This window comes from Lontra canadensis, unplaced genomic scaffold, assembly GCF_010015895.1.
Source record: "Lontra canadensis isolate GAN:19392208 unplaced genomic scaffold, GSC_riverotter_1.0 scaffold2, whole genome shotgun sequence".
Lineage (NCBI taxonomy): Eukaryota > Metazoa > Chordata > Mammalia > Carnivora > Mustelidae > Lontra > Lontra canadensis.
In genome coordinates, this window is record NW_022630996.1 from 4,070,323 (window position 1) to 4,142,411 (window position 72,089).

The window sequence follows — 72,089 nt, forward strand, 5'->3', positions numbered from 1 at the left end:
ATTATGAGTAAACATACATTTAGATCTATTGATTTTCTATTTGCTTTCTATTTTTGTCTCATTTTTTTGGTTTCTCTTTTCTGCCTCTCTGCCTTCTCATATTAATTATCTTAGTTATTTTACATTTATTGGCTTATTGGCTAAACCTCTTTCAAGTGAGCATTAAGTTTTGGAAGAAGTTTCCACAGACTAATTCCTGTTTCCACAAATGACTCTGGGTGAGTCAGCATAGTGGAGAGTAGGGGTATTCTTGAAAGCCACTCCTGAAAGCTAACCAGTGTGACTAACATTAACTAAACTATACATTGGAGTGACTATGAATGACATTAAAATGTGTTCCACTGAATGCACACTAAATATACCTATACTGGTTTGATTAGTATACACCCTCCCCCCAAAATACATGTCCACCCAGAGCCTCGAAATGTTGTCTTATTTGGAAATAGCATCTTTGCAGATGTAATTAATCAGTTAAAGATCTTGAGATGGCATCACCCTGAATTTAGAGTGAGTTTCAAATCCAATCCTCTTTCTATAAGAAGAGAAGACACAAAGAGACACATGGAGAAGCTGCCCTTGCGACGACAGATGTAAGTAGAAAGGAGCTATGCTGACACAGCCAGGCAACACTTGGGGCCACCACAACCTGGAAGAGATAAGGAAGTTTTATTTCCTAGAATCTGCAGAGGGAGCATGGTCCTACTGAGATTGTGCTTTTAAACTTCTGTACTCGGGAACTGTAAGAGAATAAGTTTCTGTAGTTTTAAGCCACCTAGTTTGGGTCCTTGTTATAGAAGCCTTAGGAAGTGACTACAGTACCCCCACCTCAATTTTCCCTTATCTGGATCCCCAAAATGCTCACAGCTGCTTGAGCTCCTGCCGCCTAGGTTAAGTGTGAGAGATGGAAAATAAGAATGGAAAGTGACATCAGCTCAACCAATTTGTTAAAATTCTTAATTTTGAAAAACTTCGTTAAGCATATTTTACAAAAAAAACTCTACACGGCCATGCGTATTGGAGAACCTCATGCAAATAAGGAACTCTGAAGCTTAAACTTCTTTAGCTTCATGGCAAATCCACTTCTGGATGTAGGAGAGGAGAGTTAACTGCAAGGACAGTGTCCTTGAGACGACCGTGAGGTATAATGTGAGGGATGATCGTACAAGAGGGCTTGGAACCTATGCCGAGAAAGAGAGGTAATAAGACAAAGTGGGCGGAGGTAATTGGTAATGGATGAGGAAAATGTGTTAGAGTTATGTAATAGAGGTCATAGTGGGGATCAAAATTTATCGGAATTACTTTAGGTGGTGTGAACTGGAAAAAAGAAATAGGAGTGAGTGGTTAGAGAGTGGAGTGCTCAGATGGAGGTGTTAGTGGGAGTGCGATTACTGACAATGGAAAGTATTGAATACAATCACAAAAGAGGGTGGCTGGACATGAGTAAGGAAACCAAACATTAGCAGAAGACAGGAAGTCAACTGAGAGATCAAGACACTGAAAGATCCTAATAGATATTGAAATGTTCACATGCACGATTGAATTAGTGGTAAACCAGTGTAAAATGAGGAGACTGGGTAGTAATGAAGAAAAAAACAGATGAGGTGATAGTGCTATGGTCTGATAGCCCATGCTTCAAAGGAGCTCGAGTTATTTGGGCAAGAGTAAAGAACAATGTTCTGGAAGTGGCAGAGGATCGAGAGAAACCAGTATTAGAAAAAAAATGGGAGAAAACAACTCTGTATTTGAAAGAGCAGAGGGGAATCAGAGTTCATAAGAAAAGTCAGGTTGGAATCAAACAAGAGATGAATGCAGTCAAAAAAGACACTCAGGATATAGAGTATTTTGCTGATAACGGAGCACAAGTTTCAGAGGACACCTGGGAATGGATGTGGTATTGGAAATATTCTGGTCAGATGTGTAGATCAAATTGGGACAAAAGTTCATGTGATGGACAGCCTGTGAAGAATGGGCTTCCTGCAGAGCTTCCGATGAACAGGGTGGTGACGCATGAAGGAATCGCTTGGGATCCTCTCTCTCCTAAGGGAAAGTGGTTAATTAGAGTTAACTAAGACTCCTTTCTAGACACTGGGCTCTATCCAAGTCCTCACTCTCCATTGGGGCAGCAGCTTCACTCTGTGCTTACCACTCTGGTCTTTATTTCTTCACTCTCAACACAAGGAAATTACAGCTTTTGAAACTTAATTTTATACTTAGAAGGTTCTGGCTTGTTGCCCGTTTCATCACAATTTCACTTTCACGCCCCCGGTTTTCTTTTAAATCATCTTTTGTTGCCTGAAGTTGCTTTCACATTTTTCTGGGTAATTGTTATAGTTTTAATTCAGGAGGAATGGGTAATAATTTTGAGTTCTTGCATACATAAACATGTATTTCTCTCATTATTTAAAAGTGAATGATGTCAAGAGAATTAGAGAATAAGTCACAAACTGAGAGAAAATTTTTGCGAATGACACATCTGATGAAGAACTATTATCCAAAACGTACAAGGAACACTTAAAGTTCAACCATCAGAAAACAAAGAAGTCAATTAAAAAATGGATAAAAGACCCTAACGGATACCTCACCAAAGAAGATACCCAGATGGAAAATAAACATATGAAAAGATACTTTGCAACACATATCATCAGGGAAATGTAAATTGAGACAGCAATGAGATACCACTATACACCTATTAAGATGGCTAAAATCCAGAAGCCTGACAACACTAAATATGGAGCAAGAGAAATCCTCAATCACTGCTGGTGGGAATGCAAAATGGTGTAGTCACTTTGGAAGACAGTTGGGAGGTTTCTTACAAAAGTAAATATTCTTACCATACAATCCAGCAGTCATCCTTCTTGGTATTTACCCGAAGGAGTCAAAAACTTATGTCCTGCACACAAATGTTTATAGTAACTTTATTCATAATTGCCCAAATCTGAAAGCAACCAAGATGTTCTTCAGTAGATGCATGGATAAACAAACTGTGGAACATGCAGACAATTATACAGTTCCAAATTATTATTCAAAATATTCAGAATATTATTCAGTTCTAGAAAGAAATGAAACATCAAGCCATGAAAAAACATGGAAAAAACATAAATGCATATTACTACGTGAAAGAAGCCTATCTGAAAAGGCTACAAACTGTATGATTCCAACTCAACAATATTCTGGAAAAGGCAAAACTATGGAGATGATAAAAAATTAATGGTTTTCAGGGACACCAGGGTGGCTCAGTTGGTTAAGCGTCTACCTTCAGCTCAGGTCATGATCCCAGGGTCCTGGGATCAAGTCCTGCATCAGGCTCCTTGCTCAATGGAGAGTATGTTTCTCCCTCTGCCTACTGCTCCCCCTGCTTATGTGCACTCACTCTCTCTCTCTCAATCTCTCTTTCTCTGATAAATAAATAAAATCTTTTTAAAAAAATCAATGGTTGTCAGGGACTTGGGGGGAGAGAGGGATGAAAAGATGGAGTACAGAGGATTTGGAAATCAGTGAAACTGATCAGTGAAACTACTCTGTATGATCCTATAATACTGGATTTGTGTCATCATAAATTTGTCCAAACCCACATAATGTACAACAGCAAGAGTGGACCCTAAGGTAAATGATGGATTTGGGATAATAATGTGTCAATATAAGTTCATCATTTGTAACAAACGCACAGTTCTGGTGGAGAATGTTGGTAATGAGGCAGGCTATGAATGGGAGGGGACAGGGAAAATATGGGAAATCTCCATATCTTTTGCTCATAGTTATTGTGAACCTAAAACTGCTCTAAATAATAAAGCCTATTTATAGTGAATAATGACTTGATCTAGTATAGAATTTTTCTTTACTAACATTTACTCTCAGGATTCTGTAAATAGGTATTATTCCATTGTCTTCTGTCATCTAAAATTGCAAAGGCTGATTCCAGCTGTCATAGGCAGACTACTAATTTTGCCCTTGGGGATTGCCACCTCTTACTGTCTATGCATTATAGAGTTCTCTCATCTTGAGTATGAAGATGACTTGTGAATATGATGAGATTTCACTCTGTGAAAGTATTACACTACATGGAAAAGGGGATTTTGAAGATTAATTAAGATCCCTAATCAGTTGAATTTTATTTATTCAAAAGGGAAATTATCTTCACTGAGCCTGCCATAATCAGGTGCACCCTTTAAAGGTATACAGGCTTTCCGAGAAGTCAGAGATTCAAAATGGTAGAGATTCTCCTGCAGCTCTAGAAGAAGCAAACTGCCATGTTGTGAGGAAAGACATAAGTGGCAAAGCCACGAAGGTGACCTTTAGGAGCTTATAAATGCTCACCAACTAATGACTAACAAAATAATGCACATCTCAGTCGGTCAGCTGCAAGAAAATGAATTCTTCCAACAGTGCGTGAACTTGGAAATGGACCCTGAATCTCAGATGAGGTCGTAGCTCTGGCTGACATCTTGACCTGAGCTGAGTGAGATCCTCAGCCAACAGAATGTTTAGGCTGTGCCTGAACTTCCAACCAACAGAAACAGAGATTTGTGTGGCTTTCAGCTGCTAAATTTGTGGTAATTTGTTACACAGCAATAGAAAAAATATTTTCTAAGTGACCCTTTTGTTTTGTTTATGTTCTAGATCTTTGTAAACTTTCATTACCCTTGACATTCAGTTATTTCACCAATGCATTTATAGACTTTTTTTTAATATGGTGAGACTCTTTATATCAGTTCCTCCTTTATTTAAATTAAGTTTTCAGTAATTACAGTTAATAACAGGAAAACTAAGCAAGATGTGACTTAAAATGCTAGAAACAAAGTAAAGAACTTAAGGAGTTTGTGATATTTTAAGTAAAAGACCTAGAAAAAAAAACAGGCCTCCCTTTAGAGAAGATCTGATGTTAATGTACAGATAAAAGGGGTAAGACAGAAGGCTAAGCTAATATTTTCATCAAATGAAATGATCTTTATATAATAAAGGAAAGAAAAAGCAGCACAAGAAAATTATTTCCTCCCAAGATGCACAAAAGAACAAACTAGCTATTTTAAACTAATTGCTTTCATCCAGATTCTGAGTTTTATCCCTGGATTCTAGAAGATGAGTGTACACTCTTTCACTGCCCCCTATTGTAATCTGTGAGGAACCACAGAGAAGAGGATCTGTACCAGGAAGTTAAGGACAAACAAATGTAAAGTATTTTTACTTAAGATTTTCAAAATTATCAGGAGGTTGGATTTGAAAACACAGGCATATTGGCATGGCAACATTCTAGGATTAACTATTAAGCAGTGTTTGTAAGCATTCAGCAGCCTATTGTTAGTACTCACCAGATACAAGTTGAAGTTCCGTTATAACCAATAATGCATACTAACTATGATTTTTATATCATTAGGTTGGTAGGTTGATAAAAATTTTTTTTTTTTTTTTAACCACAATGTATAGGTTAGTTTTGGTTACCAGAGCGGATTGACTGATAGTTCAGAATGTGGAGTTACTATTTGTTACTGCCTTAACTGTGTCCCACCAAAATTCATATGTTAGAGTCCTAACCCGCAATACCTCAGAATATGACTGTATTTGGAGATAAGGCCTTTAAAAATGTAATTAAGGGGGCGCCTGGGTGGCTCAGTGGGTTAAATCCTCTGCCTTCGGCTCAGGTCATGATCCCAGGGTCCTGGAATCGAGCCCCACATCCGGCTCTCCACTTGGTGGGGAGTCTGCTTCCCCCTCTCACTCTCTGCCTGCCTCTCTGCCTACTTGTGATCTCTCTCTCTGTCAAATAAATAAAATCTTTAAAAAAAATGTAATTAAGGTAAAATGAGGTCACATGTGCAGGCCCTAATGCAATATGACTGGTGTCCTTATATGAAGAGGAGATTAGGACATAGATATGTACACACAAAGGAAAGACCATCTGAGGACACAGCAAGAAGGCAGTCATCTGAAGCCAAGGAGAGAGGCCTCCAAGGATACAATGCTGTCAATGCCTTGATCTTGGACTTCCAGCCTCTAAAACTGTGGGAAAATAAATTTTTGTTGTTTAAGCCACTCAGTCTGTGTTATTTTAATAAGACAGCCTTGGCAAACTAATATAGCATCTATTGCCCACTAGATGTCTTCAAGGAAGGCTGGACAGACCAGTCTCTGAGCGTCAAAGAATGTCAGAGGGACTTTTTTACTGCTATGGAATGTCCAGCACATAGATGCAAATACCCAGACTTAGTCTTTGATTTTCCCTTGGTAAACAATTTCACTATAGCTGACTTAGTCTGTACTAACATCACATTCAACCATTTCAGGTAATGGCTGACCACTTGCCAGCCTTTCCCTCCCTCCTTCCCTCTCTCCCTTTATTCCACCCTCAATAAATGTATGGAGCTCTAGCATAAAAGAGAGAACTAGATTCATTAGTCCTATAGCTATGCTTTAAAGAACATACTCTTGAGAAGCTGAAGAAAATCTGTTACTAAAAGATGAGTCTAGAGGAATTTCACAGAGGTACAGGCATTTGTTTTGATGTGCGAAATCTGTTTTTACTTCACCTGATACCTATCCTTGAAGGGGTTCTAGAGAGCCAAAGATTAGTGCCATATAAAGACCTTCATGTTACACATTAACATCTCTGGGGATGCTCAAGATCTGGGCATAGGAAGACAAGAATAGATTCCACTTCCAGATAATAATCAGATGGAGCTCAGAGAATCAGGAATTGTTATTATGTGAATTTTGCCACTTATATGCAAACAGACAAGGATTAGAAAATAAAAGTTATAAAGGTATTTGGCAAAGTCTTATTATATCCTTCTAGATAAAATGATTAAAATGTTTGAATAATCTATTTTAAAGTAGATTTAAAAACATTCATAAAATTTGCTCTATTGGTTTTCAATGTGAAAGTAGGTTCACAGTGATATAAAATTGGCATGTCCTACATGGTAATTTTTTTATAACTTTTTCTGTTTATTATGCCTATGAGAAAGAAAGAGAAAGCAAACTAAAGGAATTAATTTGAGAATCAAGATTCAAAATATTCTTGGTGGGTTGGTGTGATACATGAAAATCAACAATAAAAATAAGCAGAGCTAAATATACATGTTTTCATTTAAGTTTTAATAAAATAAGAATGCAGAGAATATGGAGATTTTGTAAACAGTTTATAGGAAAATCGTCTTGGAAAATTAGTTAAATAAAAAACCATAGTTATGAATAATTTTGGAAATAATGGTGATGCTTGCACAACATTGAGAAAATAATGTCACTGAATTGTATCCTGGCTAAATTAGCAAATTTTATGTTTTATGTATATTTTGTTATAATAAAAAAAGACTATAGTGAAGCCACAGATATTTTGCATATTACAAACAAATTTAATTCTTTTTTTTTAAGATTTTATTTATTTATGTGACAGACAGAGATCACAAGTAGGCAGAGAGGCAGGCAGAGAGAGAGGGGGAAGCAGGCTCCCTGCTGAGCAGAGAGCCCAATATGGGTCTTGATCCCAGGACCCTGAGATCATGACCTGAGCCAAAGGCAGAGGCTTTAACCCCCTGAGCCACCCAGGCACCCCGCAAATTCAATTCTTGAAAAGCGAATGAGAACCAACATACTGGGGTGAACAAATATAGCAACATATATTATTTATTTCAGAATATCATATCACACTCTAGACTAAGGCACAAATGGTGTTGAAAGTTCTAAAACTGTCATTATTTGAGAAAGAGTTAAAGAAACTATTGTGATTATCCTGGAGGAAATAAGGTTGTTCTACAAATAAATGGAGCATTGTCATGTGGAAGGAGGAACAGACATTCTCCATTCTGCTCTACCAGGTAAAAGCAGACCTAATTGGTGGAATTCATCTCTCTATTCATTCCACACCAGATCTGCTGGACAAAGCTGCAGATCATTTCTTTATGCATTGATATGCTAATAAAATTTTAAAAATGGGCCAATGAAGTCTAAATACCACTGGATATCTGACAGAAGATGATCTAAAAAGGGCCCTCTCATGGATCACTGACATGTGATTTATCTTGCATTGGCTTGTATGAGGAAATTCATTAATCAGGTAGAGGGATGCTTTACCCAAATGCAAGGCCATATGTGGGAGTCCTGTATACCTCCAGCCCATCTTCTTTTTGGTTTTGATTATGGGTAATAGGAAGTTCTTATAGTCTTTACTCTTTATCTCTGAAATTCTCTAGAAACTTTTGAAAAGCAGCCATAACTTCCTTATTCCTCAAGCTGTAGATCAAGGGGTTCAACATAGGTGCCACCAGAGCATAGAATAGAGTGACAATTTTCTCCACTTCCATGGAGGAGGCTGACCGTGGAACCAGGTAGGTGAAGATGGTAGCCCCAAAGCACATGCAAACCACAATGAGGTGGGAGGCACAAGTCCCAAAGGCTTTGCTACGTCCCTGAGCAGAATGAATTTGCAGAATGGCAGTAACTATACAACCACAGGAGAACAGAACAAGGGAACAGGGAAGCATGATCACCAGAAATCCTGAGATGGCCATCATGACCATGTTGAAGGAGATGTCCACACAGGCTAACCTTACCACTGCGAGGGTCTCACAGGCAAAGTGATTAATAACATTGTGACACAGGGGAAGCTGGAAGGTAATGATTGTTTCCATTAGCGAATTTGTGAAACCAGCCACCAAGCAGCCAGCAGCCAGCCCCATGCACAGCCCTTCATGCATGATGACCGTGTAGTGCAGCGGATGGCACACTGCCACATAGCGGTCATAGGCCATGGCTCCCAGCAGGAAGAACTCAGAACCACCCAATCCTAGGGAGAGGTAGAGCTGAAACACACAGCTATAGAACGGGATGGACTTCTGGGCTGAGAGCATGTGGGCTAGCATTTGTGGGGCAAAACTGTTTGCGTAACAAAGGTCCACAAAAGATAAAACACCAAGGAAGAAGTACATGGGGTTATGAAGCCTGTTGTCCAGACTGATCAGAAGAAGAATGAGGGCATTTCCCACAAGAGTCACCAAGTACATGGTCAGGACTGGGACAAAGAGGAAGACTTGAGTCTTTGTGTCATTGGACAAACCCAGCAGAATGAACTCACTCACCCATGTCTGGGTTTTATTTTCCTGGTCCATGAGCTTCTGAGGACCAAACTCTAAAGATGTTGGAAAAACAAATCATGGAAACTTGGGATTAGAAGGCTGGTTTTTAGACCATATAGAGAGGGTCTACCCATCTGAACCAAAGTTCTTCTAGAACATCTCAGCCAAATCATCATCCAAACTCTGAACGCATCCATACATGAGGAAGACAATAGAACCCAACTGTGTAGCTGGAAATCAAGGAGTAAAGAAGTTACATTCTTATAATTCCATTTACTGGATCATAATTTCTTCTCTGAAACATCAGCTCTTAAATGGAGGAAGGAAATTAATGAAGTATTTAGACTTAAAATCCTACTCACTTTAGTAGTTATTATAGAGAATTCATGTCTTTTTGGTGAGAAACATTTTGGTTCACATGAAAGATATATTTTTCTGAATCCTGAATGATGTCCAGTCCCACTTAATTTCATTTTGTTTATTGAATTTACCCTCTAAATATCTCAGACACAACCCTACTTACCCTTCAGTGGAATGCATCCATGAAACCCTAGATGTTTTAAATAATATTCTTATATTTTTATTAATAAATGATTTTGAATACATTTGCTGTAACTTGTCATTTTGAGAGTGTCAAATGGAAGGCCTCCTCTCTACCTATGTCACACCAGTGGCCACACTGGGCGAGATCAACAGAAGATAGCTAACTTCAAGAATTGGGTGTTGCATGAAGATAAAGTATATATAGCTGCTAATTAATCTCCTGTGCCCTTCAAAGGGAGTTTAATAAAGTGTTTAATGATGTGAGGTTATTACTTTACAATGATGCTTTCTCAAGGAAGGAACAGCTCATTCATTTCTCAATACAACATTGATCAGTCCTCACCAGTGAAGACAGGATAGAAGATCAGGTCCTAATTATAGAACATGATGACATAGGCAGTAATTCTTTGACCCCAAACCAATGTTTTTCTTCCATTCACTTACAAAAGAAAAAAGTGATCCATAACTCAAGTATACAGATAGGAGTCTGAAGTCTTAGAGACTATTTTAGTGATGAAAGATCTACGTGAAAGATGATTACGCTGTATATTATCTAACCGGAATTTAAATAAAAACTTAAAAAAAAAGATTATTACTCCACTGGCTCCTATGTTATTCATGCTATAATTATTGATGGACAGCAAGACTATAACTGCATTTATCAAAGACTTTCACTTTCAGCCTAAAAACTTAGAATAATTGTTAGAGATCATGCTTCTTCTAACATAGGTGTTTGGGGGACTTAAAATTGAAATTCATTGTCATGAAAAGAGCAATTTTCAGACCATTTGTCATTAAATATTCAGGATTTAGTATTGTTTTGAGTAATATCCAAAATGCCAAAGAATTTACTAAAAACTGAGCTTTCAGAAACTGGGTGTTACACATGAAATAGTGGAAATAATCAAACAACATCAGAAACTCATTCAAGGCCTTGCAGTGGAACCTTCCAGTCTTTCACACCAGAATTAACTGGAATGAGATTGGCAAAGAGATTCACAATGCTTAAAGTGTAAGTAAAGTTCTTCACTATGTAATAAGATACAGGATTCAAAATCTTCATGACAAATAGGAGTTTGTAATCAAGAGTTATATTTTTCTAGAATATTCAAAACTTAACAGGTTGTTTAACCTCATGGCTAGAAACCAATAGCATAGTCTTAATTCTTTTGTGTTCCCTTGCTTGTAATTTCTGTTGCACTATATTTATTTGTACATCAGCTTCTTTTCATTTTGCCATTATTTTACATTGAAATAAAAAAAATACTGTCATTATAATGGTTAGAAAATTTCCTAGTCATAAAATTTTAATATGGACCGATACATTTACAGTGCTTCCCTATCCCTACATAAATGTATTGTTAACACTCTAATGCTTTTTATAGATTCACCAATAACTAAAGAGACCACACTAGAAAACACAGGTTTCTCTCTGACATCCACAAATCTGCAGTTTTGGAAGAGAATTATATCTCTCTCTTTCTACATGTGTGTGCATATACATACACATATATATTTCAAGAATTGCTGAAAAGGTAGATGTTGAAAAAGTTATTTTGTGCTTACAGCTTTGTGTTAGGATTTCATGAAATAAACCAAACAACTGGATAAATCACACTTAATAAAACCTGAAATATACCAAAGTGGCATGAATTGTTTCTAAGGCCTATTTCTATTGTAACCTGTTCTTTAAAGCAATGCCAGTGGCTTGTGTCACATTGTACATAAGACTTACTCCACATAACCTCTCTTCAGTCCTGTCTGCCGAGGGCTCAGATAGAACTGAGAGCAGCCACTTTTCCACGTGATGTCAGAAGGGGTGTGTACGCCCACAGGTGGCGGGAATGCAAAGGTGATGGGTCATGGTAGATTCATTTACACTCTTCACACTTCTATAACCAGGACTCAAATGTCAGCTTTAACAAATCAAACAGTAACGAAACAAGTAAGTGTTTCCCTGTCTCCAAAAACATATCTTACAGGGTGGGTATTAGTTATTATAGTCATGTCATGCTTGCTCAGTGACACAGTCAGACTAGTGCATCTCTAAGTGATACATAATTTGTGTGAGTGATTTTGCTGTTTTTAGTAACATATATTTAATATTTTAAAAAGTGATGTGTTAAAGTCAAAGTAAATCCTGTTTCTTTGTAAAATTGTTTCAAATGACTTACCCAAATCAATTGCCTTGTGAATCACCGAATAGTCGTTCAGTTTTAGAAAATCTTAAGTTACCTGCTCTTTTGGGGGCAGATGGTGGGAAGAAAACAAGCTCCTGAAACACTCTTGCTCACCCAGAGTACAAAAATTCACTGGGTAGGAAAAATGTTATGAGAAGAAGTAAAAACTGTAACTGCATTTGTGTCTGTATCAAGTTGATATAAACAAACATTTTGTTTATTTCTTATTCTGTACCAAATTATACTAAATATCTTATATACCTAATAATACATAATATAATAAATATAATATAAATCTTCACAACAACACTCTGAAGTTTGGCCTATTATTTGCAGGAGGTAAAGGAGATGCAGAGTCTGGACAGAGGAGTCAGCAGGTAAACAGGGTTACCTGAAACCTAGGGACATCCCTAGTGCTTCTACACACAGCGTGACCCATGTGCCATACAGCAATAGTCACTGTTTAAGGGCTGTGGATTCACCTGATGTAAAATCAGGAGACATAGTGGGGCATGTGGGTGTCTCAGTTGGTTAAGCATCTGCCTTCAGCTCAGGTCATGATCCCAGAGTTCTAGGATGGAGCCCCACAATGGACTCCTTGCTCAGCAGGGAGCCTGCTTCTCCCTCTGCCTGCCACTCCCCCTGCTTGTGCTTTCTCTCTCTCTCTCTTTCTGATAAATAAATAAAACCTTAAAAAAAAAACAGGAGACATACCAAGAGGACTGAGTTCCTACTTTTGATCCCATTCACCTCCAAGTTGTGGTGGAGCAGAGCAAGTGTCTGCTGCTTACTTGGGAATTTGAAGTCTGGCTTTCAGGCCTTGCCAACAGCAGGACAAGGAGAAACAAACCATATCTCTTTCATTTAGAAACTCTATTCTTCTTGTAGATAGTGATTCACTGGCTTCTTTTACAAACTCAGAAAGGTGATCATGCTTCTACTTTGTGTCTCATATGGTGATGACTACAAGATGGGTCCATGGCAGGGGGTCCTTTCTTTCTCCCTTAAGAAAAAATGAAGGGCTATGGTTATGGACAATAATGGAAACAAAAATGACCTAATATCAGAAATGGATAAAGGTATGTGCTAATTTTTAAAAATCAGCTTGCAAAAGAAGAATAAACCTAAGTATAATTCTGTCTAGCCAGAAGACTATCCCTAACAAGGAAAAGATGAGTCACGACAAGGTTCCTGTACTGTGGGGATGAGTCTTGTCTGCTTGGGAGACTTGTCCCTTCTGATCTGCCTCTCAGAAGGAACTTGGACTCCATTTTCCTTAGTGGTGAGGGTTTACAAATAGTGCCAACATATCCCCCCTCTGTTTGTGTAAGTAGTTACTGTCACACTAACATAAAAAGAGGGCTACATTTGCAGGTCACTTGGTAATCACACCCAAGGCAGAGAGGTAAAATGCTGAGTGGCCATGTAGGTAAGCCCAAATCATTACACATGTGAAGAGATGCAGTTCTTGCCAGAGGAATGCTTTCAGGGCACCCCCTTGTGGTTCCACACACAAACACACTCACTCATGCCAAAGCTGTTCACAGTTCTTTCCTAACTACTTAGCTGTACATTCACAACATAAAATCACAACTCTGGGATGTACTGACACTGATCTATGCACTATAAAATGCTTAATTTTATGTGATATGAACTATACCGCAATTTAAAAAACCTTCATTAAATTTCTTTCATTAAATACCTTCTTTTAAAAAAAATTAAAACTACCCAAACTCAAATAAAGAAGTAGTAAATAAATAGTTGAAAGAGAAAGATATGAAGAAGGTAAGCAGAAGAAGAGAGGATATTGAGATGCAAATAAGAACAAATAAATGAGCATAATCATTGACAAGCTCTCTAGGGACAAAGGGAAAAAAGTCAAAGAGAGAATTAATGGTTAGAAAGGAAAAAAGGAATCAGAAAGGAAGACAAAATTTTAAAAAGAGTACAGTGAAGAAGCTAAGGAAGTTGAAATTAAACCAAATGAGGAAGAAATAGAACAATGAAAATAGGAGAAGAGAAAATTAAAATATTTATCAATGCCCTTTTCTTGACATTAATCAATTAACACATTGCTAGAATTATCCAATATTTCACATACCAGAGCTTCCCATATTTTATTTATCTTAGTGTTCAATCCCAGAGTGTTATTTTTAGTACTTTGCAGTGAAATTTTCTAGAATTTTGTTCTATCGAGGTAGAAATCCTGCTCAAAATAGATTTACCAGGGAAACTGATGAGTTCTCAGAAAATAGGAAGAGTGAAATATTTCAGGACAGCCTTCCCCCGCCAACACACACATCATCATCAGGACAAATTTTTCATCAGTTACATTACTGAAAAACCCCAAATTCCTCACCAAAAGATGGAAGACTCAAAAACACTTAGCTAAGGTACATATAGTTGGCATTATTGAATTATTTCTGTTATTCAGTCACTTTATCATAATCCGCTTTGCAAAGAGGAACAAATACTTCACCAGAGTCATCTCTGCATTGCCAAAGTACACTGGAGATGATCAGAAACCCATATCCTTTTCTTCTGAGCTTTTTTTTTTTTTTTAAAGATTTCATTTATTTATTTGACGGAGAGAGAGAGAGAGAGATCACAAGTAGGCAGAGAGGCAGGCAGAGAGAGAGGGGGAAGCAGGCTCTCCGCTGAGCAGAGAGTCTGATGCGGGGCTCGATCTCAGGATCCTGAGATCATGACCCGAGCCGGAGGCAGAGGTTTAACCCACTGAGCCACCCAGGCGCCCCTCTTCTGAGCTTTTAAAATAGTTTTGAAAAGAGAGGGACATGGGGCAAAGAAAAGAAGTAAAATTCACAGAGAATTGAAAGGAAGGGGGGGATAGCACAGATTTGAATAGGGGAAGGTGGGACTCCTGGGTCAGGCTGCCTCCTACAGGTAAGGACTCCTCTCCCCTCCCCAGCATTCCCCTCCCCTCCCCTCCCTCTGGTCAGTTCCCATTTCACCCTGCTCCAGTGCTACACTGTTTTCTCTGCCTTGCCCTAGAGTACTTAGAGAAGGAGGTTTAAGCTAGAACTAGGCATGGTGAGTAGCCCACATAAATTTTTTTATTTCAACTAGAGAGGCTACGTTTATCATTACCAACAGCTCTGCATCTTCGGATCATTTTCATGCACTTGAACATTTGATTTTTATTTTGAAAGACCCCTTCCACTGGAATGAAGTGTTGTGGAAAAGCATATATTCCTCTAAAATCCTAGCACATCAGTTTTTATATCTGAAAAATAAAGATAGTGGCATAAATAGTGCTTTTCCTGGAGGAGTATATGCATAATTATCCAGCAATAAAAAAATAACAAAAATGCTTCATTAAATTAATAAGCAAATGGAAATAAACTTGAAAGTTACTATTTTAACAACATATATCAGCTAAGCAGCCTATTTGGTGTGCGAGTGTGGACAGTGGGACCTAGGAAAGCTACATTAGACTCCTGACCAGCCCCAGATGGGCAGTTGTCAGAAGCATTTCAGACAAGGATGTTACTCTAAAGACTTGTTCCCCAAACAGAAATTCTGTGTGGAGGGGAAAGAGTTCATTTCTGAGGGAGTCCTCTTTCCACCGGCATCAGCAAAGAAAAGGCCAATCTGGTGCCTGGTGCACAGACCAGGAGTAGGTAGGTGAAAAGCAGATATGAGGACTGCTGCCAGCCTATTAGCAGCCTCAGGCCACCGCAGCTGGGGGAACCCTTCAGTGACTTCAAAATTCTGGTTTCCTAATTTGAATAGCCAGAAGATACATTCTTAAGACAAATCTCCAGGAGAGGACAAATACAAGCCACCATGCTCTTAGGCTTGAAGAATACAGGAGGGACTACAGATAACAGGAAGCTGGTTGCATAATTTATGTTGCTAAATAAGTGTTAAAAAGATCCTGACAATGGGTGACTCACCTCTGTAGAGTGGAGGAGGCCATCCTGTGTGATGGCAGAGGTGGGCAAGTTGTGAAATTTGAAGCAAGTACAAATGGAAAAGGTAACTTTCTCCAACTTTTGTCATGAAATCTCAAGGGGCCAATTATGCTTTGTTCGTTAGATTTCTTTTATTTTCCCTCCCTCTCTGTCTGGTCACTTCTGAACCAAACAGCCTAACCTACATTTCAACTTTGCAAATCCAGGTTTTGTTTCCTTGTCCCCAGAGCATGGGAAGGAGCCTCCAAACTTTAATTTCTCAAGGGGATGGGGTGCATCTGAGTCTTTGGTGATACCACCTTTGCATGGTGGAAATTTTTATCCCGCTTTATGAGTATGAAGATGTGATCACATCTCAAATTCCTCATTGCAGTTCACCCATCTACACATTCCTTTGAGTAATAGCCCCTAGCCAGGAAGTTCAAGGGGCTGGTGGGACGCTTCGTGCTTCATTCTCTGCTCTGAGCATGCGCAGGGAGAATTTTTATGCCAATTCCTAAACAGATGCAGCCTATGGTGTGGCTGTTCTCTAGGTTTGGAATTCTATATATTTTTTAAAGATTTATTTACTTATTAGAGATGGAAAGCAAGCAGGAGGAGGGGCCGAGGGAGAGGGAGAGAGAATCTTCAAGCAGACTCCCCACCGAGTGCAGAATCCAACATGGGGCTCCATCCCAGGACCCTGAGATCATGACCTGAGCCAAAATCAAGAGCCAGATGCTCAACCAACTGAGCCACCACTTTCTAAACAAAAAAATCTGCCTGTGGAGTGCTTCCTATGTGAGAGCTGGAGTTGGAAGGGCAAGTGTAGTTAGAGCCTGTTAGCTCTGGACCTTAAAAAGACAAGAGAAGGGGGAAAAAGTTGCTCTGTAGCTTCCAAAACATTGCTGCCATTTCTCATAAATTTTTTTTTTAGTTATCGTCTTCTGTGCTTTGTGGATTTATTATCTTGTTTCTTGTCCTTTTACCATTATTTAATACATTTTTAGGAGGGAGCAAATATAAACTCATTTGTAAAATCACTTACTTCCTCACCTTAGATATGTATAATTTTTCATGGCATATTAATAGGAAAAATGACATTTCTTTGTCCTGTTAATATAGCCATGTGTCCCAACATAATTTTTTAGATGTACATATTTTCCTATATACTTTGAAATTATTCTCTCTCTCTGACAAAATAAAATAAAATAAAAAATCTTTAAAAAAAAGTTTTAAAAGAAATTATACATTTATGATATACTAAATTCATATATGCAAAAGTTTCTTTTGGGACTGTATTTTGATTCATGCTTTTTTCTACCCCAATGTTAGAGTTTTAATTTTACTTACATAAAACCTGCTTTTATGTATATTATGGCAGGGACTCCCTCACTTTATTACACTTATTTCTTAAAAACTAAGTTAAATAAAAGTTAAATGCCCTAAGTCCACAGCAAACATTATACCTAATGGAGGATCTGCAGATGCTTTCCTTGGATCAGGAACCAGAAAGATACTTGTTATCATAGCTACTGTTTGACCTGACATTAGAGGTCCTGAGCTATGATATGAGAAAAGAAATAGATTGAGATGTATAAAGATTATAAGGAAAACTACCATTATTTACAGATGATATTACATATCTAGAAAAAAATTTTCAACAATCAATTAGATTTAATAAGAAAGAACTACATATGAGACCACCTCACAGAAATCAATATTTTCTTTACACCAGCAATAACCAAAGAGAAAAATAAAATAAAATGCCATTTATAACAGTAATGTAAATTATAAAGTATTCAGGAATTCCTCAGCAGAGAGAATACACGATTTCTACAAAGCTTTTTTCCAAAACTTTAAGTCCTTCTAATATTCTTCCTCTACTTTCCCCCATTTTCCTCTGCAATTAATAGCTATAATAAACTACATATATTACTTGTTTCTTATATTTATTATTTATTTCCCTTAAGTAGAATGTACTCTCCATGAAGGCAGAGACTTTTGCTTGCTTTTCACTGTTAGATCCATAATACCTTGAATACCTTGAAGAGTGTCTGCCATATAATACGTTTAACGAATATTTGTTAAATGAATATGGAGAAAATATTAAAACTTTAAATAGCACATTAAAGATTATCTGAATAATTCCAAAGACATTCTTTGGATGAGACAATTTATTATAAAGATGCCAATGTTCCAAAATGAATCTACATAATCAATGCAAACCTAATCAAAATTAAAGAATGAACTTTTTGGGGAACTTAATAAAATTACTCAAAAATTTATAGGGGATACATCACTCTATAAATAGCTGACTGTGTATTGATTGACTATAAATAAAATAGGTCAATAAATATAAATAGACTAGCTGACTGCTTTGACTATATATTTAATAACTTTGAAAAAGAAGATGAGTTTGTCCATCTTCTTTGGTAGACTACACATGACAAATGAAGACTTATTACAAACCAAAATGACTTTTAAAAATAGAATACTAGACTTCTATGATGTGAGAACAAACAAATGAACAAAGAGAAAAGAACAGAGCTCAAAAACAGATCCATATGTAGGTAAGCTCAATGTACATTAAGATCACTGCAGATGAATGACTTAAGAATAGACTGTTTAATAAATGGACCACAGCATGGAAGAAAACCCACCAGATGCATATCTGACATATGCAGAAGAGGATATCAGATAAACTAAAGAAATAACTATGAAAGGTAAAACTAGAAAAGTTAATAGGAAAATATTTTATGGCCCTGATGCAGGAATTTTTTTTAAAGCTTATAAACATGAATCACAGAACAAAAATATGATGAGTCAAATTATTTCAAAATGAAGGTTTTTTTTTTTTCAACAAAGGACTCCATGAATAAAGTTAACAGAGAGGAGACAGTGTGTAGATATGTATTTGCAATGTCTGTAACAGGAAGGACTAATATTTATAATATATACACCAAGAAGGACATGGCAAAAGACCCAAAGGAAATGAACACTCCATACACAGCAATAGTAACCCAGAAGGTGGACAATATTATTCACTCAGAAAATATTTATAGTGTGCCCACTAAAAACAAAGAGTCCTGCTCTCAAGGGTCCTTATGTTCTGGGGGTAATGGAGGGATGGGAGGTAGGCAGTAAAAATGAGTTAATTGCAAACATGTTAGAAAAGATAAGTTCTTTGGAAAACACAAATAACTAGGTAAGAGGGAAAGCAGTAGGGGACAAGGAGAAAGTTTGCATATTGAATGGCAGTGATGACAGTTGATTGAAGAATTGGAAGGGATGAGGAAGTGGCCATGAGTAAAGAGTCTTCCAGGGGTAGTATAGTTACTAAACTAGTTAGAAAACAGAACTTCATCCACTGTAAAGACTTTAGGGCTTATTCTGAGTAATTGCAGGGTTGAAAAGAGGAATGGCATGATTTGAGTTTTGTTTCAAAGGGATCACTCTGAGTGCTGGCAGATAAGGAGTAGAAGCAGAGAAATCTGCTGCAGGCTCTTGTAGTAACCCAAGTGGGAGGTGATGGTGCTCACACCAGGGTACAGGAGTGAAGATGATAAATGACTATATTCTGTATATATTTTGAACGTAGAAACCACAGGATATTCTTGCATATTTAAATCAGATTTGAGAAAAAGAGAATGGTAGATGGACTAACCACTGCAATGATGGATTTATTGTGAACTTCATGAGGTGGGGAAGGCATAGATAGAATAGGATGGGGTGAAGATAGATGGGAAACAAAGGTCCACATATGAAGACATAATCGTATGGATTACCTATCAGAGTAATGAAAAATAAAATAATTTTGTAACTTCCAGGCTACAAAAATTCAAAACATGCAGGTTGTTGATAGATAAGGAGCCTCATGCACTGAAGTAAGAATACAGACTTATGATGCCATTCTTGAGAGCATTAGCTATAACCTAGCATCTTGGTTCCCATGTATGTTCCCCAAATCAATCCTCACACAGCTCTTGAATTGTGCATTATCATGATGTTCATCATAGGATTGTATGTGATGGTGGGGAGTTGGGTCCATAACAGAGTGATAGCTAGAATATGGTTTCCTATGGATTACTATGAACAGTCAGAAGTAATAAACTAGCAATATGTATGGATCTTAAAGATACAGTGTTGAGTGAAAAAAAACTAAGATGCATTATGAGTAGTTAAAAATAAAATGCATCTTTTAAAACTACATAAATACACTCTCAAACATAGTTACATACATTAAACATTAGAATAGTTCTCCACACAGCAAGAAAGAAATAAAGAATGAGACAAATTAATTAAAAAATTTTAATTGTAATACAGTTAACAAACATGGTTTTATTAGTTCCAAGTGTTCAATATAGTGATTCAACAACTCTATACATGACTCAGTGTTCATCATGATGAGTGTCTTAATCCCCTTCACCTATTTCACTCATCCCCCCCACCTTCCCTCTGGTAATTTTCCATTTCTTCTCTAGAGTTAAGAGTCTGTTTTTTAGTTTGTCTCTTTTTTCTTTGTTCATTTTGTTTCCTTAATTCCACATATGAGAGAGATCATACTGTATTTGTCTTTCTCTGACTAACTTATTTCACTTAATATTATGCTGTCTAGATCCATCCATGTTGTAGCGAATGGAAAGATCTCATTCTTTTTTATGGCCATGTGTGTGTGTGTGTTTGTGTGTGTGTGTATCTTCTTTACCCATTCATCTACTGACAGATACTAGCTGCTTCCATAGTTTGGCTATTGTAAACAATGCTGCAATAAATATACGGGTGCATATATCTTTTCAAATTAGTATTTTCATATTCTTTGGGTAAATGCCCAGTAGTAGAATTCCTGGATCATATGATAGTTCCATTTTTAATTTTTTGAGGGACTTCCTGTTTTCCACAGTGGCTGCAGAGAATTAATTGTTTAGCAATTAATAAGAGGGTCCTTCTGCTGGTGATAATGTTCCATCTACTAAGGAATATTATTTACCAATTATGTCTGCAGAAGAGCTGGACCATGCTGGGTCCCACACGTGTGCAGTTGGACTTTATTCCAAGCATGATGAAGATGTGATCAGATATATTTTCTATGCAAGGGAGCTTCTGCAGGTCAAAAGGCCAGGACCACTCAAATAAATTGCAGGATAAAGAAAAAATTGGACAGAATTACAGATTCAAGAGACTTCAAAGACATACTAAGTTGAAGAAAAATGGGCAAAACCAAACTACAGCAACTAGGGATGCTTCCTTGGGTCGCAAAGTCATCAGAAATTCAGGAAAGTGATTGCTTCAGTGGTTAGGACAGTAGTTACTTTGGGGGAAAATGTGTGATGCTTGCGATGGGATGCATGGAGGGGCTTCCACAGTACCTCGCAGCTCTGTTTTTTGACGTGAATGGTTTATATAAGAAGGGTTGTCTTATCATAGTTCATTCAGCTACACATTTGCGTAGTGTATTTTTCTGCCTCTGTGTTTTATTTTACAGTATAAAGTTAAAAAAGTTTTATGTTCACTGTTGTGTGAAGAATAAAATGTAGAAAGCAGAGGCGCAGAGAGACCAGACTGATCATATGTCTTGTCGATAAGTTTAATGGATTCTATTGGTGGAGGGGGTATAAAAGAAAGGAATTGAGAATTATTCTGAGTGTGTATGGCTCCTTTTGCTACAACAGTGAAGGTGTATTAGAGCAAGAGGAAAGGATTAGCTTGGGATAGAGGAAGCAAGCACAATTATTCTATCGTGAAGAATGCAACTCACATGATATAAGTGAAGGTATTAAGCAAGAAATTGGGTATATGTGTTTAGAACTCATAAGAAAGATCTTGTCTGTCTTGGAGCTAAAAAATATATAACAGATGGATATTGAGATATGAAGAGATCAGAGATGGCAGAGAGAGAGAGAGAGAGATCTATAGATAGATGTGGCTCTGGAGCAGACATAATACAGGGATCTACAAAAGCCACACAAGAGAGGGAAAAATTCACTTTCTAGGACCCTACGTGACTCAGTCAGTTAAGCATCCAACTCTAGATTTCCACTCAGGCCATGATCTCAGTGTCCTGAGATCCAGCCCTGAGTTGTGGAGCCCAACATGCTCCAGCTCAGTGTGGAGACTGCTGAAGATTCTCTCAGCAAATCCCTCTGCCCCTCCCCATGTGCACACTCTCTCTAAATAAAAAAGAAAAAATTTCATTTTTTGTAATTGTATATGGAGAGAAGTTTGCATAATGCTTGGCTCTATAATGGTGTCCTGAAACCTATTTTTAAATATAGTTGAATATCTCTACCACCACTCTACCAAGTATTTTAAATAGATTATCTAAAATATTCAAAATAGTCACACACACACACTGAATATTATAACTTCTTATATTTGAGGAAACTGGAAGTCAGAGATATTAAACACATATGGCAAAGCCACATTGGTGAGGAGTGGGTCAACATGTAAAGGATGGCTGTCTTCACTATGAGACTTTTCACTGTCCACACTGCATTTCCTAGGAGCAAATGCAGGAGGACTAAGAAAGTGTAAGAGGGAATGTGAGGTCTAGAAGGACTGTTAACCCAGCAGACCCCAGCTTAATAACTGAAGGCTTTACTGTATGTATAATAGAGCAGTAATACATCGTCAAAGTGTGGACTAATACGAAAAGTTGGTCTTCAGAAACATGCTCACTGTGATCTACCTTATCAGCAAATCTGGTGTAAAGGGCATGCCAATCATTTCCTCTTTGTTTGAAATATTGCTCTTTGGGCTATTGGAAGGAAGGAAAATTTTTTTAATCTTTACCTTGTTTCACTAAATTTTCCCAACAGTCTCCTCAGGGCACTCATTACTTCCTTGTTCCTCAAGCTATAGATTAAGGGATTCAGCATTGGGGTCACCACCGCATAGAACAGGGCAACCATCTTCTCTTGCTCTGCTGAGGAGCCAGCAGTGGGTCTCAAGTATGTGAAGATGGCTGTTCCAAAGCACATGGAAACCACAGTGAGGTGGGAAGCACAGGTCTCAAACGCTTTGCAGCGTCCTTGGGCTGAACGAATTTGCAGAATGGCTGTAACGATACGACCATAAGAGAAAAGAACTAGGAGGCAGGGAAGCATGATCACCAGAAATCCCGAGATAGCCACCATGACCTTGTTGAAAGAGATGTCCACACAGGTCAGCCTCAGCACAGCCAACATCTCACAGGCAAAGTGATTAATAACATTACGGCACAAAGGTAGCCGAAAGATGATGATTGTCTGCATCATTGAATTCATGAAACCAGCCCCTACGCAGCCGGCAGCCAGCCCCAGGCACAGGCCTCCGTGCATGATGACCGTGTAGTGCAGCGGATGGCACACCGCCACGTAGCGGTCATAGGCCATAGCTCCCAGCAGGAAGAATTCTGAGCTGCCCATCGCCAGGGAGATAAGCAGCTGGAGCACACAGCTGTGGAATGGGATGGACTTCCAGGCTGACAGGAAGTGAACAAGCATCTGTGGGACAGTGCTGTTGGTATAGCAGATGTCCACAAATGACAAGACACTGAGGAAAAAGTACATGGGTGTGTGCAGCTTGCTGTCCAGTCTGATGAGGAGGATGATGAGGAAGTTCCCCAGCACAGTCACCAGATACATGACCAGGAAAAGGACAAATAGGGAGAGCTGAGTGTCCCAGCAGCTGGACAGCCCCAGCAGAATGAACTCACTCATCCATGTCTGGTTTTGTCTGCCCATGAGCCTCTGAGGACCAAATTCAAGTTATAAATCAATGAACACCAGATACTTAATGTGGCAGGGGGCCTGACGAGATCATTCAGACCAAACAGCCATGTGACATTGCACTGTGTGCTTTCCCAGATTATATGTCTCCTTCAGGGTTTGGGATCTCAATAGAACCCATTAATATGGGCCAGATTCAAGAAAGGAGAAAAACTCTTCTCCTTCCTTATATAGGAAATTTTTATGAAAATGCTTAGACATTCAAGATAAAATGATTAACTGTAAAACATGCCTCTTTATTTAGGATCAGTTCCAAAGCATGGAGTTTGTTTACTTCTTTGTTGGATGCAAGTATTTTCCTCCTCACTGCCTCAAAATCTATATTGTATGGAGTCTAACAGGCATTAACTGTTTTTTTTTTAATTTATTATTTTACTTCTGGAGCCTCTATGAAAATGAAATACTAAATTTCCACACTTTTAAAATCAGAAATTTTAGGTTGCAAGTTAGGAGGTAGCAAATCTAAAATAGATTTTTCAGTAGGAACAAATTTTCAAAATTACATTTCAGGGTAGGGAAGTAAAGAATGAAGACTTGGGGCAATCAGCCTCTGTTTTGGTGAAAAATCTTCACCTGTTTGTCTGTTATCTGTGTGAGAGGGTAAGAGGAAAGAATCTGTAACATTATTTTCATCCTCCTATGGAAGAGCAGCATAGCATTGATAGGCAGGGTATGTCTGTGGAGAAACAAATCAAAGTCAAAGATGCATTAACTAGCTTCCCCAATAAATGAGAGGAGCTCAGATACTTGCCACACATATTCACCTATTAACCAAGACAAGATGGGAAACCAGCTACATATTCTGCTGACTCTGTATATCTTCTCAGTAGTGAGAGTTATGGTTTGGAGATGATAGCGTGATGGAACATCATTAACTGGCATTAGCTCAGTGAAAAGACTGTTGACTATCTTTTCCTTTAATCTCCTCTTACTTTTATCTCCATCTGAAATATTTGACTATTTTCCCTCTTAGAAAACTGTTATATTTCATCCTCGTGCTAATGCTCCCTTTACCATAACTTACATGACCAGAAGGTAATACCTTAGTCTGCTTGATAATATCTCCAAACTTTCTGATCCTGCTGATGTATTAGTATTTCAGAAAGCTCAAAGTCTCTAGTATTCAGAATTTCTCTTTAGAACTATTAGTAATCTTATTTACACCTTATTCAATTCCCAAGTGGTTTCTAAAAAACTCATGGACTACATAAAGTCCACTCTCAATTTCCCACATCTTCTAATTACTCTGTCCTTTGGATAACGAAAGTGAAACTCATTCACAGCTGTCCCAAGGAGATATTATTTGCTGCCTGTCTGTGATCAGAAAGTGCCACTGAATATGTTATGAAAATCACAATGTGTGTTGAGGGCATTCATGACAGTAAGGTCAGCAGGGTGCCTGAGATGCTTGGATTAGCAAGCAGAGAAGTGTCTATGGGCATTTGCAGATGATAATCCTTCCTTTTTCAATGATTAAATCAGACTTGATAAACCATACTCACTCTAAGAGATAATTTATGTAAGTGACAACACAGGGGAGAAATAGAAGTATGAAGTGTTCTTTAATTCTTTAGAATTTACTCTAGGGCTTCAAAAGTTTAGTAAGTCACTTTGTATCATTTTCTGTCAAAGAAAGAGTAAACCGACCTCTTTATCCCTAATGAAAAAGGAAAAGTTGGGATACAGAAATATCAGGGCCAAAGTACTCAGATAAAAAGGAGAGGAACAAGTGACCTTACAGGGAAAAAGTCTGATTCTGTACCATCAATGGATCTTGACCATCTACAGACAACATTTCATGAGCTAGTCCTGGGAAGGTGAACAGGGAGCCTCCAATGATGCGACATTATATGAAATAAGTCAGATAAAGGAGCTTGACCAGCAGAAACTACAAGGAAAAACAAAACAAAACAAAAACCAACAAATGCTGGAGGTCGCTGATGATTAATGTATTCTCAGGCACCAAATAAGGAGAATTTGTTTCAAAATCTGATAATAATCTCATAGAGTTTGGAGTTTTTCACTTCTCAGAAACTAATAATTACTTAAGGGCTTGATTTTAAAGTGTAGTAATGCCTGATTTTAGGTCATTAATTCCCCCCCCTTAAAAGTCTAGAAAGGTATGGATTACAAATAGAAACACTCAGGGGCACCTGGGTGGCTCAGTTAGTTAAGCGTCTGCCTTCAGGCTCAGGTCATGATCTCAGGGTCCTGAGATCGAGCCCTGAATCCGGCTCCCTGCTCAGTGGGGAATCTGCTTTCTATCACCTGCTCATCCTCTCTCAAATAAGAAAATAAATTTTTTTTTAAAACAGAAACACTCATGGTTAGCATATCATGTTTCTGTATCATCTTCATGGTTTTTAAAGTGCCTCTCTATGGGAATGAATGAACTTCTTTGCTAATAAACATGCATTTCCCAGTTCAATTCTCATTACCTAGTTTCTCCATCTGTCTAAAGGGATCATACATTCAAGTTTATCCTAATTCACTGGAGGGAGGGAAATAGAAATGAGAATGGACTAAGTACATAAATCAATAGGAACAGGAATGATTTAGTTAAAAAAAAGGAGGTTAAAAATAAAAGTTTAAAACATTTTTGAAAATTTGATATGTATATAAAAGTTTAAAGCAGATTCAAAAGTAAGGTGGAGGTGTTGCAACCGATTTAACAGCAAGAATCCACCCCATCCCCACTTTCTTATGCATACCTACACTGTTTGGGACAACAGAAAGTTTGCAGCCAGCTATCCAGATGAAATCACCTTCTGACCATAATCATTTAAAACCTGTCCGCTGGTGCAGATTTCCAGGAGTGGGCTGGTGCTGAAGAATACAGAGTGGTGGATGGGGCACCATCTGTAGTAGCTAAGCCCGGTGCTTCCCACAGATGCAGCCAAAGCCCTGTGCTAGGTGCTGCATTTCTCAGAAATATCCGAAAGAACTTTCTCCATAGTTTGGCTACCCAAAATATGTTTTCTTTATGTTATCTATATTCTTATGTTATCTCTATCTATATAGATATATCATAATACTGTATGTTAACTACACCAGAATTTAAATTGAAAGCAATGCTTTTTCAAAAAAAAGTAATAAAATTTTTATATATATATATATATATTTTTTTTTTTTTCTTTAAACCAGTTGCCAAAATGGGACATTTATCTCTCTAGTAACCAGACTCAATCCAATTGCCGCTTGCGCCAAGGAAGAAGTTGTGTGTGAAGGAAACAGAGGCATCCTGACTGCTGGTCCTAAGAACCCAGGGGAGCACCTCTGAGCATGCCTACCTTACCTCCAGGACGGGAGGTCATCATTGCCCCAGGAAGAGCAGATATGAGCAAGAGGTGGCATTTGGAAGAAGTAATTCTCCTTTCCCTCAGAGAGACAATCTCTACAGGCCAATTAGGCTGTCCTTGTTAGGCTTCTGTTACTTCTTCTCTGAATGGTGATTTCCTCACCTGAAACTCTCACTTATTTTTTAAAAAGAATTTATGAATCAGAATTTAGTTTTTCCTAACCCAGAAACAGGAGAAGAGAATCCAAAGCTCCAGTTTCTCCTGGAGACATTCTCCCACTTCTGCTGAAGTTTTCTTTGAGAAATTACAACTTGCCCATGACTTTCTATCGATGTACTCAAGACTAAGGTCTTTGACCCAAAGTGCCCAATTATTCAGGGATTACCTGGGGGGCCCTTCTAGCAAAAACTCCTGTAACATGATTCTCTTGTTGGTCAGATATTCTCTTCACAACTAATACCAAATATGGTGAGACTTTTCTCATTATTGGAAGGCTTTTAATTGGGCACTATCAAATTATTTAACTATTTTTGTATCTAGATGTCTGCCCTCATATTCTGTAAATACAACACAAATTTATGAGCCAGTTTGATCATCTCAAATTACATAAATTACGTACTAATTCTATTTATAGACATTAAGCTGTTTCTAGTTTGTGGCACGCACACACACACACACACACACACAGTCACACTCAGCCCTTTGTCATGTATATCCATTTCTGTTACCTAGAAGTGGAATAGCTGCATCACAGATCAGGTGCAAGTCTGGCTTCAGCTAATGTTGTCAGTTTGTCAGAACAGTTGTACCGATTATATACCCATGAACTATAACCCATTTGTATGAGCACTTCCTTTGCTCTAACCTTTAGCCTCAAATTGTCTGTCTTCGTCATTGTAGCCATTCTGATGGGCCTATAGTAGTATCTCATTGTGATTCTATGCTACATTTCTCTGATGACTCATGAGGTTGTGCATATTTTTAAATATTTATTAGCCATTGAAAATTCCATTTTTCTGAGGTGGGTGTTCAGTTTCTTGTCTGTTTTTCTATTGGGTTATCTTTTTCTTATTGATTTTAGTTCTTAGTATATATTTAATAGGAGTCCGTTGTTTATATGGATTACAAATAAATTTTCTCCCACACTGTGGCTTTTCATTCTCATAATGGTACCTCTGATGAAGAGATGCCCTTAATTTTAATGTAGTTCTACTTATTGTTTTTCATATAGTTATTGCTTTTTTGTGTCTTGAGTGAGAAATCTTTGTCTATCCCAGATCATAAAGTTATTCTTCAATGTAATCTTTGGGAGCTTTAATACTTTACTTTTCACATTGAAAACAATAATATATCTGAAATTTAGGTCTGTGTATCTTATCAGATTGGAGGCTAAACTTATTGTTTTTCTATGTGGATATCCAATTTTATTGAGAGAACTTCTTTCCACACTGTTCTCCTGTGTTGCCATAAATCAATTTTTGATTTCTGTGTGTAGGCTGATTTCTAGACTATTTTTTCTGACCCATTGGTCTGTTTGTCTGTCTATATTGCCTTAATTACTGTAACTTTATAATAAAGTTTCATTTTATCATAGTGTAAATCCTCGAACTTCTACATTTTTTTGACTATTCTTGGCCGTTTGAATTTTCAATCTCATTCTAAAACTATCTTGAAAATTTTCAGGAAAAAAATTTGCTGAAATTTTAATTGGGATTTAACCTAAAAATAAATTGGGAGAGGAGTACCTGGCTGGCTCAGTCAGTAGAGCATGCAGCTCTTGACCTCAGGTTGTGAGTTCAAGCCCCATGGTGGGTGTCAAGATTACTTAAAAATAAGATCTTTTTTAAAAAAATTAATAAATAAGAAGTGACTTCTCTATGCTCTTGAGTATCCCAATCTATAAAAAAGATATGTTCTTCCATTTATTTAATATCTGCTCATTTTTTTTCTATGTAGCCGTGTTATATATCTCTGATTAGAATTTTGCCCAGGTGTGAAGCTTTGAAAGTCTACTTTAATTAGTAACTTTTAAATTATATAAAAATATAATTGGATTTTATATATTAAATATGTATATATGAAATGACTTTTATGAATGACTGGTGCCATTTCTTCATATATTTGGTAGAATTCACTGGTGAGGCCATGTGGCCCAAGTGCTCCATGGTAGAAAATTCTTAAATACAGATTTAAAGTTTTAAGTATATAGGACTATTCTTTTTATTCATGTGTCTATTTGGATAAGTTTATTTTTGCTAGGAATTTGTCTATTTAATCCAAATATTTGCTTCTAAAATTTACTAGCCTACTCATATATGTCAACTAACTAGAATTTAAATAAAAACTTAAACTAAATAAAATGTTCATCATCACTAGCCATCAGGGAGATTCAAATTAAAACCACCTTGAGATACCACCTTACACCAGTTAGAATGGCCAAAATTAACAAGACAGGAAACAACATGTGTTGGAGAGGATGTGGAGAAAGGGGAACCCTCTTACACTGTTGGTGGGAATGCAAGTTGGTGCAGCCACTTTGGAGAACAGTGTGGAGATTCCTCAAGAAATTAAAAATAGAGCTTCCCTATGACCCTGCCATTGCACTACTGGGTATTTACCCCAAAAATACAGGCGTAGTGAAAAGAAGGGCCATCTATACCCCAATGTTTATAGCACCAATGCCCACGGTCACCAAACTGTGGAAAGAACCAAGATGCCCTTCAATGGACGAATGGATAAGGAAGATGTGGTCTATATACACTATGGAGTATTATGCCTCCATCAGAAAGGATGAATACCCAACTTTTGTAGCAACATGGACAGGACTGGAAGAGATTATGCTGAGTGAAATAAGTCAAGCAGAGAGAGTCAATTATCATATGGTTTCACTTATTTGTGGAGCATAACAAATAGCATGGAGGACATGGGGAGTTAGGAGAAGGCAGTTGGGGGAAATTGGAAGGGGAGGTGAACCATGAGAGACTATGGACTCTGAAAAACAATCTGAAGGGTTTGAAGAGGTGGGGGGGTGGTAGGTTGGGGGAACCAGGTGGTGGGTATTAGAGAGGGCACGGACTGCATGGAGCACTGGGTGTGGTACAAAAACAATGAATATTGTTACGCTAAAAAGAAATTTAAAAAAAAAATTGCAGCCCAGAGCCCAAATGTGGCCTGCTGCCTGTTTCTGTACGGCCCACAAGAAAACGATTTGTTTTACACTTTTATATAGTTGAAAAGAATCAAAAGAAGAAGAATGTTTTAATAACTTATACAACTCAAATTTCAGTGTTCATAAATTGAGATTTATTTGTACTAGTGCCACTCATTCTTTTATGTGTTGTCAATAGCTGTCTTAGTGCTGCAATAGTGGAGTAGCTGTGAAGGAAGGTGTGGCCCAAAAAGCCTAAAACATTTGTAATCTGGCCAGTTACAGAAAGTTTCCCAACCTCTGCCCTAGAACACTATAAATTTCTAGAGGCAATGGGCACATCTAAACACAACTTTCGTGCCCCACAATGCCTATAGCAGTGTCTTTAACAAAGTTGATGCCAACAAGATGATCATCTGTGACTTTGTTTAGAAAGCTAAGAATAAAGTTGCTCATATCAGAGGGAAAATTTGACCACAATGGCTTTGTAATTGATACTGCATGAAATGCCAGATAGGGGCATCCACAGCAAATGGGACACATTATCCTAGACCCCAAATGGGTTTTTAACCTTCATCATTCCTACACCTCTTACTCCTGCCTTTCCTCCTCCACACTCTCAGCAATGGGCACTTCCTCTTGTTTCACAGAGAAAACAGGTATCATTGTAAGCCCTCTGACTCCTGATCGCTAACTCCCAAATACAAATCAACCAAATGAGAATTAACATTCAATGGAGAGACAAAGGGACAGAAAGAGGGTGCCATTTTGAGGTTCTTGAATAAAGTGAGAAGACCCACAATTATCATATTACTTCTCCTCCATCTCCTACATGTGCTTTGTTTAATCATTTCCTCCCTCTTTTACCTTTTTTAAGTTTCTTGTCAGAGGTGAGGTACACTCACAGATGATACTGGCTTACTAGGTTTACAAAGGTTGAGTAGGGCCTTGTGTGTGTGTGTGTGTGTGTGTGTGTGTTGGGGTGGGGGCATATAAGAAGGCTCTTAATATGGAGACTTGCAAGTAACATCTGCACAGCAGACCGACATATCCCAATGACCCAAAATCCACATCAAAGCTACATTATCTTTCATTGATTGTTTTAGGGAACTGCTTTTCTTATATTAACTACATTTTTTATATTTTACACATTTATCACATTACTTGTTTACTTTATTTCTAAAGTTTCAGAGAAAAAGTGCTGAATTTTTAGAATTAGAGAATTTTTGCCTTTGAATGAATGCCCATGTATACAAAATAAATTATCAGTAACTGGATCTCAGCTCCTTAGCCAATAATGTCATTTGTATAAACAACGCTTGGTTATATCCTCACCAGGGTAAAACAAGAATTTTAGTTGACATTTCTTCACCCAATTATTTCCATTACTCAAGACAGTCTTTATATCCACAGATAGTGATTGTAGCACAAATAAATATCTTCATCAGCCTTAAGAGCAACATTCTTCTCAGAATAGTGACGCATACAATTACTGAATATGGCTACATATACCACACATTTTAAGTGAGTCTTCAAATTGAAAATGATTTTGTTCGAGGTGGAAACTTAGTGATCTTTTACAAAATGTGGCTGATTAAAAATTGTGTTACAAGGTTAAGATTCATGAATAGGTCCATAATTACAAACGATGTGACAAATGAAGAATAAATGGTATTGTCTTCGACTACTTTCAGGCCATATGAAAGAAGATTGAGAAAAGGTGAGTTCTTGCTTTTTGTTGTTTTTTTTTCCTCTCTTTTTAAGAATTTTTTATTTTTTATTTAAATTCAATTAATTAACTTACAATATACTATTAGTTTCAGAGGTAGAGTTCAGTGATTCACCAGTCTTATATAAAACCCAGTGCTCATTACATCACATTTTCTCCTTAATGTCCATCACCCAGTTGTCGCATCCACCCATCCCTCTCCCCCTCTAGCAACCCTCAATTTGTTTCCTGTGACTAAGAGTCTCTTATTGTTTGCTAAAGGTGGGAAGTTCTATTACAGCAGTTCTCAACTCCAGTGAATATTCTGCTGTGACATAAAAATAAACCCACACCCAACACCCCAACCCAACCTCCAGCCTCCTACCCAGCATCACCAGTACATGTGTCGTCATCTTCTTCCTGGTTGCCATGGCAATGCAGGTAATGCTTGCCATATCTGAGTTAAGTGGTAGAAAACACAGCCAAAGTTATTCTCTCTAAGTGATGCTCAGGATTCATCAAGTTGCCAGTTTTGAAGTTATTCCAGTTAATTGACATAGTAATTTCTGCCAGGCCCCCTTCACCTCCTTATTCCTTACACTATAAATCATGGGGTTCAGCATGGGTGTCAACACAGCATAGAAGAGGGAGATCAACTTTTCCTGAAGAACAGAGGGGCTGGAGCGGGGCTGGATATAAGTGAAAACGGCCATGCCATAGCACAGGACAACCACTGTGAGGTGAGAGGCACAGGTGTGGAAGGCTTTCTTTCTTCCCTCTGTGGACTGGATCTTTAGGATGGTGGAGATGATCTGGATGTAGGACAGGAGAACCAGGCAGAAAGGTGTCATCAGGAGAACAATGCTAGAAACCATGATTGCGATCTCATTGGAGGAGGTGTCCACACAGGCCAGCCTGATCACAGCTAAAATTTCACATGATATATGATCAATATACTTGTTTGTGCACATGGGCAGCTGAAATGTGATGGCAGTATGGATAAGAGAGTTGACAGAACCACTGACCCAGGATGTGATGGCCAACCTAGTACAGAGGCCTCCATGCATGATGACTGAGTATCGCAGGGGGTCACACACAGCCACATAGCGGTCATAGGCCATCACTGCCAATAGAACAAACTCAATCCCACCCCAGCCTAGGGAGAAAAATAACTGGGCTGCACAGCTCACAAATGGGATTGCTTTATGTGCTGCAAGAAGATGCACCAACATCTGAGGAATGATGCTTGTGGCATAGGAGACATCAATGAGGGAGAGGTTGGTGAGAAAGAAGTACATGGGAGTATGGAGTCGGCCGTCAAGTCTGATGAGAAGAACAATGAGGAAGTTCCCCAGTACTGTCACTATGTACATGACTAAGAACAGGACAAAGAGCGAGACCTGTGTGTCCCAGTCTTTGGACAGGCCAAGGAGAATAAATTCTCTCACCCATGTCTGGTTACCTGTTCCCATTAAAAAAATGTGAGAATCATCAATCTGCAGAATCAGAGATAACAAAAGTTGTTGAAGCAAAGAACCATTTTAGTGAATACATACTGTACAGAATTAGCTAACCTTCACCAGATGTTTCAGACCATTTATGGGTGAAGATGACAGGCTTTATCCCAACATAACCACTTTGCATCAGAGTCAGGTCAGCACCTTCATAGGAACATGAGATGGTCTCAGGGAGACCCATTAAAGCCTGGAGATAATACAGTACAATTTTAGGAGCTCACATCTTTACCACCATACCTCAAATTCTAGGGCAAGGAGAGTTTGGTAGGTGAGAATGGTAGGCAAAATGATAAACAATGAGGAAAATTTGGTTGGAAAGTTTATAAAAGCTACTCCTGACATATGTCAACTAGACACATCATAATGAAAAGGATAAACTTATTACAAAAGGAAATATTGGGAAGAGCCAGGTACTTGTGTAAGATCTGGAATCAGAGAATCTAATTTTCAAAAATGATTTTGTTTCTTACTTATTTACAATTATGTGATTTGGGTTAGGTGACAAGCTTTTATATATAAAACAAAGGAATATCATCAAACTCACAAGTACCTTTAAGTTCAACTGTAGTTAGCTTATGGGGAAAGTACTTTGTGAACAAATACTGGTAGTAGTACTATAGTAGTAGCCGTATTAGTAATAACATGACCTCTGTCTTGGGGTAGATAAGGTAGCAAACATGATTTTCTTCATGTATCCCATCCACAAATTCAAACCTAAATAAAATTGGAGACAATTGTCCACAGTACTAAGGGCTTAGGAATGGATGAGAGGCTTTGAAGACTTTTTTTTTTTATTATTACCTTTGATCCTCTTGGCCTTTAGTTTCTCAGCCTTCAGTGGGATCACAAAGGGAAAGGTATTGCAATGGTATCTTATTCTTTTTATTTTTCTCAATTACTACTATTAATAATTTACCCTCTGTATATGGGCTTAAGAGAAAATGAAGAAGACTTGATTAAAAAAAAAGGAAGGAAACACAAATGTTTAAGGGCCCTTTTTCATTATCCAAGGCAGAGAAGAAGGTATGAATTCATGTAGATGTACACTGGAATGGAGTTTCCTCCATTTCACTCAGGAAAGTGCTTTTTTCATAGAACTATTTTGTTATTATAACTGTTTTGAACATTAAACAAAAATAATTAAAATTTAAAAATTTTTTGAATCACTGCATTTTCACTGACTTTCCTTTTCTTGCAGTGCACAAAAAAAAAAGGAAAATGAGAGCTAAAGGCAGCAAGAGGAATTGAGGGCAGAAACAGAGCTACCTGCAATCCCAGAACCCATACAAGTTTCAGGTAAGGGTCATTGAGCAGGAAAATTAAGACTCTCTATGTTTCAAGTCTCATTTCTTAAACAATAAAACAGAACAAGTCATTCCAGAAATGCCTTTCTCGTTTGTGATTTAGAAACATATACTTTTATAAATTTCCTTCTCAAAACCTGATATGTTCTTTCAACAGTTCTTTCTTTCCTGCTATGTCATGAGACTTTCACCTCCACCCTTCACTTTGTTTTTCTTTAATCATGATTAGTCTGAGAAAACATTTACCAGTGTTGATCAATGAACAGTTAAGAGTTAATCCTATTTAGTTTTCTCTCCCCTATAAATTTGTTTGTGTTCTCTTCTCAGTATTTGTCATAACTTTGGCTACTCTACCTTTTTGCCAGGGACCTAATGTTCCTTTAGTTTACAATAAAATCTGGGGAAGAAGGTCAGTAAGACGGCAGAATAGGAGGCTCCTGAGGAAGCTTTCTCCTCTCATGGATGCATCAAATAAACAGCTATATACAGGGATCAAATCCCTCTAAGAGAAATCAAAAAACTAGTTGAGCAACTCCTACACATAGGATGATTGAGAAAATACCCACATCTTAACAGGTTGAAGATGCCGAGACGTATTAGTGGCACAATCCCCACTATTAGCACAATTCCTTATAACCAGGAGAGAACTCACAACTCCCAGCTTCTGAGGATAAAATAATAGGACTGCATATCCAACACACCAACTTTTAAGGCTGTCACCTGAGGGACTGACTCCTTAGTTCTCTGAACCAATAGAGCTCAGCATTCAAGCGTTCCCCAGGACCACAGAAAATAGAGAGACACTTATATTACACATACATAAAAATAAACTCAAAAATGAATTAAAGACTAAACTGTAAGACATGAGAACTCCGAGAAGAAATCAGGGGGAAAACATTCTTGATATTGGTCTAGGCAGTGATTCTTTAAAAAATATTGACATCAAAAGCTTGAACAACCAAAGCAAAAGTAAACAAGTGAGACTACATCAATTAAAAGGTTTTTCACAGCAAAGGAAACAATCAACAAAATGAAAGGGCAGCCTAGGGATTGGGAGAAAATATTTGCAAACTATATATTTGATAAAGGCTTAATATCCAAACTATACAAAGAATGCATACAACTCAACAGCAAAAACAACTATCAGATTTTGAAAATTAACAAAGCCCTGAACAGATATTTTTTCAAGAAGACATTCAGATGGCTAACAGATATATGAAAAGATATCTCAGAAACACCAATCATTAGGGAACTATATATCAAAACCATAATGAGATGCCACCTCAAACGTTAGAATGGTTATTAACAAAAAATAAAAAATAACAAGTGTTGACAGGATATGGAGAAAAGGGAACTCTTGTACATGGTTGTGGGAATGAAAGTTGGTTAAGCCAATATGGAAAATAGAGAAGCATTTCCTTAAAAAAAAAAAATTGAAAATAGAACCACCATGTGATCCAGCAATCCCACTTCTGGGATCTACCTAAAGGAAATGAACTCAGTACCTTGAGTTCCCATGTTCATTGCAGCATTATTCACAATAGCCAAGATATGGAGACAAATTTGTATCTGTTGAATGGTTAAAGAAATTATGATACATATACATATGATGGAATATTTTTCAGCCTTAAAAAAAAATGTCCTGCCATTTGCAACAACATGGATAAACCTGGAGGACATTATGTTAAGTAAAATGAGCCAAAGACAGAAAGAAAAAACCTGCATGATCTCACTTATATGTGGAATCTAAAATGTCAAGTATGTAGAACAAGAGAGAAGAAGGGTAGTTACCAACAGAAGAGGAAATGGGAAGCTGTTGATTACAGGGTACAAAGTTGCAGTTATTTAGGAAGAATAAGTCTTAAGATGTAATGTGGGTCACAATGACTATAGGTAGTAATACAATGGAAATTTGCTAAGAGAATTGATCTTAGGTGTCCACCACACAGAAAAGGTAACTATGTGAGAGTGTATGTTAATTACCCCTACAATAGTAATCATTTCACTATGTATACGTATATAAAATCTTCATGTTGTACACCTTAAATAAATATGATTTTTATTTGTTTGTTTGTTTGTTTAACTAAAACAGGCAGACAGACAATAAATCCTACTTTACATTTTTGGGTCATATCACACTCATACTTAAAAATCTCAACTAATGCCTCTTTATGATGTTTTGAGCTTTTATTTGTCTACTCAAAAAAAACAATCCATGCTGCCTACTCATAACATCATATTAAACAATAATATATCTCTGTGATTCCTCCTTGGACAAGAGTACCATAAAGGAAGGAATTCCTCATGTTTGTATTTCATGAATTGCAGTAGGTATAGGGTAATTACTTGGGCCATAACTAATAAGACATAATATGTGATATAATATGATAGATATTATTGGAATAGTCCATGAAAAATTATCTCCTTAAAGCACTGTCACTAATGCTTAAAATCTATTAGTGTTATGTTGATCACTGTCCTTTTGGTGAAATGATTTAAAAAGGAAATAATATTTTTTAAATGAAATGATATTAAGTAGGAATTTTGTATGAAGTACCTAATCTTGTAAACTAGTGTACCAGCTTACACTGACCCTAAAAATAAGTCATGTGAGAGTAGAAAATTGGGGATGCCTTGTTGGCTCAGTCAGTTAGTGTCTGCCTTTGCTCAGGTCATGAGCTCAGGGTCCTGAGATCAAGCCCCGCATCAGGCTCCCTGCTCTCTCCCAACTTGTTCCATCTCTGTCTCCATCAAATAAATGAAATATTTTTAAAAAAGAGTAGAAAATGATAAGTTTCATGAATGATACTGAAATTGCAGGAAAAGTCGGGTCTGGAGTATGAAGACAAACTTTTTTCATTTAAAGTATTATCGTTCTTGGGGAAACCTGGGTAGCTCAGTCAGTGAAGAATCCAACTCTTGATTTTGGCTCAGGTCATGATCTCAGGGTTGATCTCTTGCTCAGCATGATCTCTTGCTCACAAGGGGAGTAGCAAGCAGAGAGGGAGGGAGAACCAGGCTCTTCACTGAGCAAGGAGCCTGATTCAGAACTCAATCCCAGAACCCTGGGATCATGACCTGCATCTAAGGCAGACACTCAACCAACTGAGCCACCCAGGTACCTCAAGAGAGACTCAGCTTGAGTCTCTCTCCTTCTGCTCCTACCTCCACTTTCTCTCTCTTTTCAAAATAAATAAATAAAAAAAACTGAAAAAAAATAAATCTTTAAAAGTAAATAAATTAAATATTATCATTGTTGGACTCTAGATAAAAGTAGCTCTATTTATCTTCTCATAATTTCCAGTAGTTATTAGTTACCGCATATATCAGGATAGCAATGTTCTTATCTCTATGACAAAGAAATAAAAACAAAAAAATAGGTAGCTGCATTTCTATACACTGACAATGAGACTGAAGAAAGAGAAATTAAGGAATCAATCCCATTTACAATTGCACCAAAAACCATAAGATACCTAGGGATAAACCTAACCAAAGAGGTAAAGGAGCTGTACAGAACACTTTGAAAGAAATTGAGGAAGGCACAAAGAAATGGAAAAACATTCCATGCTCATGGATTGGAATAACAAACATTGTTAAAATGCTTATGCTACCCAGAGCAATCTACACATTCAATGCAATCCCTATCAAAATATCTTAAACATTTTTCACAGAGCTGGAACAAACAATCCTAAGATTTGTATGGAACCAAAAAATACCCTGAATAGCCAGGGGACTGTTGAAAAAGAAAGACAAAGCTGAGGGCATCACAATGACTGACTTCAAGCTATATTAAAAAGCTGTGATCACTAAGACAGCCTGGTACTGGCACAAAACCAGACATATAGATCAGTGGAACAGAACAGAGCATCCAGAAATGGGCCCTTAACTCTATGGTCAACTAATCTTCAACAAGCAGGAAAGAATATCCAAAGAAAAAATGATAGTCTCTTCAACAAATGGTGTTGGGAAAATTGGACAGCCACATGCAAAAGAACAAAACTGAACCGTTCTCTTTCACCATACACAAAGATAAACTCAAAATAGATGAATGACCTAAATGTGAGACAGGAATCCATCAAGATCTTAGAGGAGAACACAGACAGTAACCTCTTTGATCTCAGCTGCTGCAACTTCTTGCAAGACACATCTCTAAAGGCAAGGGAAACAAAAGCAAACATGAACTATTTGTACTTCCTCAAAATAAAAAGCTTTTGTACAACAAAGGAAACAGTCAACAAAACTAAAAGGCAACCTCCAGAATGGGAGAAGATATTTGTAAATGACATAACAGATAAAAGGCTGGTATCCAAGATTTATGAAGAACTTATTAAACTCAACATCCAAAAAGCAAATAATCCAGTCAAGAAATGAGCAGAAGACATGAACAGACACTTCTCCAAAGAAGATATAGAAATGGCTAATAGACACATGAAAAAATGCTCCACATCACTTGCCATCAGGGAAATACAAATCAAAACCACAATGATACCACCTTATACCAGTCAGAATGACTAAAATTAACAAGACAGGGAGCAACAAATGATAGTGAGGATGTGGAGAAAGGGGAACCCTCTTACACTGTTGGTGGGAATGCAAGCTGGTACAGCCACTCTGGAAAACAGTATGGAGGTTCCTCGAGAAGTTAAAAATAGAGCTACCCTATGACCAAGCAATTACACTACTAGGTATTTACCCCAAAGATACAAATGTAGTGATCTGAAGGGGCACCTATGCCTGAATGTTCATAGCAGCAATGTCCACAATAGCCATACTGTGGAATGAGCTAAGATGTGCTTCAACAGATAAATGGATAAGGAAAAGGTGATACACACACACACACACACACACACAAGGGGAGTAGCAAGCAGAGAGGGAGGGAGAACCAGGCTCTTCACTGAGCAAGGAGCCTGATTCAGAACTCAATCCCAGAACCCTGGGATCATGACCTGCATCTAAGGCAAGACACTCAACCAACTGAGCCACCCAGGTACCTCAAGTTAAATAGATTTCTAATGGTAAATTCTCAGGCAGTAATTTTTAGTAATATCTGGTATTTTGGAGTCTTAAAAATGAGACATCCCCCAACTATTAAAATAAACTAAAATTCTGACCAGTGGACCTCCCAGATGTGGGACTCTTTCATTCTGACCTCCCTATAGCTCTGCAGTATGCCTGAGATTTTGAAATGTATTGCCCCAAGTAGCAATTCTTAACATAAAGTACCCTTTTAGGCTTTACCACATCCTCCACATATTCCTGCTCTAACAGTATGATACAACTTTGAGGAATTAAGAGGAACTGCTCATTAAGAATAAGATAAGTAACCTGACCCATACCATAGACAAATAAAGCAAGTATGACAGAATTTTTCATGTGTTGGTACACACAGACAGGATCATCACTTGTGATTCTCTAGAGATGTCTTCAGATGCTGCTGTCCACATTTATTAATCAATTTTTAGTTGCATTTAGTTTCCATTGTTATTTTATGAAGCAACACCCCAAAATACTCAATTTTCCTTTGCAAGGAAGGAAGTATCCAGGGCTTGACACGCAGGTACATTTACCTATTTAACATTCAGTGACACATTTAATATCCTGCGCCAGTGAATGTGTTATCCACTTAAACGTTATCCATTTAAGTACATTTAAATTAAATCTGTCAAATAATATTTTCCATTTCTATTGACTGATGGCTTCATTAATCATCTTCTCCCTTACCCCCATGTCAGGAAAAATATTGATTTGAAAAGACTCAGGAGGAATGCGCACTATAAAAGGATTCTTCAATAGCTCAACTTCCAGAATTATATTTCAGAATAATTACCTCTTCCACTATTCATGCTAATTCAAAGAGTTCATGGATGGACAAAACCTTGGATCAGCCTCAAAAATCCAGTCTGAAACACAGCTGAGGCTGATGGGTGGGCCCTTTATTCATATTTTCCCCCATTCATTATAGAGATGATGATTTATGGCTAAGAGATAAAACGCCAAAAGCTTTGTCTCCCCTGAAAGTTTGAATATCCTCTTTTGAAACACTTCATTGAGTCATAACCATATTTGACCTTCTCACTGGAGTCCTCTACAATCTTAAAACAGATTTTAAAAAACAGATTACAAGTCCTGAATTTAGAAACAGAGCACATGAAGGTAAGTCCCACAACCTACAGAAATGCTTTCTTTCATGCTGGTCAAAATAAACCAGACCACACTTTTACACAACTGAGTTGTCAGTAGAGCCAAGATGCCCTTCAACAGATGAGTGGGTAAAGAAGATGTGGTCCATATATACAATGGAATATTATTCAGCCATCAGAAAGGAGGAATACCCAACTTTTGCATCAACATGGATGGGACTGGAGGAGATTGTGCTAAGTGAAATAAGTCAACCAGAAAAAGTCAATTATATGGTTTCACTTACTTATAGAGCATAAGGAATAACATGGAGGACACTAGGAGAAGGAAAGGAAAGCGAATTGGGGCAAATCGGAGGGGGAGATGAACCATGAGAGACTGTGGACTCCAAGAAACAAACTGAGGGTTTTAGAGGGGAGGGGGTTGAGGGATGGCTGAGCCTGGTGATGAGTATTAAGGAGGGCACGTATTGCATGGAGCACTGGGTGTTGCACATAAACAGTGAATCTTGGAATACTGCATCAAAAACTCATGATGTATTTTATGGTGACTAATGTAACACAATAAAAAAACCAGGTGGTGGGTATTAGAGAGGGCATGGACTGCATGGAGCACTGGGTGTGGTACAAAAACAATGAATACTGTTATGCTGAAAATAAATTAAAGAAAATGATTAATAATTAAAAAAGAAAAAAAAGAAAAAAGAAAATAAAAAAAGAAATGTCGCTTTTATTTAAAGAAAGAGTCCTCTAAACTATGGCTGAATATTTAGTTGTTGCATACACTGAATATACCTATCAGGGGCAGGCATATTTACATCATTCTAATATTTGGAAACAAAAGATCCCAGGGCCACTTGGGAATGTGATGTTTTAAAGGTAATTTTTAATCCTGAGAGGACAATTAATTTTCCTTCTTGGATTCCTATTTCTGCTTCATATCTGGATTTTGTTACCTGACTCTTCACATATACTGAGTCCAGTTATTGAGGACCCAGTTTCTCCAACATGTGCAATCCTGAAATTTACCTTTTGTGATATATTTCGTCATAATTTCATTCTATAAATGCTTAGCATCTTTATATCTTGTGCTTTGTAGGGAAGACTAGCACAGTATAAATCCCTCAAAAAATTATTTCTCCACAATATAATTTCTCCAGCCCACTATAGAGGAACCAACCCTGAAATGAGAGTCAGGAGACCTTATTTCTAGTCCCAGCTCATATTCTTGAGTGTATACGAATTTGAGCAATCCATTTAATCACTTTACATTTTAAATCTCTACCATAGAAAGGAAAATTCAAATATTTTGTATACATACCCTTAGAGAAATAACTGAGAAAAGATATTTTAAAGCAATTGACAATTTATCTTGTCTATACTCTTACTACATGTTCAAGAATATCAAAACCTAACTAATCATTTCACAGATCTGGGCTTGTTTCCTGAGTGCTTTCCCGCCCAAAAGATGTAGAATTTATCCATAGGAACTCTACTTTTTAATTATTAATCAGTTGCTTCCTCCCATTTCCCACCATTGCACTTTTTCTCTGTCAGTACATAACTTTGGAATTAAGAACCCTTAGAACAGAAATGTACCTTCAAGAAGGCAGAATCACTTTAGGACATTTGCCATACTATTTAGGGTGAGAAGACTGCAGTATCTGTAGGTCACATTTCTGATCCAAACTCCCTAACAAGTCAGATTGGTTCTATTTCTGCCCCTCCCGACACCTCTGTGTATACCAACAGAAGGTGCCTCCATTCGAGCTCTCAAACAATGATTAGTGCCTGACAAACAGACATGTCTACTTCAGTCCAATTTTATGTTGGTTTCTAAAGAATGCTTCCCTCTAAAAAAGTCATGTACCAGAGAGATGAAGAGTCCTAGACTCCTCAGGCTCCTGGCTAAGAGCTATCTGGAGTTGGTTGTGAGGTAAACATCTACTAGAAAGTTCACAGTGGCCCACAACTGGCTTCAATATAAACCTGGTGAGGTGCAGCAGTGTGTGAATTAGCAATGTGGGGCTGACAGATTCCCTTCAGGAGCTTTATGCATTATAGTGTCCACCACTGTCCCCACTCCCATTTCTCAAGGGCAGGGCCTCAATGCTGACCTTCTTCTCCCTGTGAAGCCTGTTCTTCCCCATTTTCCTCAACCATAGCAACTCCCTGAAGCCAAAGGTCATACTAAAACGCCAGAGACACTAGTTTTCTGAGGTTTTAGAATATTCTCCTGTAGCCCAAACCTGACATTTGGCACTATGCCCCTATTCTACTGAGCAATGACTAGGTCTGCAATCAAACCCAGTGAAAACAAACAAACAAACAAACAAAAACCCCAAAACCCAGTTGTCCCCTTAAGCTCTAAGATAACCTTGTCTCTCCTTCTGAACACAAGAACATTGTGCCTCACTCCCCTGATATATGTGCAAAGACCCACTGAACCTGCTGCAAGTTTTGCAAAGGTGGATGCACACCTGAGTACATTTTTCATGGTACTATTCAAGTTTTGAAAATACTAATATCACATAATAGACTTAAGAATCCAAATAAGATCCCAAAAGGGGATGTAAATCTTAAGCTTTACATGGGGGCAAAATGAAAGGATAAAAGTATTGAAATTCTCAACACAGAAGTACAGAAGTATTAGCTTTCTATAACTTTTCAAATCTTTAATTTTTATGAATAGATTAAAAGCAAAATTCATAGAATGCAGTCACATATATGTCTGATACATTCTCAGGCACCATGAAACCTGTAAGTGAATCATTTGTCCATTCATCTCCAAGTCCAATATCCACTTTTAGCACTACCATTTGCATATCCACACATTTACCCACTATATATAGCCATCTCCATACTCAGCCATCTGCCTATCGGCTCAGCCAAGCACGTATGCATCCCCGGATCACCCACATGCTACTTCATCTCTGTCCCTAATGTCGAAAAGTTACTCCCACATCTTTTCTCAACAATGTATCACACTCCTTGTCCCCTCATTCATTCTGCATGTTACTATAATCTCTGATACTACAGCACCCAGTGACTTTGAAAATGTTTCTGTGATATTCCAAGCAATAGAAAGAGAAAGTAGAGATGCTTTTCATTCTTCACCTGATTTTCTGAACTCCCCTCAATTGACAGAATTGGTTGGATACTTTCTCTGAGGAAAGATGGAAAAATTCCATGGCTCTGAGTGCTGTAGTCACAGTATCCAGATGTTCACAACACTGCTATTTTTCTTCACTCATCTGCAGACACCAAAAAGGGAAACTCCCAGATTCTAAGTTTTGGTAAGGAACCCACAGAAATCTTAGTTACTTCTGCTCCAGACCTAGGGAGCCTTTTTTTTTTTTTCATTCAACCTCCATTACTCAGCAAGTTATATCAACTTTTACTAGAAACATTGTCACCTGGATCTTTTCTTTCCATTATTAAAACAGCTGACTGCTATTATTTCATCATTTGTACCAAAGTCCTAAGTAAATTCAGTTCATTTCAATGCATGAGAGGTTTCATTCTACCCAAGCGTATTGAATCAGATATGTTGCAGAGGGTTCAGAAAACTGTTTTGATGAGGCTTTCAGGTGTTTCTGATGGAATACATTTGAGAACTCCTGAAACAATTCATTTGTAAACCACTGTCACATTAATTTTTCATTATAACACTTTATTCTACCATTATTCACTTCACAAATATTTTATCTTAAAGACTCTAATGCTGTATCTCAACTAATTGTGAGAAAAGAAGTTCAAAATCAACCACAATCTCAGTTTTCCCTGTTTGTCTTCCCTGCAAACCCCCACCCATCCTACAATTCCCACTGTTTCCCAAATGGGAAATGCCCTCTTCTGACCAAGAAGGTCATTTCATGGGTGTCAGCCTATGAATTGGAATGCCTTCTTCAAGAAGCACTTCTGATGAACACAATAACATATCCTATCTATGTGTAGGCTTGGTTTACAAGAAAAACACAAATATTTGCTCCAAACACTGCATCTAATTTGGGTATGCTGCTTCTAGGTAAGTGATTTATTGACTTAAAATTCCTTGGCCCAAAGATCTTTATTTGTCATTGTTATACTAGTACTTAGCTGAAAATTAGCATCTATTTCTCTCTTTTACTTTATCTGTTAAACAGAATTTAAAGAGTAATTTAGTTTCTTCTAGATTCCATTTAGGTTGTAGAAAGCTTGAGTGAACATCACCTCCATCAGACAAGGAAAGAGCAGATAATCTACAAAACCATAACTATTTTTTAAATCATCAGAAAGCTGAGGGAAACCAAATAAAATGAAGTCTCAAGAATGATAGTTGCATCCAGAAAGATGTGGGACATGGGCTTTGCCTTACCTGGGCCACAGTATGGGAGGAATGTGGGGCACCATGCAAACCTGTAAGAATTTATTTATCAGATTGATAAAGGCTGAATGTGGGAGTACCATGAGTATATGATAGCTAGGAGCCAGAGAAAAATAGAGGTGTTCACATATATTCTTGAGATTTTCTCTATATACTTAGACCAATCCTCATGAGAATGTTTGAGGGAGGTACAAAACCAGGGAAAGTCTCTTCTTCATAGTGCAAGTCTAGGTGAAGGCAACCACCTCTCTCACAGTAAGATAAAAAACTCTCCAACCACTCCATTATGGAACCAAAGTCTGAAGTCACTGGGGAAGGGTACCAAACCCTGTTTTCCTCAGAGACAGGTAAAGGTTCATTCCTAAGGGAAGGGCAAACAGAAAAAAGCAAACAAACAAACAAAAAACCAAAACAGTACAAAACAAAAAAAAAGCACCTGTAGGTCTGGGGTTCCCACTGGCAGGAGACCATTCTAGGTCAGTCCATGAGCATCTCATATGACCACAGAGGGGCAGGATCACTAAAAATGTCTGAAACATGGGGACAAATGATGTGCCTAAGACTGACAAAGAACCAGACAAAAGGAATAAAGCCTCACCCTCCATAACCAGGCCAGGATGAATTAAGGGATAATTCAAAGCTGTTACCATGGGGTAGAGGCAATCCGTAGACATACACACTCTCCACATGAAGTCTAATAGAAAGAGCCTAAAATTCAAGATGGTTCAGCAACACTGGGAAAAGCCCTCCAACCACTGAACATCCCAAACTAAGAATAAGTCATGATTAAGAAAATTGAATTTTTTTGTGCACTGAGGATAGCAATAGCAACATAAAACTCAAATGCAACACAATCCTGGCTGCACTGATTCCACACCCAATACACATTACCTTATAGGGTAAACAGAAGAGATGTCCACTGCAAAGCATACTACTATTTATCTCATACTCTGCCATCATATATATATATGCATATATATGTGTGTATATATATATATACACACATATATATACACACACACACACACACACACACACGTATGGGTTTAAGCAAAATTAGAGATCAGAGAAGAATCAAGAAAAAAATATGTTGTTATTGGGCCAAGCAATTAACAGAACAAGAATTAAACATGACCTGAATATAGAAATCATCACATAGGGCTTCAAAATAACTCTCATTAAAATGCCAAGGATGGGGAGAGGAGCAAGATGGCAGAGAAGAAGGAGACCTGGATATTATAAGGTCACAGGAGTTCAGATGGATAATTACCAAACCATTCTGAACACCTGCATACTCAACAGGAGATCAGAGAGAAGAAGAGCAGCAATTCTAGGAACAGAAAATCGACCACTTTTTGGAAGGTAGGATGTGCAGAGAAGTGAATCTGAAGTGATACACAGGAAGAGGGACCACAGGGGTAGGGGCTGGATCCTGGCAAGTGGTAGAGCAGCAGAGCACAAAATCAGAATGTTTAGAAGTCTGCTCTCCTGAGGGATGTCACTCCAGAGGCTAAGCGGGGAGTGGAGCCCTCATGGGGGCAGTGTGGTCTCAGGACCTGCAGGGTTACAGCAAGACTGGGGGTGTCTTGAGTGTGGCAAAGCTCCCAGGTATCAGAGTGGGGAAGCTGGCTGCAGATACGGAGATGAGGAGTACGCTCTCAGCTGGGTTTACCTTAAACCATGATCTGAGGCACAATCAGGCCACTGCTCTTTAAGCAGACACCCCACAAGTGGCAGATCCGGGGAGACTCACCTTTCCTTTCTTCTCCCGGAGGAGTGGAGCAGGAGCATGCAGCAGGAATCTGCTGGGTTTGGAGAGTCCAAACAGGGCTGTGCACCAGAGGCAGAAATGCTTGGTCACAGGCCAGGTGAGCATGGAGTGTAGCCAGAGACCAGGGAGATGGGAGGGACTGACTACTTTTCTCTGAGGGGAACCCAAACTCTCGGCTCCTCTGGGCTGGAGATTGGGATGCTGCCATCTTCATTCCTGTCCTCCAAAACTCTACAGAAAGCATTCAGGGAACAAAAGCTACCAAGAGCGAACCTGAGCAGATTATTGAGGTTGGCCCCTGGCAAGGGTGGTACAATTCCACCTCGGGCAAAGACATTTGAGAAACATGGCAAGAGGCCCCTCCCCCCAGAAGATCAGCAAGAACATCCAGCCAAGACTAAGTTCACCAATCAATGAGAACTGTGGAACTCCAGAGCTAAGGGAAAGCATTTTCAGAATTCATAGTTTCCCCCACCCCCATGATTCTTTAGTCTTTCACAGCTAAATTTTTTAAAATTTTATTTTTTTCTTATGCTATTTTTTAATTTTTCCTTTCATATTTTAATGTTTTTATTTTATCTTATCAATACCTTTAAAAAATCTTAATTTTCATTGTTATAGTCATATTCTATCCTTTCATTATATTTAACCATATTTTCTGTATACATATAGGTTTTTCTTTCTTTAAAACTTTGGAATACAGATTCTTCTAATAGATCAAAATATACGCTAAATCTAACACATGGCTTTGTTCTAGTCTCTACCTTGATTACATTCTTCGCTTTTTTTTTCTTTCTTTTTTCAACCAATTTCTTATCTTACCAATTCCTTTTTTTGAATCTTTTTTTATTTTCATCTTTACAGTCATATTCCACTCTTCATCATGTTGACCCTTATTTTTGTGTGTGTGTGTATATATATATATATATATATATATATATATATATATATATATAAGCTTTTCTTTCTTCAAAACTTTGGGAAGTAGTTTTTTCTAACAGGCCAAAATACACCCAAAGTGTGTAGCTCGTTCTATTCACTGGTATTTCTATTCACTGGTATGTGTGTGTGTGTATGTGTGTGTGTATATATATATATATATATATATATATATATATATACACATATATATAATTTTTTTCCTCCTTTCTTCTCCCCCCAGTTTTGGGACTCTTCTGATTGGTTAGTGTATAATTTTCTGAGGTCACTGCTACCCTGTTAATATTTTGTTCTCTCATTCATCTGTTCTTATTATGATAAAATAGAAAGACTCACCACGAAGAATGGATCACATCCTGGGTAATAAATAAGATCTTAACTTGTACCAAAAGACTAGGATCATTCCCTGCATATTTTCAGACAACAATGCTTTGAAACTAGAACTCAGACACAAGAGAAAAGTTGGAAAGAACTCAAATACATGGAGGATAAAGAGCATCCTACTAAAGAATGAATGAGTCAGCCAGGAAATTAAAGAAGAATTTAAATAATTCGTGGGAAGAAATGAAAATGAAAACACAACTGTTCAAAATCTTTGAGACACAGCAAAGACAGTCCTGAGAGGAAAGTATATAGCAATGCAAGCCTTTCTAAAGAAACAAGAAAGGTCTCAGGTACACAACCTAACCCTACACATAAAGGAGCTGGAGAAAGAACAGAAAAGAAAGCCCATCAAGCAGGAGAAAAGAAATAATAAAGATCAGAGCAGAAATCAATGAAACAGAAACCAAAAGAACAAATCAACAAAACTAGGAGCTTGTTCTTTGGAAGGGTTAATAAGATTGATAAATTCCTGGCCAGACTTCTCAAAAAGAAAAGAGAAAGGACCCAAGTTAATAAATCATGAATGAAGGAGGAGAGATCACAACCAACACCAAAGAAATACAAACGATTATAAGAACATATTAGGAGCAACTATACACCAGCAAATTTGACAATCTGAAAGAGATGGATGCATTCCTAGAAACATATAAACTTACCAAAACTGAACCAGGAAGAAATAGAAAACCTGAACGGACCCATAACCAGTAAAAAGACAGAAGCAGTCATCAAAAAACTCCCAAGAGGAGAGGGAAGTTGGGGGAAATTGGAGGGGGAGATGAACTATGAGAGACTGTGGACTCTGAAAAACAATCTGAGGGTTTTGGAGGGGCAGGGGTCGGAGGTTGGGTGAGCCTGGTGGTGGGTATTATGGAGGGCATATATTACATGGAGCACTGGGTGTGGTGCATAAACAATGAATTCTGGAACACTTAAAGAAAATTAAAAAATAAATAAAAATTAAAAAAACAAATAAACAAACAAAAAAACCTCCCAAGAAACAAGAGCCCAGGACCAGACAGTTTCCCAGGGGAATTCTACCAAATATTTAAAGAAGAATCAATACATATTCTCCTGGAACTGTTCCAAAAAATAGAAATGGAAGGAAAACTTCCAAACTCATTTTATGAGGCCAGCATTACCTTGATCCCAAAACCAAAGACCCCATCAAAAAGGGTAATTACAGACCAATATCCTTGATGAACATGGATGCAAAAATTCTCACCAAGATACTAGTTAATAGGATCCAACAGTACATTAAAAGGATTATTCACCACGACCAAGTGAGATTTATTCCTTGGCTGCAAAGTTGGTTCAACATCCACAAATCAATCAGTGTGATATTATACATGAATAAAAGAAAGAACAAGACCCATATGATACTCTTAAAAGATGCTTAAAAAGCATTTGACAAAGACAGCATACTTTCTTTTTTTTTAATCATTTTTTAAATTTATTTTCAGCATAACAGTATTCATTGTTTTTGTACCACACCCAGTGCTCCATGCAGTCTGTGCCCTCTCTAATACCCACCACCTGGTTCCCCCAACCTCCCACCCCCCCACCTCTTCAGACCCTTCAGATTGTTTTTCAGAGTCCATAGTCTCTCATGGTTCACCTCCCCTTCCAATTTCCCCCAACTGCCTTCTCCTAACTCCCCATGTTCTCCATGCTATTTGTTATGCTCCACAAATAAGTGAAACCATATGACAATTGACTCTCTCTGCTTGACTTATTTCACTCAGCATAATCTCTTCCAGTCCCGTCCATGTTGCTACAAAAGTTGGGTATTCATCCTTCCTGATGGAGGCATAATACTCCATAGTGTATATGGACCACATCTTCCTTATCCATTCGTCCGTTGAAGGGCATCTTGGTTCTTTCCACAGTTTGGCGACCGTGGCCATTGCTGCTATAAAACATTGGGGTACAGATGGCCCTTCTTTTCACTACATCTGTATCTTTGGGGTAAATAGCCAGTAGTGCAATGGCAGGGTCATAGGGAAGCTCTATTTTTAATTTCTTGAGGAATCTCCACACTGTTCTCCAAAGTGGCTGCACCAACTTGCATTCCCACCAACAGTATAAGAGGGTTCCCTTTTCTCCACATCCCCTCCAACACATGTTGTTTCCTGTCTTGCTAATTTTGGCCATTCTAACTGGTGTAAGGTGGTATCTCAAGGTGGTTTTAATTTGAATCTCCCTGATGGCTAGTGATGATGAACATTTTTTTCATGTGTCTGATAGCCATTTGTAAGTCTTCACTGGAGAAGTGTCTGTTCATATCTTCTGCCCATTTTTTGACATGATTATCTGTTTTGTGTGTGTTGAGTTTGAGGAGTTCTTTATAGATCCTGGATATCAATCTTTTGTCTGTACTGTCATTTGCAAATATCTTCTCCCATTCCGTGGGTTGCCTCTTTGTTTTCTTGACTGTTTCCTTTGCTGTGCAGAAGCTTTTGATTTTGATGAAGTCCCAAAAGTTTATTTTGGCTTTTGTTTCCTTTGCCTTTGGAGACATATCTTGAAAGAAGTTGCTGTGGCTGATATTGAAGAGATTACTGCTTATGTTCTCCTCTAGGATTCTGATGGATTCCTGTCTCACATTGAGGTCTTTTATCCATTTTGAGTTTATCTTTGTGTACGGTGTAAGAGAATGGTCGAGTTTCATTCTTCTACATATAGCTGCCCAGTTTTCCCAGCACCATTTATTGAAGAGACTGTCTTTTTTCCACTGTATATTTTTTCCTGTTTTGTCGAAGATTAACTGACCATAGAGTTGAGGGTCCATATCTGGGCTCTCTACTCTGTTCCACTGGTCTATGTGTCTGTTTGTATGCCAGTACCATGCTGTCTTGGTGATCACAGCTTTGTAGTAAAGCTTGAAATCAGGTAACGTGATGCCCCCAGTTTTATTTTTGTTTTTCAACATTTCCTTAGCGATTCGGGTCTCTTCTGGTTCCATACAAATTTTTGGGTTATTTGCTCCAGCTCTTTGAAGAATACCGGTGGAATTTTGATTGGAATGGCATTAAAAGTATAGATTGCTCTAGGCAGTATAGACATTTTAACAATGTTTATTCTTCTGATCCAAGAGCATGGAATAGTCTTCCATCTTTTTGTGTCTTCTTCAATTTCTTTCATGAGTGTTCTGTAGTTCCTCGAGTACAGATCCTTTACCTCTTTGGTTAGGTTTATTCCCAGGTATCTTATGGTTCTTGGTGCTATAGCAAATAGAATCGATTCTCTAATTTCCCTTTCTGTATTTTCATTGTTTGAAGCAGAAGGAAAACTTCCAGACTCTTTTTATGAAGCCAGCATTACCCTGATCCCCAAACCAGGCAAAGACCCTACCAAAAAGGAGAATTTAAGACCAATATCACTGATGAATATGGATGCTAAGATTCTCAACAAGATCCTAGCAAACAGGATCCAACAGCACATTAAAAAGATTATCCACCATGACCAGGTGGGATTCATTCCTGGGCTACAAGGATGGTTCAACATTCGCAAATCAATCAATGTGATAGAACAAATTAATAAGAAAAGAGAGAAGAACCACATGGTCCTCTCAATTGATGCAGAAAAAGCATTTGACAAAATCCAGCATCGGTTCCTGATTAAAACGCTTCAAAGTATAGGGATAGAGGGAACATTCCTGAACTTCATCAAATCTATCTATGAAAAACCCACAGCAAATATCATCCTCAATGGGAAAAAGCTTGCAGCCTTCCCGTTGAGATCAGGAACACGACAAGGATGCCCACTCTCACCACTCTTGTTCAACATAGTATTAGAAGTCCTAGCAACAGCAATCAGACAACAAAGAGAAATAAAAGGTATCCAAATTGGCAATGAAGAAGTCAAACTCTCTCTCTTCGCAGATGACATGATTCTTTATATGGAAAACCCAAAAGACTCTACCCCCAAACTACTAGAACTCATACAGCAATTCAGTAACATGGCAGGATACAAAGTCAATGTACAGAAATCAGTGGCTTTCTTATACACTAACAATGAAAAGACAGCATACTTTCTTGATCAAAACCCTTTCTTCACAGTGTAAGGATAGAGGGTATATACCTCCATATCATCAAAGCCATCTATGAAAAACCCACAAGGAATATCATTCTCAGTGGGGAAAAACTGAGAGCTTTTCTCCAATGGTCAGGAACACAGCAGGCTGTCCACTATCACCACTGCTATTCAACATAGTACTAGAAGTCCTAGCCTCAGCAATCAGACAACAAAAAGAAATAAAAGGCATCCAAATTGGCAGAGAAGAAGTTAAACTCTCACTCTTTGCAGATGATATGATACTTCATTTGGAAAACCCAAAAGACTCCACTCCAAAACTGCTAGAACTCATACAGGAATTCAGTCAAGTGTCAGGATATAAAATCAATGCACAGAAATCACTTGCATGTCTATACACCAAGAGCAAGGCAGAAGAAAGAGAAATTAAGGAGCCAATTCTATTTACAATTGCACCCAAAACCATAAGATGCCTAGGAATAAACCTAACCAAAGAGGCAAAAAATCTGTACTCAGAAAACTATGAAGTACTCATGAAAGAAATTGAGAAAGACACAAACAAATGGAAAAATGTTTCATACTCATGGGTTGGAAAAGCAAACATTATGAAAATGTCTATGTTACCTAAAGCAATCTATACATTTATGCAACCCTTATCAAAATCCCATCCATTTTTTTTCAAATAAATGGAACAAATAATCCTAAAATTTATGTGGAACCAGAAAAGACCCCAAATAGCCAGAGGAATGTTGAAAAACAAAACCAAAGTTGGCGGCATCACAATTCCAGATTTTGAGCTCTATTACAAAGCAGTAATCATCAAGACAGTATGGTACTGGCAGAAAAACAGACACATAGATCAATGGAATAGAATAGAGAGCCCAGAATGGACCCTCATCTCTATGGTCAACTAATCTTTGACATAGCAGGAAAGAATGTCCAATGGAAAAAAGACAAGTCTCTTCAACAAATGGTGGTGGGAAAATTGGACAGCCACATGCAGAAGAATGAAACTGGACCATTTCCTTACACTACATACAAATATTGACTCAAAATGGATGAAAGACCTCAGTATGAGATAGGAATATATCAAAATCCTTTAGTCAGCAACCTCTTCCACCTCAGTCACAGCAACTTCTTCAGAGAAACGTCAGAGGCAAGGGAAGCAAGGGCAAAAAGAGCTACTGGGAATTCATCAAAATAAAAACTTTTGCACAGCAAAGGAAACAGTCAACAAAACCAAAAGACAACCGACAGAATGGGAAAAGATATTTGCAAATGACATAAAGGGCTAATATCCAAAATCTATAAAGAACTTATCAAACTCAACACCCAAAGAACAAAGAATCCAATCAAGAAATGGGCAGAGGACATGAACAGACATTTCTGCAAAGAAGACATTTAAATGGCCAACAGACATATGAAAAAGTGTTCAACATCACTCAGCATGATGGAAATACAAATCAAAACCGCAAAGACATACTACCTCACACCAGTCAGAATGGCTAAAATTAACCAGTCAGGAAACAACAGATATTGGCGAGGATGTGGGGAGAGGGGAATCCTCCTACTGTTGGTGGGAATGCAAGCTAGTTCAGCCACTCTGGAAAATAGTATGGAGGTTCCTCAAAAAGTTGAAAATAGAGCTACCCTGACCCAGCAATCGCATTACTGGGCGTTTATCCTAAAGATACAAAAAAGTGATCTGAATGGGCATGTGCACCCAAATGTTTATAGCAGCAATGTCCACAATAGCCAAACTATGGAAAGAACCTAGATGTCCATCAACAGATGAATGGATAAAGAAGAAGCAGTGTATATGCAATGGAATACTACACAGCCATCAAAAGAAATGAAATCTTGCCATTTGTAATGACGTGGATGGAACTAGAGGGTATTAAGTTAAGTGAAATAAGTCAATCAGAGAAAGACAATTATTATATTGTCTCTCTGATATGAGGAATTTGAGAGGCAGGGCAGGGGTGGTGGGGAAAGGGAAGGAAAAAGTGAAACAAGATGGGACTGGGGAGGGAGACAAACCATAAGAGACTCTTAATCTCAGGGAACAAGCTGAGGGTTGCCAGGGGGTAATGGGGGGAGGATAGAGTGGCTGGGTTATGGACATTGGGGAGGGTATGTGCTATGGTGAGTGCTGTGAATTGTGTAAGACTGATGATTCACAGTCCTGTCTGTACTCCTGAAGCAAATAATACATTTTATGTTAATAATGAAAAAATTTAAAAGAAATCCTCAAAACTAAACAGTAAGAAAATAAACAACCAAGTGAAAATTGGGCAAAAGATGTAAACAGACATTTCATGAAAAAACACACAGATGGCCAAAAATTACAAGAAAAGATATTCAACATCTTCAGTCCTCAAAGAAACACAAATTAAAGCCACAGTGAAATGTCATTACCCATCTACCAAAATTGCTAACCTTAAAAACAAATGATAATAACTGAGACTAGTCAGCACTGGTAATTGTATGGAAAAACTGCAACTCTCATTACTGCTTGTGCAAATGCAAATGGTGCCACCACTTTTAAAAAGTTTGGCAGTTTCTTATGAGATAAAACTTGCTCTTATAATAACAACCTAGCCATAGAACTCCTATGTGGGATTTCTTTTCACCCAATTGAATTCATTTACATTCACCCAAAAATCTGTACTTGAATGTTTATAATAGTTTTTGTTCATAATTCCTCCAAATTAGAAATAATCCAAATATACTTTAAAAAGTAAATCAACAAATGTGGTACACCCATATAATTAAACTATTACTCCACAAATAAAAAGAATACACTACAGTAACATGAAAAAATATGAATGTATCTCAAATGCTTTATGCTAAGGAAAAGAGGTCATACTCAAAGGCTGTGTCCTACTGATTCCATTTACATGATATATTGCAATAGAAAAACAGAGAAATCTGTTTGGTGGTTGAGCATCAATGGTGTTCAGAAAATCATTTGACTAAAAAGGGTCACAAGAATATGCTTAAATGATGAAAATTTCTGTCTTGATTATGGTGGAACTTATATGATTGTATACATTTTTAAAACTCATAAAACTCCGCACAAAAAAGAGTGAATTTACTGTATGTAAGTTACACCTCAATAAAAAATAAAATAAGAAATTAGCCTTTATTATTTATTAATCTGAGCATAGCAATTAGGAAAAAAATCAAGTAGTAAGGAATTTGGAGTGTTGGCTCAACATCAGTTTATATGATAAAGACATGAAGCTTTTAATTATCACATTTCAATATCTGGAATGTATTTAAAATTCAAGAAGCTAAAGCAATCTTAGGCACATTTGTAATAATTATGAAGAAGTCCAAATTACTGGAAATTGATTGACTTGTGAGCTGCTTGAAGACAAAGACCTTTCATTAGTTATAAGTAGCAGGGTACTAATTAGATGTACACAGGATATTTGTGTTATGAAATGGTCATATTAAAATAATACTCTCATTGTACTATTCAAAGTAGGCTAGATGCTGAAACAAACAGTTCCCAAATAACCATGGCTTAACACAATAAAATTTATTTCTTATTTATACACATTTCCATGTAGGTAACACTGGTCGGAATGGCTCTTCTGGGTAGTTCTTGTCCTGTCAGTGACACAGGATCCAGCTTCCTCCACCATCTGAGCCCCCAGAGTCTTATGCTTAATACCCAGTATATGGGTGACTTCAGAGCAAAACAATGAATAATGGAGGCTGGTGGCTAGCAACAGGCCAGGCCTGGAAGTGGCATATTGTATTTCTTTGCATCTATATTTCAGAAATTAGAACTTGGTTCCACGGTTCACCTCATTACAAAGTAGAGGGTATGTCTTATGAGTAACTAGCCAGTTTCTGCCACATGCATTGGGCTCTGACTTGATTAGACTACATTTGAGATCATGTGTTTATTTCAGAACTCTACAATTTAAAAGGGATATTTAGAATATTCAAGCCCCATAGAAAAAAAGCCCTGAATAATAAGAAGTCTGAAGTCATGCTAATGAGTATGCACTGAGGAACATTTAGCTTAATCATTTCCTCCCCTCAGTGTCTCTCAGAAGGACCCAGTAGCAGCATGTGATTTTCAGCCCCAATAGATCAGACCAAAGAATCTGACCTAGACTGGAAACCCAGTCTGTTTCTAAAGCTGGTTTGCTCTGATCCAAGAAATAAGTAGTACAAAGAATATTTTTATTTTATTTATTATTTATTTACTTACTTACTTATAGAAGGAGAGAGAGAGAGAACAAGCAAGCAAGCAGGGAGGGGGTGAGGGAGATAGAGAGAGAGAGAATCCTAAGCAGGCTCCACACCCAGCACTGAGGGAGGGTGCAATCTCACTACCCTGAGATTATGACCTGAGCCAAAATCAAGAGTTAGATGCTTAACCATCTGAGCTGGGGAGGTGCCTCCAAAGAATACTTTCAGAAGCAGGTAGGGAACAGGTTATATTTCATATAGAAATATGACATGAAATAGAAATAGACATGATCCTTGCATCCCATGCAATGGGACTTTAAGTCAATATCCACAACATTGTACCATATAAGGAAATAACTTCTCAAATCAACGAACCATGTCACTGAGGCCTAGTATCTGGGTATCCAGCCTGGAAGCTTCTATTGTGGTAAAACCTCTGTAATGCATTGTTTTTGCTTTATCTGCACCTGTTTTTTTCAAGACTCAGTTTTTTCCATATTTGTCCATTTTGGGTTTACCATTAGAAGGCCAATCAGGTTAGGATGCCATGAATGCCAGTTTCAAGAGCAGCCCAAAAGAAATTCTCCAGATGGTTCATCTGCAGTGCAAACAATCTTCAATTTGGTCCTTATGACCCCATGTTCTCACTGAACCTTGGAATATCTATGGCAGATTGAAATGCTGAATAATAGAGCCTATGGGAAGATTTGAGTAGAGAATCAAAGTGCTGATCCATAGGGTTTTGGGGGATAGGGAAGTTGCTCTTTGTCAAGTTACCTCTTCTTTTGAGAAACAACTTTTACTTGCTACTGGGCCCTAGTAGACCATGGGAATGCCTGGCCATGGGAAACCACATCACTATGAACCTAGAGCTGTCCATCAAAACCTGCTTTGAGGAACAAAGCATAAAGTAGTATATGTGAGACTAGGCCTGAGCAGATCCTGAACACTCAAACAACTGTCATAAACTATTGATTTATACTTCATGTATAATGTCTGTTCCTGTCATCCTGCCATTGAATCTTCAACCCATAATATGGTCTCCTATGACTATTAAACTGAGAAGTTACAGTCCTGAAAGACCATGGAAAAAGTGCTCTTCCTAAAAGGGAGAATTTTATACAGTACATTTCACCATAACTTTGCATGGGAGGAAGATCATTGGAAGCCAGGATATGCACTGATTTAAAGGCCACACATAATCTTTTACCTCAATATAAAAGACAATGTTTGGAGGATTAGGACACAGAGCTTTAAGGAATAAATAGGAGTAAATTTATGTGTGTTCCATAGGATTTCTCATGACAAAGGAGGTTCTCAGTTTCCATGTGGACAAGAATAATACTTCAGAAGTCAATCAGCCTAATTTTCCAAGCATACCAGTGGTCATGGTGATGATGATGACTATCTATGGGTTCAATGTATTGGATTTCATTTAGCCAATACTAGTTCAGTTACAACCATTACTGACTATACATCGTGCCACTCGCAGAACCAACCTTAAATCTCCAGTAGAATACAGTACTAAGACCGTGTTCTCTAAATTCCATTTCCCATCAAAAGGTATCGTGCTTCTTGGAGCAATAATTCCAATTATAAGGCAAGAAAGGTAAAAGATGTGACTGCTGGAGAACCTGGGTGGTTCAGTTGGTTAAGCATCTGCCTTTGGCTCAGGTCATGATCCCAGGGTCCTGGGATGGAGTCCCGCATTGGGCTCCCTGCTCAGCAGGGAACCTGCTTCTCCCTCTGTCTGCTGTTCCCCCTGTTTGTGCACTCTCTCTGACAAAGAAATAAATAAAATCTTAAAAAAAAAAAAAAGAGAGATGGGACATAATGTTGTATCACACCAGAAAGTAAGGCAGCTAGTGAAGAGACTAGGGTAATGTGGGAAAACAACAACAAAAAACAACAAACAAAACAAAAAACTAAGTAGCTAATTTGAATAGGCTCTTTGGTAGCCAGAGTAGTAACCCCTTAAAGATGCCCATGTTCTATTCTCCGGAACCTATGAATATGTAATTCATATTCATATTCATATCTAGAACCTGCCTTACATATTAAAAGGAACCTGCAGATGCATTTATATTAAGGATCTTCAAGTGGGGATAATCTTTGTGATGCCAGACAAGAGTCTGAATAGGAGCAAGAAGAAAGGTTCAGGGTCAGGAAAAAGAGATGTGAGGATGGAAGCAGAATCACAGTCAAAGAAAGGTATAAAGGTCCTGTGCTGACCTTCAGGGTGGAAGAAAGGGGCATGAGACAAGGAGTAGAAGCTCCCTTAGAAACTGGGACAAGCAAGAAATCAGATTCTTCCCTAGACCTCCAGAAAGAGATACAGCCTGTGGACATATGGATTTTGACCTAGGGAAACCCATTTCAGACTTCTGAGCTTCAGAACTGAAGATAATAATTTGTATTATTGTAAGCCATGAAACTTGTGATTTGTTACAGCACCAAAAGGAAATTCAAATAGACTCCCACTCAGTAAATACAAGACAATTTGAACATCAATAAAGATAACTACTGCAACAAATAAAAATACAGCAAATATGTTTACATTGAAGAGCTCATCATTTTTTTTAAACATCTCTTTTGTTGTATTAAAAAAAAGTGGTAAAGAAAGGGGAAAAAAATAACATATTTATCCTGCCTTTCCTCTACTAACTATACCTCAGGAAGATAAAATGGTGGTGAGGAGGAAGTTTCTACTTATAAATGCATTTTAAATAATAAAGGGAAAGGGACAGTAGGATATTCCTACCCTGCAACCCCTAATAAACTTTTGGATCTAGGTTATTGGTTTTCTACCAGGGGTGATTTTGCCTTCCCCAGGGGACAGTTCTTAATATCTGGAGACTTCTCTGATTGTCAAAACTGGAAGGAGGTAGGGATGGGACACATCTTCCATTTAGTGGGTAGAGGTCAGGAATGTTGAAAAACACCCTACAATGTGCAGAGAAACCCCTGCAATAAACAACTACCCAGATTTAAATGTCATTAGACACTGGCTGCTATTGAGAAACTAGGCAATGCAATAACCATAATAAACCCTAGAGAAGAGAAACTGAACACTGTGTCCCTCTTGATGGACGTACATGCCACCATCCGAAAAATCTTGTCAGAAAAGAAAATTCATTTAAGTCTAATCAAGGCTTCAGATCTAAATGAGAGACAGGGTCAATGGAACATGCAAAACTACACTCCAGGGATGTCATAAAAAAAAATCCAAGCTGCATGGGAATCCAACCGGGAAAAACAACCTGTTTTATTCAACAAGTAATTCCAAGGGGAAAAAAGGAAATTGAAGGTGAACCTATACATTAATCAGGTCTTCAGGGACATAGTAGACAAGGGCAATGTATGGATTTCATTCGGATTCCTATTTAAACAAACTGCAATTTTTATATATATTAGGGTTTTTTTTTCCTTACAAGATACTTCAGTGATATTTTTATGGTTATTAAATAATGAACAAGATTTTAATTCTTAAATTTTTAAATATTTTTTAAAAATATTTTTTAAAAGATTTTTTTTTAACTTTTAAAAAAGAGTTACATTTAATGGATTTATTATTTAGAACATCATCTTATTTTGCCCCTGAATAACCATACTTTCCTCTTTTATACTGAGAATATCATTCACAAACAGCTTCTAATGAGGAAAGTTGGATGTCTCAAGGTATTCACGTATACTAATTAATGACAATTTAAATTTCTGAGAAAAAACAGTCCTGGAAAAACAGTCTATAAAATGGAAAAGATAAAAATGAAATTTGACACATGGACTATAACATTACACTTGTCTGTTTCTATACATCTGAAGCCCACTCTCAACATTTCTGCCTCCTAAGAAAAGCAGATCTGGAAAAACCTTCAGGTAAACCCAAACAAGCTAAGCTGCTGGGTAAGAGCCAAGAGATCTTTGAATGGGAGGTGGAGAAAACTCACTCTGGGACCACACACCAGTCACAGAAATGAGGTATATATAGCACCTGCCCATATTCTCCTCCATGAAGCGTCCTGCATATATTTGATGAATTTCCTTCTTTTATGTCTTTCTCCTACACTGCACAGAGGACGTGTTCATAGTAGTCAATTTTTCAGTTGACTCCACAATTCGTAGAATATTTAGACAGGAGATTGATATTTTAGAAGACAAATGAGATCCACATGGGAATTCCAAACTGAGAGCGGTTGAAGTATTCCTCTGAAATATCTTTTTAAATCACAGGATCTGACTTTTCTCTTTTCTCTATTACCACTATCTTAATTCAGATTCCACTAATGTCTCAAACAGTGATTGTGGAGTAGTCCCCTAGCTAGTCTCCTCCATTACAATCTTTTCTTCCTCTGACTTGTTTGCCAAAATGGTATCTTAGGAATGTAAATTTTCATACGATCTCACTGATATGTGGAATTTGAGAAGCAAGGTAGAGGATCATAGGGGAAGAGAGGAAAAAATGAAACAAGACAAAACCAGAGAGGGACACAAACCATAAGGGACAATCTCAGGAAACAAACTGAGGTTGCTGGAGTGAAGGGCATGGGAAGGATGATGGACATTAGGGAGTGTATGTGTTGTGGGGAGCGCTGTGTATTATGTAAGACTGATGAATCACAGACCTGTATCCCTGAAACAAATAATACATTATATGTAAATAAATAAATAAATAAATAAATAAATAAATATCTTTACTGGCTTGAATTTGGCATTCAAAGCACTTTAAGACCAGACACCTGTCTATCACCTGCCTTATCTTCACTAGTTCCTCATCCTTTCTGCCCTGTAAGCCCAGGTTTGGATATTTTTGGAATTTTTGTGCTTTCTTTCAGCTCAGCACACTTTACAAGGTGTTCCTTTGCTTGGGTCGCTTGTTATCTGGATCACTCATTCTCACTTTCACGGCCTCCAGCAAGATATTTTCTGATCCTTTACTGGAAGACTTCTGCAATCATCCCCAGAGCTTTACTCTCTGTGACTGTTCTCACCCTGCATTTTAATTGCTTCACTGTCATCCTTGCTATGCCGTTATATTGTCAGCACTGATTGATATTGACTGTTGTGTCTCAACAATTCACTGTCACTGATACACAGTAGATATTCCACTGATATCTGAATACCTAATGAAAATTTTAGCCCAGTACCACTGACATCTACCAAGACATATGCCAATTTTGAAAAATTTATGATTGATCACCTTTAGGTAAATTTAAAATGTCAAATGAGCTTTGGATTATATGAAACTTCAACTCATCTTGAACACTGTAATTGTGTGATAACATGTTCACAAGTGGAAGAACTATGAATCCCCTGACTTACACAAGACACAGGAAGAAAGGACTTTGAGATTTTTTCCAGGGAGTGAGAAGATGAGCTACTATCATTCATTCTCCTCTTTCCCCTTCCTTGCCTATTGTACAATACTTCTTCCCCCTTTTGTTCCTTACTCAGGTGTTTCTCAGAGATGAGGTCCAGCCTCATGTATTCCACCTCACTACTTTACAAAGGTCAGCTAGGGCCCTGTTCTGTGTGGGAAGAGGAAGGGATGAAGGTGTTCAGACAGAGACTAGAGGGAAACACTGCACAGCTGACCAAACTAATCTGATTCCCAAAATACATATTGAAATTGTCTTATCTTTCAGTGGCTTTGGCTCAGAACACTGTCCTTTCTCAGATTAACTGTATCTCTTATATTTTATATGTTAATTTATATTTTATGTGCTTATTGTTTCTGAAGTCTCAGAAACAAGGTTATGGATTTTTCAGAAATTGGACAGTTTTAATATTTAAGTGGTACCTCTTACATATGCAGTAAAATTCCTCTCAAATTGCTTGTATGCTGTCAAGTAGTGCCCCAAATGTGGCTTTTCCTTGGTCAGTAGTAGCCTTGTCCAAACAGCTTTACTTATATTCCTATCACTATAAAGCAAGACCCTCAGTTAATGCTCCTTTCCTGAGGTACGTCCCACACTCAGATAAGACGATATGTGCACAGTTAGTGGTCCAGCACAAACATATCTTAACAGTGTCCATAGCATTTCTCTCAGAACAGTGACTCACACAGCTACTGGATGTGGCTTCATACGTCACATGTTATTTTAAGTGAGTCTAAAATATGAAAATGTTTTAGTTCCCAATGGAAACACAATTACCTTGTACAAAATTTGGATGAATAAGAATGAGTGGTCCAAAATAGGTCCACAAATAGGTCCATGATGATTACAAACAATGTGACAAATCAAAACAGTATGTTTTTTCTTCTCATTATCCTCAGGCCATATGAATGGAGACAGAGAAAGAGAAAGTGTGGGAGTTGAGTGTGCTCAACTCCACTGAACATGCTGCTCTGACATAAAAATATACCCACACACCACACCCCAACCCAACCTCCAGCCTCCTATCCAGCATCACTAGCACATGGGTCACCATCTCCTTCCTGGTTGCCATGGCAATGCAGATGATGACTGCCATAGGTGAATCAAGTGGGAGAAAACACAGGCAAAGTTACTCTAAGCAATGCTCAGGATTCATCAAGTTGCCAGTTTTGAAGTTATTCCAGTTAATTGACATAGTAATTTCTGCCAGGCCCCTTTCACCTCCTTATTTCTTACACTATAAATCATGGGGTTCAGCATGGGTGTCAACACAGCATAGAAGAGAGAGATCAACTTTTCCTGAAGAACAGAGGGGCTGGATCGGGGCTGAATATAAGTGAAAATGGCCATGCCATAGCACAGAACAACCACTGTGAGGTGAGAGGCACAGGTATGGAAGGCTTTCTTTCTTCCCTCTGTGGATCGGATCTTTAAGATGGTGGAGATGATCTGGATGTAGGACAGGAGAACCAGGCAGAAAGGTGTCATCAGCAGAACAATGCTAGAAACCATGATTGCAATCTCATTGGAGGAGGTGTCCACACAAGCCAGTCTGACCACAGCTAGGAGTTCACAGGATATGTGATCAATATACTTGTTTGTGCACATGGGCAGCTGAAAGGTGATGACAGTCTGTAGGAGAGAGTTGACAGAACCACTGACCCAGGATGTGATGGCCAACCTAATACAGAGGCCTCCATGCATGATGACTGAGTATCGCAGGGGGTCACACACAGCCACATAGCGATCATAGGCCATCACTGCCAGTAGAACAAATTCAATCCCACCCAAGCCCAGGGAGAAAAATAACTGGGCTGCACAGCTCATAAATGGGATTGCTTTATGCACTACAAGGAAATGTGCCAGCATCTGAGGAACGATGCTTGTGGCATAGGAGACATCAATGAGGGAGAGGTTGGTGAGAAAGAAGTACATGGGAGTGTGGAGTCGGCTGTCCAGTCTGATGAGAAGAACGGTGAAGAAGTTCCCCAGCACTGTCACCAGGTATGTGATGAAGAAGAAGATGAAGAGGAAGATCTGTGTGTCCCAGTCACTGGACAGGCCAAGTAGAATAAACTCTCTCACCCAAGTCTGGTTACCCGTTCCCATTAAAAAATCTGAAGATTAATAATCTACAGACAAAGTCAGAAACAATTGAAATGGCTGAATCAAAGAATTATAAAAATAACTTTCTATGAATACAATCGGCCAGCCTTAACCAGATGTTTCAGACAATTTACTGGCCAAGATGACAGCATAACAAATAGCATGGAGGACAAGGGGAGATGGAGAGGAGAAGGGAGTTGAGGGAAATTGGAAGGGGAGGTGAACCATGAGAGACTATGGACTCTGAAAAACAATCTGAGGGTTTTGAAGGGGCAGGGGGTGGGAGGTTGAGGGATCCAGGTGGTGGGTATTGGAGAGGGCACGGATTGCATGGAGCACTGGGTGTGGTGCAAAAATAATGAATACTGTTATGCTGAAAAAATAAAAAATTTAAAAAAAAGACAGGCTTTGTCCCAACATGTATTACATTTATTGTGCATCAGAGCCAAGCCAGCACTTTCATCAGAACATGAGGTGGTCTCAGGATAACCCATTTAAAGGCTGGGGATAATGCAATGCAATTTTAGGAGCTCATATCTTTACCATCTTACCCCAGAGAGAGAGCTTGGTAGGTGACAGTAGTAGGTAAAATGACAATGAAAAAAACTTTGGTTGGAATGTTACAAAAACTACCTTAATTGTGTCAACTAGCCTCATCATGATAAAATGGATAAATCTATTACAAGAGACAGGAATTCACTCTTTGGGAAGTAGCAGGGCCTTGTGGAAAGTTAATCAGAGAAGCTGGGTTTGAAAACTGATTTTATTTAGCAGCTTTGTTATTGTGGTTCAGTGACAAACTTTCATATATGAAACAGGACAATATTATACAACTCACAAATACTTTCAAGCTGAAATGTAGGTAACTTTGGAGAAAGTATTTTATAGATTGTACTGGTAATAATAGTACTCTATATTAGTCTGAGTAATTAGTAGTAACATGACCTCTGCCTTGTAGTAGAAAGAATAGCAAGGGATTTTTCCAAGTATAAACTCCACAAACTCAGATATAAATGAAATTGGAGGCATTCTATAATAGAACTGAGGACTTCAGGATGACTGGTCACCTTGAGGGACTGGGGACCATTTGTCTTTTTTATAACCCTGATCTATTCAGCCTTCAGTAGGATCAAAAAGAAAAGGGAATTATGTTCTTTTTATTTTTCTTCTTAACTTGATATTCTTAAGAATATATCCTTTGCTTATGGGCTCAAAATAAAGGAAAAGACAGTCAGTGTGGGTGTTTGGCTTTCTATTTACAAAAGAGGAAGGGAAGCAATTGTTTAAGGCACCTTCATCATTGACAAAAGCTGAGTACAATATATGTATGAATGTATGTAGATGTATGCTGGAATGGTTTCTTTTATGTTTGCTTTCACCCTAGAAAAGCTTCTTAAGTAGAACTGTATGTTACAATATCAATGCTGAACACTAAACAGAAACTGTTAAAATTCTAAAAAATTTTTAAAGTAAGGAAAAGGCAGTAAGAGGGCTTGAGGGCAGAAACAGAGCTGCTTGCCTGTCCTAGACTCCAAAGGGGTCTTCCTAGGGTCTGTGAGCAGAAAGGTAAGACTATCTATGCCTCTACTCTCTTATCTGATAAAGGTTGAATCAAAACAAGCAGTTCCCCCAAATGCCCATCTCTTTCAAGTTTCAGTCACATACATTTTCATAAACTCTGCTTAACTGATATCCCCTTTCAACTGTTCCTCCTCTTTGGCTCTGTCATACACCTTCCACCACCACCCTAAATTGGCTGTTCTTCAGTCATGGTCAGACCAAATGCCTCAAAGATGACATTCAAATTTAATTCTAAAATCTCAAGAAAAAAAAAAATCTGTTAGCTGTTACTGAATTTTAACAAATCTGCAATAGAAAGTAGACGTTTCCTTTTCCACTCATCTGGCAAACATCAAACATCCATGAGGTGCCATTACTGCTAGATGCTGAGATTTGAAAGTCAGTATTACACTTTCCTATACTTAGGGTTCATGTAGATGAAAAAGACACAGAACAGATTGTCATCTTATCACTATCACCCTGTTGCATGTGCAAGCTGCCTGGAGAACAAGCCAGACCATGATTCATTCTGGTCTTCATGCCCACCCCGCATATCTCTCTACTACAGCCCTTGTCTCATCACAAATGAACAATAGTACCACATTTCACTGTAGGTGCGAGCTTCAGAACTTAACAGTCTGTGTCCTGAATCTATTCTTTTCTGTTTCCTGGGACTTGAAGCAAGTCACCCAACCACCCCTGTCTCACAGTTCTTCAGTGGTACAATGTGGATAATATTGGCCAACTAAAAGGGTAATTGCTGAAATTAAGGAGTTGAAGATCTAACCTTCCTATACTAATGACTGAATCAGGGCAGGTATCCATTATTTGGTGATGGTAATTGACCTAAACCTTTGATTTCATACTCTCTATCTCTTTCATTATCTTTTTCATCTATCTCTTTCAATAAGAATCTTATTCTTTCACTTATTTCCTCTTTTTGCCATCCTTGAGTTTCTCTTGTCTCTCATTGATCACTTTTCCCTCACTGAAAAATACACACACACACACACACAGACACACACACACAAAACCTTTCAATATGGGGAGAGGAATCTTTGCTATTTATTATCCTAATTATTTCCTCTTTCACATCAAGAATTCTCAAATGATTGGTGTCTACCTGCTGGAATTATTTCCTCATAGGATTCATCCTTTGAGTCATAAAAACATAGTTGTCACTTCACTACATCATGGATATTATACTTTTAAAGATCACTGGTGACTTTCTCATATCAAATATACAGGTTTTCATTTGATGTTCCACTGTTTAACTTTTAACATCGTCAAATATTTCTCCTTCAAACTCATGACTCTATCCTGTGCTTCTGTCCTCACTTGCCTCTGATCTGTTTTCCTTATCTGCATTCTTGGGGGATTTCTCCAAACCCTCCCACTCCACCGTTGTGAAATTCTGGTCAGTTCTGTGCTCACCAACTATATTCTTCTATGGTTTTTTCCCTTGAGGGGCTTGTAATTTCTAACAGCAATAATTGTGATCAACTGTGTACAGCTCACCCTCAAGTCTACATTTCTCTCCTGGACTCCCCTGTGAAGGCCCAGTTTCCAAAGACCACTGCCTTACTTCAAAATCATTAATATCCAAGTATACCTTTTGTTCACACTCATAGAGTCCTTTTTGGGACTCACAGTAGGTAAAGAAAATAGATAGACCTTTGGAAAGGCAAATGCAGGAGGAAACATGTGTTCATCAGATGCTTTTAGCATGCCCTGCAGTTAATATGATCACCTTATTACTTTAGGAGTGGCTCCATTTAAATTTAGCTGGGTTCCATTCCTGGCCTAGGGTGGAAAATGGACTCAGTGCCAGATGAAGACTTCAGACCTCACCACTCCTATCAGAAAGCCAGGATCTGTAGCTCTCCCTGAACATGCATATTTCACTAAGGTCAAAAAACAGAGGAGAAATGTAGGAATATTTATCCTACTGGTCTGCATAATAAGATAAGAGAGACCTTTTAGTATAGGGTTAAGCCGGCAGCTGATGTTCAAAACCAGTGTTGAACAATAACCACACTTAAGAGCCACATCTCTTTCGCCCTTCCTCCTGCACAGTGTTTTGTTCTCTCTTCCGAGAATTTGTTCTAACTGTAGCTACTTTACTTTTCCTTGCCAGATCCACAGTATTCCTTTAATAAACAACGAAATACTATTTTACATATTTTCTCAAAAATCCCAAACCTTTCTCTGTATGTGTTGAGCTATCATGGTCTACTCACAAATGAATAATCCATGCTGTCTATTTACAACATAGTATTGAAGAATGACATATTCCTTCGTTAATCTCCTTGGATGCAAGCACCTTGCAGGAAGGACTTCAGGCCTGGGTTTTACAAGGTAGGGTGGATGTAGGATAATTACTAGAGCCATAACAAATAGAGCATACTATGTGACTTAGTATGAAAGATGCCACAGAAATAATCAATGAAAAATTTTCTCTGGAAGATACTGATGCTAATGCCTGAAATGTGTTATTTTTATGTGGAACATCTCTTTTTGAGGACATATTTAAATATGAAAGATATTAAATGGGAGTTTTACAATACAAAGCAAATAATCTTTTTGTGAACTAGTATGTAAATGACTCCGATGTTGCAGAAAAAGTCCGAGGTGAAGAATAGACAGCAAGATCAGATTTTCCCAGTTAAAATATTATCTTTCTAGACCTTAGCTAAAACTAGTTCCTGGTGCCTCCTCCCATTATCCAGTAATTATTAGTTACACAAATATCAGGACTAAAATGTTCTCTTCATGACAAAGAAATGAAGACATAAAGTAGGTGAACAAATTTCTCACACACCTTTTATATGACACAATACACCTAATTTAAAAGTTAAATTTTAGCCAACCATTAAGATCTTTTTTAAAAATAAATCTATTCGTTGATTCTATGGAAACGGTTATTTTTTCTGTTATAAACTTGATGTAAATTATAACAAGTTAAATGTTATTTTTCTAACCTATTCCACCTCCTTAAATTCAACCACAATTATTTTTCTTATTGTTTCAATCTCCTACCGCCTGATGACATCTTTTATTGAGAGTACATGTCATCTGAACAAGATGAACAGTGAATAATTCAGACAACAATGCTTGCTGATGTTAAAACCCAGGACTGCCCTTTATCTCCATGGGGCAGATAAAATTTGGCTTTAGCTTACTCCTGCCTCCCTTTATCTTGTTCTAGTTTCTAACCCTTCATTTACAAGCCCAATATTTTCATGCCGTCTCTGTAACTCTCTATACCAAGGTCTACCTTGTACTAAAATGGTCCATGCTCTAATAAAATTGCCCATTAGAAATAGGGCAAATTCTCAGGCAGTAATTTTTGGTAAAATTTGTAAACACATGGTATTTGGGAGTCATGGAAATGATGCATCTCCAACTCACCTGTCATAATTTACTTAAACTCTGACCAGTAGACCTCTCAGATGGGAGCCTCTTCCATGTTGAGCTCACTAAGCTCTGCAGAATGCCTGAGAGGAAGGGTTTTTCCTCAAGAAACAATATGACTTTTCAATGTAGTAAAGCGCCCATTTAGCTTTTTACCACACCCTCCCCAGATTCTTGCTCTAATAGAACTGATAAGCCCTTGAAAAACTAAGAGCAACTGCTCATCAAGTAAAACAAGAAACCTGACCCACAGACAGAATCTAACAAGCACTAACAGAATTTTCACTATGTTGTGCCACAGAGACAGGATCATTCCTTGTGGTTCGCTGGAGAGGTCTGTAGTTGCTGCTGCTCATGTTTTACAATCATTTTTAATTGCATTTAGTTTCCATTGTTACTCTTTGGACAAACACTCCAAAATACTTGATTAAATTTTGTAAGGATGGAACTATTTAGAACGATTTAGAGTTTCACAAATGGGTGAAGGGTTTCACTTTCTCTATTCTCAGCATTCATTGCCAAATTCACTCTCTTACTATCATGTGTAAACATTTTAAACTAACAACTTTTTTCCCACTTCTTTTGGCTGGCTGCTTCAAGAAGTTACCTTGTCCCTCTCCTCGTACATTAGGAAGAGACAAATATTGATTTGATCAGACTTAGGATGTATGTATACTACAGGATAACTCAGTGCCTCACTTTCCAGGATTATATTTCAGAACCATATCTCTTCCCATAATTCATGTAATTCAAAGAGGGCATGGATGGACAAAACACTGGATCAGCCTCAAAAATCCATTCTAAAACAGTGAAGCTTATGGTAAGCCCACTACCCATATTCCCCTTTGCCCCCAATGATTACATCAATAATGTCCTATAGCTAAGAGAGGGAAAGCTTCTTCTCCTCTGAAAGTCTATGCACACTTTTTGCAATCCTCCATTGAATCTTAATCTTATTGGCTTCCTGTTTGGAATCCTCTACAACTTCACTGCAGCGGACAGAGACAAAGCACAGGAAGGTAAGTCCCACAACCTACAGACATGTTTTGTCTAATGCTGGTCAAAATAAACCAGACCATATATTTACATACTTGAATTGCCAATAGAAATAACACTTTATTTTAGAGAAAGATTCATCAGACCTACGGCTAAACACTTGGATGCTGTATACATATAATGCATTCATCATGGGCAGAACTGTTTGCAACAGCCTAATGTTTGGAACAGAGAACCCAAGGATCACTTGGGAGGGTGATCTCAAACAGGTTTTATATTTTCAGAAGTAACCATTTTGCTACTTCCCATTTAGATATGGTGCCTGTCATTTCACGTAATCAGCAATTACTGAAGCTCAGTTTCTCCAATATATGCAATACTCAAATCACCATGAATGATGTTTTATTACGGTTTCATTTGGTAAATGCACAGCTTCTTTGTGTGTCTTGTCCCTAGTGGGGAGACTATGGCAGTATAATTCCCTCAATCTACCATGTCCCCACAGTGCAATCCCTACAGCCTAATCTAGAGGAACTAACCCCAAAAATGAGAGTCAGGAGACCTCAATTCTAGTCCCAGTTCACATTCTGAGTGTTGCAGGATTTGAACAATCCACATACTCATCTTATATTTCCATTTTCCAACACTAAAAGGAAAATCAAAATACTTTGTACACAAACTCCTTGGGAAATTTGAGAAAAGAGAATGCATAGTTATTAACAATTTATCTTTTTTGGAAATTTAATAGTCTCCTACTATATGTTCATGAATACAATACCTAACTATCATCTTACAGATCTGGTTTGTCCCTTAGGTCTTCCCCAAATATGATGCAGAAATCCTCCCTACTATCTTCAGTTTCCAAATAGTAACCATCCTCTTCTGCATCTTCGCCATTTCACTCTTTTTCTCTCTGTTAGTACATAAGTTCAGCATTGAGAACCCTTAGAACAATACCTGAGCCCCCAGCTTCAAGAAAGAATCACCTTACAACACTCGCCATATTATTTAGGGTGAGAAAATTGCAGCATTTGTGGGTTGTATCCTGAGCCAAAGTCCCTAACAAGTCAGATCAGTTCTATCTCTGCCCCTCTAGACACATCTGTGTACACCCACCCTCTGTTGGTACCTCCATTCGAGCTCTCAAACATTGATTAGTGCCTGACAAACAGATGTGTCTACCTGAGTCCCAGTTCATGTTGGCTTCCAAAGAATGTTCCCTCCAACAAAGTCCTGCACCAGAGAGATAAGAGTCCCAGACTTCTCAGGCTCTTGGCTAAGAACTCATCTGAAACTAGTTTAGATTGTGAGGGAAATAGCTGCAAGAAAGTTCACAGGTGCCCCACAACTGTCTCCAACATAAACCTAGTGAGGTGCAGCAGTGTGTGAATTAGCAATGTGAGGCTGACAGTCTCCCTTCGGAAGCTTTATGCTTAGAATGTCCATCACTGTCACCACTTCTAGTTCTCAAGGACAGGGTCTCCATGCTGCCCTTCTTCTCCTTGTGAAGTCTGTTGTTCTCCACTCTTAAAAAAAGAAAACAACAATCCTCTGAAGCTAAGGATCATTCTAAAAAGCCAAAGATGCCAGCTTACTGAGGTTTTAGAATATTCTCCTATAGCCTAAACCTGATATTTCGTTCTCTTGCCCCTTTTTTACTGAGCAGTGACTAGATCTGCAACCAAACCCGGTTAAAAACAAAAAACAAAAACAAAAAAACCCAAGTATCTCCTTCAGCTTCTGGATACCCTTGTCTATCCTTAACAAGGATCATTGTGCCTCACTCCCCTGAGATGGGCAGAGACCCTACTAGACCTACTGAGAGTTTTACAAGGATTGATGAACTGTGTGGAGAGTCTATCTCTCATAGAACTAATCAAGTTCCAAAAATAATAGCACTGTATAAAAAGATTTAAGACTCAAGATCTAGGGGTGCTTGGGTGGCTCAGTAGGTTAAGTCTCTGCCTTTGGCTCAGGTCATGGTCTCAGGATCCTGGGATCAAGCCCCACATCTGACTCTCTACTCAGCAGGAAGCCTGCTTCCCCTTCTCTCTGTTGCCTGCCTCTCTGCCTACTTGTGATCTCTCTCTGTCAAATAAAGAAATAAAATCTTTTTTAAAAAGATTATTAAAGAAAAAGACTAAAGAGTTATAAAAATAGAGTTTTGTGGTCTCCAGGGGAAAAAAGGGAAAAGTAAAGGAGATACAAAATCATTAATTGTCAATTTTCTATACTTCTTCGATTTTTAATATTTATGAAAGGTTGAATGTAATTTTAACAGACTGCAGTCACATTACATCTCTGATACATTCTTCAGGCAATGCTTATGTAAGTGAATTATTTGTCCATT

At 38.0% G+C, this 72,089-nt stretch overlaps 4 protein-coding genes across 4 annotated transcripts; all 4 read right to left on the minus strand.

Annotated features, from left to right (window-relative positions):
* Nucleotides 1-8,156: 8,156 nt before the first annotated feature.
* LOC116872070 (olfactory receptor-like protein OLF3) lies at nt 8,157-9,098 on the minus strand. Its single transcript, XM_032865123.1, has one exon. The coding sequence runs from the start codon at nt 9,096-9,098 to the stop codon at nt 8,157-8,159; it is 942 nt and encodes a 313-aa protein (XP_032721014.1).
* Nucleotides 9,099-22,490: 13,392 nt separating this feature from the next.
* LOC116872753 (olfactory receptor-like protein OLF3) lies at nt 22,491-23,426 on the minus strand. The gene has a single exon (XM_032866254.1). It carries the CDS (start codon nt 23,424-23,426, stop codon nt 22,491-22,493), a length of 936 nt encoding a protein of 311 aa, XP_032722145.1.
* Nucleotides 23,427-32,144: 8,718 nt separating this feature from the next.
* On the minus strand, nt 32,145-33,098 carry LOC116872077 (olfactory receptor-like protein OLF3). The gene has a single exon (XM_032865136.1). It carries the CDS (start codon nt 33,096-33,098, stop codon nt 32,145-32,147), a length of 954 nt encoding a protein of 317 aa, XP_032721027.1.
* Nucleotides 33,099-62,818: 29,720 nt separating this feature from the next.
* Nucleotides 62,819-63,772, minus strand: LOC116872084 (olfactory receptor-like protein OLF3). The gene has a single exon (XM_032865143.1). The coding sequence runs from the start codon at nt 63,770-63,772 to the stop codon at nt 62,819-62,821; it is 954 nt and encodes a 317-aa protein (XP_032721034.1).
* Between the last annotated feature and the right edge of the window lie 8,317 nt (nt 63,773-72,089).

Coding starts and splice junctions, on each gene's coding strand:
- LOC116872084 (XM_032865143.1), bottom strand. CDS start 63,772: ATGGGAACGGGTAACCAGACTTGGGTGAGAGAGTTTATTCTACTTGGC.
- LOC116872753 (XM_032866254.1), bottom strand. CDS start 23,426: ATGGGCAGACAAAACCAGACATGGATGAGTGAGTTCATTCTGCTGGGG.
- LOC116872077 (XM_032865136.1), bottom strand. CDS start 33,098: ATGGGAACAGGTAACCAGACATGGGTGAGAGAATTTATTCTCCTTGGC.
- LOC116872070 (XM_032865123.1), bottom strand. CDS start 9,098: ATGGACCAGGAAAATAAAACCCAGACATGGGTGAGTGAGTTCATTCTG.